This window comes from Cololabis saira, chromosome 3, assembly GCF_033807715.1.
Source record: "Cololabis saira isolate AMF1-May2022 chromosome 3, fColSai1.1, whole genome shotgun sequence".
NCBI lineage: Eukaryota > Metazoa > Chordata > Actinopteri > Beloniformes > Belonidae > Cololabis > Cololabis saira.
In genome coordinates this window covers 32,430,355-32,484,343 of record NC_084589.1, presented here as the reverse complement: position 1 = coordinate 32,484,343, position 53,989 = coordinate 32,430,355, and the positions used below count along the sequence as shown (strand labels likewise).

General features: G+C 40.0%; 1 protein-coding gene across 5 annotated transcripts; it reads left to right on the top strand.

Moving 5' to 3' along the window:
- Window positions 1-1,659: 1,659 nt before the first annotated feature.
- On the top strand, window positions 1,660-49,806 carry map7d1a (MAP7 domain containing 1a). 5 transcript variants are annotated; one of them, XM_061717268.1, is made up of 19 exons: window positions 1,660-2,013; window positions 19,020-19,220; window positions 23,161-23,229; window positions 23,884-23,904; window positions 26,679-26,842; window positions 27,920-28,031; window positions 30,630-30,734; window positions 32,055-32,177; window positions 32,286-32,431; window positions 32,693-32,823; window positions 33,707-33,945; window positions 35,417-35,633; window positions 38,069-38,249; window positions 39,227-39,331; window positions 43,728-43,778; window positions 43,863-43,923; window positions 45,732-45,804; window positions 46,148-46,371; window positions 48,821-49,806. In XM_061717268.1, exons 1-19 carry the CDS (start codon window positions 1,980-1,982, stop codon window positions 48,829-48,831), a joined length of 2,268 nt encoding a protein of 755 aa, XP_061573252.1. In that variant the 5' UTR covers window positions 1,660-1,979; the 3' UTR covers window positions 48,832-49,806. The 5 variants fall into 5 exon arrangements, with proteins under 5 accessions (XP_061573252.1, XP_061573251.1, XP_061573253.1 ...); XM_061717267.1 differs by having other exon boundaries at window positions 46,145-46,371; XM_061717269.1 differs by lacking the exon at window positions 23,884-23,904 and having other exon boundaries at window positions 46,145-46,371.
- The last annotated feature ends 4,183 nt before the right edge of the window (window positions 49,807-53,989 follow it).

Sequence of the window (53,989 nt, the reverse complement as noted above, 5' to 3'; positions counted from 1 at the left end):
CACCCGCCAGCACACCCAACCCCCACTTCATCCAACATCCCCCACTGTCCAGTTGCAGTGGCAGGTGGCTTGTGGGGGTTTGGGTGAACACCACTCAACAGCTGCACAATAGAAGCCCGCCAGGGTCCTTAGACGGGGTGTCCCCAATCAAGCGTGCCGCAGAGAAGCCCCCACCCCCCAGATGCTCTGAGATCTACAGGTGTTAGAAGAGAAGACACATTGCTTTCTAAAAAGGATCCTTTTTAAAGGTACTTGGCATGGATTTCATGTTTTTGGATCAATCAAAGGAAAAGAAAAATGCTTATTTACCAATAGAAAGATTTTTGGGTTGAGTAACTTGCTAAATGTGTCACACCTTAATCATTAGGCTGACAGGATAATCTATTGTTTATAACTGGCTGCACAACTTATACAGTAATGTATTATCTGTACTCAGTTTAGCGCATGTTATAACATGTACGAAGCAGCACTCTAGGATGCAAACTGGTTCTACTGTTGTATAGTTGTATTACTATATAGACCATGTGCTGATGTGGATGCAACCTGGAATCTCTTATCATAGATTTGGTCAAATCCTGCACCGGGGGTGCAGAAACTCAACACTTTAAATCCCCTTTTCATTCAAAATCTGAAAAACTTGTCTCACTTGACAAAGACTATAGGCCTAATCCTTATTTCAGAAGGCTGCTGAGCATGTGTGTGTTTTTTGAATGGAGCTTTTGTCCTCTGCACCTGTGTTCATCTGGACTGAAAGTGCATTTATATGAAGGAGCATCTGTTAGACGAATACTCATCTCAAATAGTGGTCTCATGCATACATCAATGCAGCAGAGCAAAAATCATGCCATTGTTATTACAGCTTCTTCAAATATAAGAGCATAGCTTTAAGTAGTAGGATCAGAATCAGAATCAGAATCAGAATCAGAATCAGCTTTATTGGCCAGGTTCGAACATTGTCCAACAAGGAATTTGACTCCGGTAGTTTCGCTCTCTATGGTATTAAAGGTGAACAATAAACAAATGAATAGACAAATGTGGAATTTCTATGAACAAAAATTATAAACATTTTAAGGTGCAGCAGTTTGAGGTAGTGAGAATAAGTATGACCTATTTACAATTTCTACAGACAAGAATTATGCAAAAAATACAAGATAAAAAATTTAAATTGTACAAAAGATATAGGCTACAAAGTGAGAGGTGCAGCAGAGTGAGGCAGCATGAATAGTAGCCGACATTTCAAGCGTTTTTTTTTTTTTTACTTTAACCAGCTGGAGAATTCCAACAATATTGTTTCAAAGACCTTAAACGATACATGCTGACTTCAAACATATTTTCTGAGGCTGAGGTTTATATTATATGTGAACTGTGAACCGACTGAAAAAAAAAAAAAAAAGTTTTGTGGCCGAAGGAACCATTCACAACTCTAGGGGTGAAAACAATGTTTTCACACATTAAAAACGCTTCTTTTGTACGGGAAAGTTACCTTATAGTATTAAAACATACATATAAATCTGTATTTATTGCTTTATATTTTTCAATAATAATTAAGATTACTGCGTGTATGTTATAAACAATTATGTAAATGAGAGCCCCCCCTCGTGTGTGATGGTACGGTCCTGCCGGGAGAGCAGTGGAATCACTGGCACGGGGAGAGAGAGCATCAGCTGTGCGTCGTGGAGGGAGAAACTTCTCCTCCTCTTCATTTTCCTTCTCCTTTTCTTTTCCTATACTCCAAACTCCCCCGGACTGACAGCTTTTCCTCTATCCTCTGAGCAGTCGTGGCCAGAGGAGCCCCCCCCCCTACCCCCGTCAGCAGACTGTTTTATCTGTGTCTGGTATATATCTGTTTGCTGGTGCGGGAATTTCCGTCTCCCTCGTTTCGAGCGAGTCTGGGTGAGGAATGAGAGGACTGCCGGAGAGGAAGAGCACAAACCTTTGAGTGGACAAAAGGACAGAAAGAGAGGGGAACTGCCGCAGAAATGGAGGAAAACAATACTCTGCCAGGAGCAACATGTAAGTTATCGGAAATAGACTGGAATTAGTCCAGTTTAAAAAAAAAAAATCTGCAGGACTTAAATCGACGCAGAGCCTACGCCGTAGACTACGCAGCGACGCGGTAGGGTACGCCGTAGGCTCTGCGTTGGTGTGACGCGGGACCATAAATCAGCCTTTAGTCATTCCTCCTTTTTGCCAGAAAAACTGTTGCAGACGCAGTTTGATTGTCATTAAAGAGTGATCAAAACGGCGTGTACAGAAACACATGTGGGATGCATGATGAATTCTAATATCTTAGTCGTCATTTACAGTCTTTTAAGATTTTCTGTGATAATGAAAGGATGGACAAATGCCGGTGTGATCATCAGAAGACTTATGATGGCTGTGTCATCAGGATTTGGTTGCCTTTTCTTGTGCAGAGAGCTCAGCCATCAGGGGTTATAATAACACAATTTGTGCTAGATGAGGTAATCTCACTAGTCCCATCATCCATCCCATCCCCCTCCTTATGTTATGTTTAGCCCAGTGCCAACAGCATGCAGTTGAAGGCGGACTGCCATCCTCTTTCTGCCTCTTCTTTGCAGTTCTGCACTATCAGGTGATGTTGTCCAAATTCAGTGGTGCACAGGTGCAGCCACCCTCTTTTGCTGCGTGTGCAGTGGTGCACCACCGACCGAACCCCTGGACAGTTTGGACAATTTTAAAGAGATATGGTCAGGATACAAAAGTGTAGGGTAAAGAATACACAGTTGTAGATCTGCATCTCTACTATTATTAAGTTAAAAGTGGATGTGTCTTCCTATTAAGCCAGAGCGAATACCCAGCGACCGCTGCTGGACACCTGCCAGGGTGAAGTCATTCTTGCAAGGCACCCCTCTCTGCTCTGGTGTTTGAATGTCCATGCTGAAGCCTTGTGTATTGATATGCTGCCTGTTCGCTGGGAAAAGGACACACAATGCAACCTCCTCCTGACAACAACAACTGAGGAAAAAAAAACTTCCTTCCTGCAGACAGGGGGCTTCGTGGAGGGAGGTCAGCTTGTTTTGGCTCTGCATTAAGGAAGAGAGCAGATGTGCTCCACCCTCATTGTGGGAATCTTAACCAGTAGCCTGTAGTTCATACAGAGTGTTCTGAGCAGCATAATGTGCACATGTATGTGTGTAACTCTGTCAGGATTTATGTAATTTGCAGTTTGTCAGTTTTATCATTAAGCTTTGCATTATCTTTTCAAATTAAGTTTTCACTGGAAATCCAGTTGGCATATTCGCAGCTTGAGTTCACTTTGGGATCATGGTTTTTACATCTACAAGAGTTTAAGAGGAATGTTTGACCTTCATGGTACCGGGACATAGAGTTCTTTCAAAAAAGGAAGCAAATCCCCAAACATGTAGCAAAAGAGACAATTCCTAGGCTTATCAGGTCTCAGGAATGTGTTGCCCATTTAAAATATCCTTGTGGTACAACATCTAGCTTTTCTTGTGTTTTGAAGATAAATCTCCCTTTTTTTTGTTGAGAAGAATACAGGCAAAACATGACGCATTTGACTCACTCATTCACAACTCAGAAATCTCCTGTCATGAGCTCTTCCAACCCCTTTTTGCTTTCGGCAGTCTTTCCTCTCCCTGAGCTCTTTGTTCTGTTGCTATTTTATTTGTCAGCTATTTGTGGTTGTCTGCTTTTAACCTGAGCATCTAAGCAACCCAAGACTGAGGATAAGCAAGGTGTTTTTCTATAAATGTTTATAATTTTATGTAGGGCATCCAGTGGCATCTCAAGGAGATTACGCTGCTTATATCCCAGGGATTCTTACTACAATCGGTGAAAGTGTTAAATAGTTAATGATCCATTATCCCAACTTTGTTTTCAGCTTCAAAGGGCATACTGCTTCATCACAGACTTAATTAATGCAATGGAAGAGGGGGTGTTTATATGAGAATACAGACTATAGGTTGTTGAAATTCTAAATTAATTCCCAAATTCAGAAATCAGTTGTTCATTTTTTACCCATTTGGAAGTATGAATGTCTCTTCAATCTGGTGTATGTTGTTAAAGCATCACTATGCAAGTTAGTTCCTGCCAAGCTAGCCAGAGACTCTCAGAACTGCTCTGCTTCTGAGGCTTTTGTCGTATATAGACGATCTGTCAGAGCTGTTAATCAATATGGAAAGGCAGAAAGTGGAGTCAGTCCAGAAGGCAAACACATGTTGGCTTATACAGCATTCCAGGAAGAAGTGGATGCACATGACTCATTTAATATTCAAGAATTGCAAAATAAAAGTCAATTACCTCAGGACCCCCCAAGTATGTTAAAATATTAAACCCATCTGCTGTCAACCAGAGATGCAGGAGGTTGAACTAGCCAAACATCCTGCTGCTGACTAATGCATGGTGTGCCATGTTACCAAACTCCTGGCAAATCCTGAACAGGCAGGAAAAAAGTCACTGGTTTCACTGGTTTAATCTCAAGACTCATTCCTTTTCCAACAAGTTGACGTTAAATGTTTAATTTTTTGATACAGACAGTTGAGTGTAAGGATGTCGTCAATTTGTGGAATCATTACAAAAAAACATCCACCTGTACGTCATCAAGGTACAAGTTAATGAAGCTTTGCTCGCAAGTATTGAATTTCAGTTATAAAGAAGTAAAGCTGAACATACGTCCCTGAACTGTAACCCATGCTGTAACGCTTCAATTCATTCTATTCAATTCAAAATACTTTATTCACCGCCAAAGGGAAATTGATTAAATTTGCATGCACTTGAGGTAATCGGATCATGCTGTTTTTGCCATACATGACAGATAACTGATATCAGGATATCATTTTTACATAATCTCCCTTCAGTACCACTGTGCAATGTGCATGCATTTATCACTTAGTGAGAGATGGTATTAAGTTTTTCTTGTTGAAATAAGTATGAAGGCATTCCTTAAATATTACTGTTGTTTTTCCAATTGTTGAAAAATGTGTTTTACTACAGACTGATGTATTCAAACTTTTTTGGATTATCAATTTTGGTTTGAATCTAATCAAACCACGTGATAGTGAAAGATCGACAACCATACGAGTCATTAGTCTGGCCAGCCATACACATTCACTTTGTGAAAATTCACTCCCAAGAAACGGGCTTGGTGCCGCTCCCATTCACAGCTATTTCCACATGTACAGAACCAGTCACCACGGGGCGGAGGCGGGCTTTATGCAATGACTAACACAGGAACGCTCAAGAACCGCTATACAAAACGACCGAGTTGGCAGCAGAATGGCTGATAAAACCTTCCATATGTTTTCACTGCAAAACCAACAACATTCATTCTCCAGCAAGCACTGTCTGTACCTGATGCTAGTCTGGTTGTTGCAGTGCTTGCATCACATGCTTCGCCTCTGAACAGTTTTATGTGTATCCAGTGGCATCCAGAGGCAGTTTCTGTGCAGTTTTCTTCTGCAGGGTTGGCAATACTGTATATGATGAAGCAGGTTAGAAGTCTATGCTTGTATGTTCAGATACACCAGCTTCTCATGCACACCAGCATTATAGGAACAAATGCATCTCATAGAAAATCATTAAACTATGACACATTCTGCTGAATATTTTTGACACTGCATAAATGTGAATTGTAAACATAAGTCATGCAGTGGGGTTTAGTCTATTTCCAGTAAATGTGCTGTTATGTGTGAAAAAAATTAAGAGCTTTAAGACTTCATTCATGCAATGACATTGGAGACCTGCATTTTTTTCTATTAGAGGGTGAAAGCAGTGGCCCAACATTCTACTTATCCCGGTAGTATTTAATCTCATTTTTATATTACTCAGTGGCACAAATGGAGTAGCAGCCTATGAGTTGGCTGCATCCTGCGTAATCCATTTAATTCAGCATACGCTGCAGCAGCAGCAACAGATTATATTGTCAGTCAAATGGCTTTTTCCAGGCATTTTAATCTTCACTTTCTTTTCAAGAAGAACTGAAAACCTACATGTATTGCCTATGGGATTACAACTGCACACACATTCACAATGTGGAATTATCTTTTGCTGTGTAGATTTTATTGAGTGTTGTTGCAAGCTGCAAAGTAGGGTTGTTTATGTAAGAGATGCTTCTCAGTTTCTATATGCACAGATGGTTTCAGAGCACACATTCATTCAGCACATTTTAGATTGGGACATGTATGAACTGTGGATGAAGATGCTAAAAACCTGACCAGCGTCACTATGGTGTTGAGGTCTTCTCTTGAATCTTCAGTACAGTTTTTAGATAGTGACACATCTGTTTTTCTTCTATGCCGTTTAATGCAGGATGTAAAACAGTGCCTGGGGTTAAAAGCTGATTTTATACGTCAAGTTTAAAAAAAACCAAAGCCAAATCGTTTTTCAGGCTAAGTTGTTCAATTTTAAATAGCTCTGCAGACACTGAAAAGACTATAAACTCTCGTGGCGTGCTGCAACTGAGGATGTGATATATGTGGTGAAATTAATTTGCTTACGTTTCTACTTTAATTTCACAGCCAAAAAAATGTGTCATTGTCTAGATATTCAAACTCTGCACAGAGGAGTTCCCATCTTCTAAAAATATGAACCTTTTTGTCTCTTATGTGGAAATATTGTAAGATATTATCTACATTTTTAAATGCCTGTCTGTGCAAGAGTCATTGTTTGGAGGATGTTGTTGATGGGGTGTTGCCTTCCTGTCAGATGGAGATATCCTAGATAAAAAAAGACAGACACAGGGGATTAAAACTTTGTATAAATAAAGCGATCTGCAGAGAAAGGCCAGGCTGTACTACTTTTGTAGAGAACAACAACTGAATTGCTTCCCATGAAGGTTAACTTCTGAACTTGGGGGTCAGTGCTGATGTTCATCCTACCGCCAGGACTCTGACCTCTCGGAAAGAAATCCGTGGATCTTGAACCCAACTCTCGTTAAAGGCAAATAATGTAGCCAGAGGTTTTCACAATCACGGAAATGCTGCTGTAAGAGAGAGTTGTACAGGCGGGCTGACCAGTAATGTTGCTTGCAGTCTTGGTTATGGGAAGGGGGAACAAAAAGAAAATTTACAGAGAAAACAAGGATGACGTTGCCGTCACTTAAACCATCTTATATCTCAGACTCTGTGCAAATAGCATCCAGTTGTTCACATACTTTTTTTGTTTTCTCTGCCAGAGCCATAATGTTTCTCTCACTCTCAACTGTGTCATTATGAGTGTTAATAGTGCCCAAAAAGCAGAACTGAAGTGGCACACGTTCATAGATTTCAGCAAAAAATGAAATGCTTGTGTTTTTGTGTTTCACTCCATAAATAATGCATCACATAATTCAGGCAGACACGACCTGTTACGGGGGAGCCGGAGCAAAAGTGGATGAGAATTTGAGTTGGTTTGTTCAGAGGTTTGACCTGTTAGGAGGGGAACTTTTATTTCCTTCAAAGATGGGTCAAACTACAAGAGATTGAGGATTTTGTGTATATTGCAGAAACAATAAGTGGTAAAAATGCTGGGTAGAATGTAGATAGTAAAAAGAAAACACAGGAGAGGTAGTTCAACTTGTTTATTTAGATCGGTGTTTGCCAACCCTGGTCCTTGGGACCCACAGTCCTACATGTTTTAGATGCTTCCCTGTTTCAACACACCTATTTAGAATGAGTGGTCCTCATTAGTTTGTCATCAAGGTCTGCACAACTCTGTTAATGACACAGCTACTTGTATTACAGTGAGCTGAAGCAGGGTTGCATCTAAAACATGCAGGAGTGGGTCCCGAGGACCAGGGTTAGGAAATGCTAATTCAGAGTTGGACAGTTTTATTTTTGCACATTCACCATGATGATGCAAATATGGTAAGAAAGTGGCTAGATAACAATGGAATATATATATCTTTCCTAAAGTTAGTCCAAAAAGAAGCCTGTTATTCATACACATTCAGTATTTGTAAGGCTTCCACTTTCTCAAACGTCTTTTAGTATTCAAGTGTCATCTCTGCTTATCTTGCAGTGCTAAAGCCTGAATTTATAATCGGTCAGCTGTCCCGCTTGTATTCCTGGGGCAAGGACAAAGGGAGGGAAGTCATAATTTGGATTATTTTTTTCCTCAGTTGTTCCTGCAATCTCAGTTGGGCCTGAAAATATCCCAGACATGACCCCTCCGTGGTTGTCTGAACGTTCCAGTCACCAGACCTATCAGCTAATATTAGAACAGTCTATGTTCAGCTGAAGAGCATACCTAGGGTTACTTGAAAACGAAACCACACCCTTTTTCATTTCTAAGACTTTAGATATTAAGAGATTATTAAAAATATGTGACATATCATTTTTTCATTTATAAAAAAATATACATTTTTATATATATATGTGTGTGTGTGTGCATATGTGTATGTATAATGCAGTATAATATCAAGCTAAGAGATGGAAATGTTTTTAAAACATAATGCCAAGGAGAAAAGACATCAGCAGTGATCTCAGAAAAGAAACGGTCCCAAGAATTATGAAGACATTTGAACAATATGCAGACTGAACACGTATAGATTGTTAATAATGCATCCGAGTTGCATCCAACAAACTATATTACTTCTGAATTAACATCGTTTGGACAGATTTGACCAAGTTTACAGACAGGGCATTTTGACAATGTTGTAATGACCAGGTCAAAGTCCAAGTCTCAACCTGGCTGAAATGCTGTAGTTTGACCTTCAGAGAGATGTGTGTAAATGAATGGTGGTAAAAACCTTTAAATGGAGCAACGTTGTCAAGATGAGTGGGCCAAAATTCAAGCAGACTTATGTCGGGGACTAATAACATACAGAAAATGAGTGCATCGGGTTATTTCTGGTGAAGATGGTTCTACATCCTATTAATTCATGATGTTGTTTTTCACATCCTACTTCTGCGTTTTGGCCTCGGTTTTGTTAAATAAATAATCACGCAGTGTAACGTCATGGGGTTGCTGCTTATGTGAGGTTGTATTTACCTAATTGAAAAAACTGGGGAGGATAATGTCTTTTTTTTTCTTTTAAAGGGGTGTACTTTATTATTTTCAAATTACTCTATGTATAGTTGGGCCATATGTCATGTTTTGTGTCACTATTTTCCTTAGTCTTCCTTCTAAAAACTTTGCTAAAAAACATGATATCAGTGTTCTTTTTCTTTTACTTTTTTTTTTTTATTCCATGAAAGTATTTTTAACCTGCTTGGTCGTGACAGTTGCCTCCTCTTATTGTAGTTACCTGCCATAATGACACCTGGGATGGGATTCTGTTCCCACCAACTAAGCTCTGGGTTTCATGTGGGGAGTCAAAAATTCTCTTGATGATGACTCTCAAATGTAATTGTATGTTGGAAAGTCGTAAAATTACTGCTTGGGCTGACTTATGCTTGAGGTAATGTTTTTGAAAATAACCACACTGAAACTAAAAGACAAACAGCTGTGTGAGCTACCTCCTGACTCACAATCGCAGCTCCTTTAAAACGGCAACAAGTTACTGCAGTTGTTTTTACACATGAATCTTAACCCGGAAAATGTAAAAATATTTTTCAGTGTGGTGACCATTCATATCTGTTTTCGCTCGTCTTTAAATTTATCCCATAGACATGCACAGATTTCTCGTTAGCTATGACCACTCACTGTCTATTGGGTGTTAAATATATCCAATTCTGTGACTCTCAAATCTGCACAAGACATGTGATTCATGTTGGCGACAACGTAGACCCCAAACTGCCAAACTGTATGAATGTTCTTAGCAATCCATTAAGGCACAAAGCTCATAAATAGTTCAGAAAAGCAAAAGAGGAGCTTGTATTTAAAAGTATAAAGAACTTGATGCTAGATGGGATATGGTTCTGCAATATTCCTGTTAATTCAGTTTCAGACTTCTAAGGTCAATAGCTCGGATGCAACAACTTGAAAGTAAAAACATGTCTCAAGAAGGTAGACGAGTCAAACTTTACACCTTTTTCTTTGTGCCTAAGGACTGCCCTAGTGCAAAACTGCTACATTTTAAAGTCTTTCATATTGCATATTCATATACTGCAAATTATTATTGTGCTTTTTATTATATTACTTTGAAACCTCAAAAGACATTTGTATTCTTCATTGAAAGGAAATTGTAACTGGGTAAAATCTGCATGTACAGGTCCAACAGTTTCAAGAAAGAGTTGCAGATCAGTGTTTTTCTAAGAGCTCTGGAGCTGCTTTCTTTGCTTTCTAACAACTCCGTCCACAGATCCGGGTGATCGACCTGGATCTGCAGGATTCGCACATCTGTAGCAGCCAGTCATCAGAGCCAAAAGTTCTAAATCTTGACCATTTTGCTTTTGTCGGCTCAGTGAAGCATTGTTCTATTGATCAATAGGCTTTGGTGTAATCATATTAGTGTTACACTGAATTGGGGTCACAGCGGACTAAATTACCAACGGGTCCAGCTGGCAGAACATCATTACAAGTAGTTTCTGTCCTTTTCTTGATAAAAGTATCCTGCAATGAGTTGAGAAAAGGTGGGGTGGGGGAGTAGATAATCAGTAATAAAAACCATTTTCCAGTTTTAAAAAGTAATGTAAATCAGATCGCGAGAAAAGCTGACTGGCATATTTATACTGCTTCCAGTTATAAAAGCAGCTTGTGTGGCCCACAAATCCCCGCTTGTCCTCTGATGTCATTGAGTACAGCATGAATTTGGTGGTGCTTGACACCCGCTCTTGCATCTCGGGTCAGGCTGTCTAGGTAACTTATCCGTTAATGTTGGAGTGTTTTCGTGGCGGCAGCGGATGCGGGGTCCCTGGAGAACTGCAGCTACTTGAAATAAGCGGTGCCTCTCATCAGCACAGTAGCTTCGGCTCATTTAGTGGCTCAGGCAAGAGCAGCAGCTAAATGTCAGGCATTGTGGAGAGTCCAGTCCAGTCCAGGATAAAACCTGTTTTAGTCACTAACCAAGGCTGAAGTAGTGGATTGGTCTGCATTGAGGCAATGCTGGCGTTGGAAATATCAGCCTTGTTGGTCGGTATGTTCAGTCACATCCTAAAGAATCTGATTTGTTTAGGAGGAATTTGGTCTTCAATTAGTCAAATTCTTGCTTATTGTATACTTTCTTTTTTTTTTTTTTTTCAATTACCGGTATGCTTTTTATTGTTTCCTTCACAGACATTCATCACGACAGTCCAATGCATCCACAGATGCATAATCAGAGCAGCAAAACTATGCAAATAAAGAGGTATATAAAAATAAGTTAATAAAAAAAAAAAATAGCAGATACAGCTGAATTCACCAAAGGTTGTATTGTATACTTTCTTATGTTTAGCTTGGATGCTCTTGATCAAATATGAGTATAAATAGTCTTTTTTCCTTTTGAATATTTTCATACAACAATTTATAAAGACATTTACAAGTAATTTCTTATCTAAAGCCAGTATTCAGTCCTTGCTTCTCAGTTGTCATCACTGTTCTCATAAAAATCTGTAAAAAAATCTCAGTTTAGAATAAAAGTAAATAACTTTAATAAGTCTAAACCAATAAACCTGAGTATTTGTTTCTTAAACGATTAACCATCATGACCAAGCTGGTCTTCTGGAATAAGAATTTAAACCTTTTTTTTATGCTTCACAGTTCATTTAAGACATTGCATAAAAATGTATCACTTTAAAAGTAAATGTCAGTAGTTAAAGGTACGTTTTAGTGGCAATTGTCATTTTAAAACCCTGCGTGAGTGTTTTGTGTGTTTGGCCTGGCACAGAGTCCCTGCTTGTTGTTTACACTGCTCTTCCTGTGTGTCTGGGCCCCTTGCCCTCTTACATCACCCTATTCGGTGTTGGAGGGACACAACAGGGTGACGGGGCAGTGGGCTGGGGGTAAACGATGAGGTAGTTCATAGTCCCCTTGTCCTTGACAAATGAGATGCAGAGCCATTATTTTAGTTTCCCTGAGTTCCTCTTTTTGTTCCCTTCTCTTTTATGTTCCCGCCTTCTCTAGTTCCGTTTGCAGTCCGGTTTTACTCTGCTGCTCTGTGTACATCTCCTGTTGGACTCATTGAAATGTTTCTAGTGAATGTGATTTATTTACATATTTTTGTAGGATTAGGCACATTTAGATCACGTCTCTATATTTAATCCTGTCTTTATAAACATTCAGCTACTGTGATCGCAGGTCAGACAGCTGAGTCATCTTTTGCTTGTCCAAACCTGGCTTCTACTTTAGACTGAAGCTCCCGACTTTTTAAATATTTCATGCCTTGCCCTATATTTCTCTCTGTCTAGTATGCTGAGGAAGCACTGGCGTTGGATATAGTGAAAGGAACAGAGGTTGTAAATCGTCTTCAGTATAACCCATCACTGTCAAATCTTGCCTGTACTGCTAAATGTTTTTCTATCCCAGAGCTGCAAATGAGCAAACCCTGCTATGATCATAGTTTGATAATGCATCCATACAGTGAGTCGTGTTTTGTTCATGGTGCAGCTATATTGTTTATCATGATTCACTGTTCCCCTGCAAGGTTCATGTTCAGTAGGGATGGGCGGTATGGACTAAAAAATGTATCACAATAATTTCTGGCATTTATCCTGATAACGATAAAAATGACGCTAAAAAAAATACTTTCTTTCTTTCTTTCTTTCTTTCTTTCTTTCTTTCTTTCTTTCTTTCTTTCTTTCTTTCTTTCTTTCTTTCTTTCTTTCTTTCTTTCTTTCTTTCTTTCTTTCTTTCTTTCTTTCTTTCTTCTTTCTTTCTTTCTTTCTTTCTTTCTTTTCTTTCTTTCTTTCTTTCTTTCTTTCTTTCTTTCTTTCTTTCTTTCTTTCTTTCTTTCTTTCTTTCTTTCTTTCTTTCTTTCTTTCAGGCTCATTTCTTTCTTTCTTTCTTTCTTTCTTTCTTTCTTTCTTTCTTTCTTTCTTTCTTTCTTTCTTTCTTTCTTTCTTTCTTTCTTTCTTTCTTTCCTTCCTTCTTTCAGGCTCATTTCTTTCCTTCTTTCTTTCTTTCCTTCTTTCAGGCTCATTTCTTTCCTTCTTTCTTTCTTCCTTCTTTCAGGCTCATTTCTTTCCTTCTTTCTTTCTTTCCTTCTTTCGGGCTCATTTCTTTCTTTCTTTCTTTCTTTCTTTCTTTCTTCTTTCTTTCTTTCTTCTTCCTTCTTTCTTTCTTTCGGGCTCATTTCTTTCTTTCTTTATTTCTTTCTTTCTGGCTCATTTCCTCAATTTATCATTTTTACCGCGAGATGACAAATTCTTACCGTGGGGAATATTTTTGGCGGTTTATCGTGAACGGTAAAATATCACCCATTCCTAATGTTCAGGTAGAGAAACAGCTGAGTGACATCTTGCCTGAAAGCTTTTGAGTTTCCTGTGGTCGTATACTTGAGTTGAGATGAAAAAGCTTCTCACTGATGCAGCATGAGGCTCCAAGGACATACCCTCTCTTTCTGCAGCTTCATATCTCAACTCTTATTATAGAATGCTTATTGTGTGGACTAAAATATTCTCGCCCTTTTATTACTGGAATAAATTAACTGGAAGGGCTCTTGTGGTCTGCAGTTTTGGAGGTGATTATCTAAGTCTATTAAGAAGCTTGGTGGCACACTTCATGCAGGGGGAAAAGAGAAATCGGGCTCTGGAGTGCGAACATTTATAAATCTGCTTCAGTACAATATTTGCTGTGAAATTGGATTTCTGCTAAATCACATTTTGTGTGGCAGTATTACTCGTTGTCCCAGTTTTCACTTGGCCCTTTTACCCACATTTACCCACAGTTGTTATGAGCCAAACTGTAGATTACCAGATTTTCTTTTTGTAATTTCCCTTTATCCCGTGACCCTGAAAAGGATAAAACGGGTATAGAAAATGGATGGATGGAATTTCACTTTAGCAGTAATACAGTAAATACAGTGGACAACATTCTGAACAAAAATGAATAAAGGAAATGTTGCATTGCACATACTGTATGTTTTGTATCATTTGCCATGTTACCAAGAGAGAAATGGCACTCGTGCTAATTACCTGCTGTTCCTCAACCTGCCATTCTGCTCCCACGCTGTGCTCGAGCATGAATGCCTCCACCTACATCTGCAGGTCTCCCTTTACCTTTTCTGCTGACTTTTACAGACATCCTTTTTCCATAGTCTCACTTCTGCATGAAAATGGGTTCAGCTGTAAGCCTGAGGCTTTGCTCAATACCTGCATTTAGAGAGGCCCCGGGAGCAGACCTGATTGGGCCAAAGGAGCTGTGGCAGAGGGCGATGGGGTGATGTGCAACCGATGATCATGCACAGCATGCCACAGATTCCTGAACCTGCTCTGACCCACTTTTTTTGTTGTTAGATACCCATTTGACCTATAGGAAAGGAGCAAAACAAGAGCTCAGCAGGACATCACTGCTTTCAACGCTGTAAGGAATGATTAATTTCTACCGAACACCAAAGATAAATGAGGAAAAAACAAACATTAATTGAGCAATTAAATATCATACATATACGTCAGTGCTTATAAGAGGCTGAAGGGTAACGTGACTTCCCAGAACGTCGTCAAAGAGCAAAATCTCCAGGCTGTGTGAGATTTTTATCAGGCTTGTGAAATACTGACCAAATGTGCATCCTGTGTATTTTCCCCCTTGCTCTTCCAATAATCCACCGCTGTGGAGTGTTTTTCCCTGTTTAGACTGCCGGCTCCAGCGTACTGGAGAAAGTGCTCGTGCATTGATTTATAAATATGAATGATGTAAATGATGTCACAGACGGTAGACTAATGCTTCTACTCTGGCGTGGATGCAGTTTCCCTGGGAGGCTTTATAGTAAATCAAGCAAGAATGCAGCTACTGAAGTGACGTAACCACCAACCCCCCTGCAAGAGTCCCTTTATATTTGTATTAAAGAAATAAAACACCTTGCAATTGGACCGGTATTTTTGCTTTTAAAGTGATTTTACACAAAAATGCTTCACATGAAAACATTTAATGCATCTTCCATAATTTTACTAATGCATGCATCTTCCTTTTAGTCTTTTTGTGTTTTTTTTTTTCAGTGTGTCCAGCCGGTCATCATTTTTGCAGCAGACTTTCTAAAAGCATGCGAGACTATAAAAGCTGAAGGCATTTCCATTTGGATTCTCTTTAGTTCACGTTTGTTGTTTCTTCAGAAGTTGAGAAAATAAATGTCTTAGTGAAAATTCTTCAGAAAATCTTGAATCTCTTTAGGCTATTTTCAGCCAATGCTTAAGCTTTATAATGCCTTTTATATATGCAGCTTTAAGTTGTGAAGGGCTCTGGACTATCAACAGTTGAAATCAGCAACAAGATCGATGATAAAAGTAGGCATTAGCAGTCATAGTTTGAGCTTTTAGTTTATGCTTTGCAACTTGAACACGTCTGGTATGTCCTGTCTTTGCTGAGTTATCTGAGTGCCCAGACACAGTCCTGCATCAATCAGCCCTTGTTTCAGTCTCTAGCTATGCGGCAGCACTCCCATCCAGGCCCCCACCCCCCAGACAGCCTCAGGTTTCATCCGTATTCATTGTCAGTGCCACGTACATTCCAGAGAGTATGTCACCTTCTCTTTTCCGTCATCATTGACTGTACAGCTCCAACTGATTGAGCAGTCGCTTCCTTGCTTCCTTCCTCTACCTCACAGGTGCTCACAAAAAATCTGGCAAAACAAAACTCAGCTGTCACAGCTGCACTTGTTTGTACCACCTTTGGTTCCCGGATGCCACATTAAGCACATTAAGCATCTGTGAGGTAATGGTGTAATGTGGTAAATTTCCAGAAAAGAGGTTGTATGATTCATCATCTGTGAAGTCGCAGTGGAATAAAGCCTGATGTTCAGTGTCACCTCTCTCATTTATTCAAATGTTTCAGATACGTGGTCTTTTAAATGAAACGAGGAGCTGTCCTACGTAGGAAAATGGAGGTGGAAAACTCCAAAAAGACTCGGGTTACCATTTCTTTCTGTTTGAACGATTGGCTCATGTTCTCATCCTTTCCCACACAAAGTTGCATTCTGTCACAGAATTGCTCTGAATCGAATCCAGTGTTCATCCTCTACACTCAGTTTGTCTCAGCAGCACCCCTCCTGCTTCCTCTCTCTGCTCCTCTTTGCTGTCATTGCTGTGTTTTGGCCACAGTCCCGTTGCCATGCAGAGACCACAACAATGGCCCCTCTTTTACAGCACATCGCTGCCTGCAGAATGCTTATTTGATTGTGGCATGCGTCGACAATGGAAACACGTCTTCTCATCTCCCATTTGAAATCTTTTATTGACTCTGAAACTACTCATCAGGCTTTGTCCGCCCTTGGCTCACCAGCAGGCTCAGGCTGCATTGTCCGGATGATTTTCCACTTGTGCCTTTGCAGAGCTCAGAACCGCTGCACTTTCTTGAAAGTTACCGAGCACCTGCAACTGCAGCATCGACCAGTTTATTTGTCTAAGAGCTATTCACACAGACCTTTGTCCAGGTTTATGCTCCCCAGGGTTTGATAGAACACTTTTACTCCCTAATGAGCAGACGGAGCCTTGATAACTTCTGAATGAATGAATGAACTAAGTTTATTCAGTCATTGCAACACAAAACAACACCAAAAAAAACATTGTACACAGCATTAACTATTAAACCAAAAAAATGTGTTGAACAATAACTGAAAAGGCATAGGCAGAAGCAAACTGCTTATAAAAGCCTATCCTATATTAACAACTTTCTATTTTTGGCTACCAACCTCCAGAAAACCAAAAAGAGAATAGAAAAGCAAAGAAACAACAAAAGGCAAAGAAACAATAGAAAAGCAAAGAAACATTAACAGATGGTCAATTGCACTTATAAGCTTCAAAAATAGCTTTACAAACCATTTTCTTAAATACAACAAAAGAATGACATGTTTTTAAATTTATGTTGGCATCATTCCAGAATTTAACTCCAACGATGGAGACACATCTCCTTTTCATACCTTTTTTAGCCATTTGTACTGTGAAATTACAGACACCTCTAAGATTGTAACGAGTCTCCTGAATTGAAAAGAACCTCTGTATTGGGTCAGGGAGCATTTTTGATTTTGCTTTAAACATAATTTGCATGATTTTAAAATAAAACAAATCATAAAATTTAATAACATGGGAACTTAGTAAAAGTGGATCTGTGTGAGCGTAGTAATCAGCCTTATTGATGATACGTATGGCTCGTTTTTGAAGTTTTATTATTGCATTTAAGGTGGTTTTAAAGGTGGATCCCCACAATTCCACACAGTAAGATAAATAGGAAACAATCAATGAGTAGTAAATCAAATGCAAGGCCTTGGAATTCAGTATATTTCTGGATTTATACAGGATTGCGAGTGATTTTGAAATTTTCCCTTTAATATATTCAATGTGTTGTTTCCATGTTAACTTGTGGTCGATGACAACCCCAAGGAATTTAGTCTCAAAACCCCTTTCAATATCAACATTACATATTTTTAATTTAATATTACCATCACTTTCAGCCTTGATAACTTCTCCTGGAGGAATCACAGAATCGGCCTCTCTGTGTAACGTGATGAGCAGCTTCTGCAACATAAATCTTGTCCCTCTCGGCGTGACGGCCCCCCTACTGTCTGAGATGTTTTAACCCAAGCTCTGAATAATTTAGAGTATGTTGCCCCAGTGTTTACCTTCAGACCACGCAGAAGAAAATGTGGGCCGGCGTGGTTCCGCGGGGAGCGTGGGTATACAGTGCTGAGCGGACAAAGCCAAGTGTCCCGCCCATGAGGGTCCTTTGTTTGCCAGTCAAAGGCTGGAAAAAAGTAATGTTTGAGCAGGAGTTACAAGTTCAGCAGTGTCGAATGTGATTCATATGGAAGCTGCTGCCCCAAACGGCCAACCCCATTCGTCTTTTTATCCTAAAACTCTCTAAATCTCAAGAGTGCAGACTTCTTGTGATCTGCAACTATCTGCTCTTGAGTTGTTTTTGCCAACTTTATCTACAAATGCTTTGATTCTGTCTTCCTAAGCAGATTGTTTCAACTCCGTAGGAATCTTCTCGGTGCCAAAAAGTAATTACCGTGTTTTGTTCAGCCAGGGAGCTTGGATGTTTTGCTCAGGCCAGTCCGTCAATAAATGAGCTGCACATAAGAGAAATGGTATTAGATGTATATAAATAGTAGACGCTTTTGCTTCTGAGCCATACTATATAATATCTTGTGTGGTTAATGTTACTTAACAAGTTAGTTGAGATCATATATTTTAAAGTATTTTGTTATGGTCCTGAATAGGGCTGGGCGATATGGACCAAAAGTCATATCTCGATATTTTATAGCTAAATGGCGATACTCGATATATATCTCGATATTTTTTCTGTGCCTTAATTGGGGTTTCCCCCAAAGCATTATAGCATAGCATCTCTGTTAGCTTCATTTGTTTCTGAGGCAAACCCTTAAAAAAACAGTCACTTTTAATACAATGCCTCGTGCCAAATGTCACACAGGTACCTTTATTAACAGAGGTCTGCACAATATCAAAATGTATTAAACAAATGAAATAAAAATAAACTGCCTGCATATATAGAATAAAAATTCTTCTTGAATAAAATAAAACAAATATCCCTTTCCTGCATAACAATTAAATTAAAATACACTGTAATTAATACAATGTAGACAGTAACAGGCAGACTTTTCCACTGAGGTTGACAGTTGTGCAAATAACAAAACATTTGTGCAAATCTCAAATAAAACATTCAAGTCAATTTGTCACAAAATAAGCTATATTAAAATAATATTTTTTTTTATTTTTTTTAAATCGATATAAACGATATTGTCTCGTACCATATCGTGTTTGAAAATATATCGATATATATTAAAATCTCGATATATCGCCCAGCCCTAGTCCTGAAATTAGGGTTGTGAAACCTAATTTAAGTTTATGGCAGAAACAACAGGTGTCCCTCTCACAGACGTCGACCCCACCCATGCTGTGGTTTTTACGTCACCCGCCGATCCGCTTCATGGACTTGGATGGAATGAAGAGAAACAAGTCTGGTTCCATCACACCGTCTTCACTTTGTCGTTTTCTTTTACTCACCTGCTTTTACTTTGTCTTTCTCTTTGACAGCTCCATCTCCCGATTTAAAATCCAGCCCCCTGAGGCCTGAGCCGGAGGGAGAAAGCACCCCCCCGAAGCAAGACCCCCCCCAGAGGATGGAGTCTCCTGCTAAGAAGGGCGCGGACCGAATGCTGACTACACCCACAAAATCTGACGTCATCTCCCGAGCACCTGGCTCACCGGCATCACCAGGTCTCAAGTCAAAAAAAGGTAAACAAAAACCTCTCTCTTGCTTCTGTGGACGGGGTTCGGTTGTTTGAAGTTGGACCTCACGGTGGAAGCTGAATATGGGTTAACTTGAGGCGGTAGTCTGATAAGTGCGCAATTACGTCTGCACTCTGCTCAAGTTAGGTCAGCTCTCTCGAGGCGGTGTCCGAGTAATGGTAACCGCAAGCTTTCTGATGCGAGGCCGAATCTAATGGAGCAAGCTTGCAACAAAGATGTGTGAGAAATCAACTTTCAACATTTCAGGCTGAATCAAGATAGAAAAGAAAACATCCTTATAAGATGAACAAATGAGCTGTGTCTGGAAGTGGACAGATCATGCTGATGGCTGCCATGTGCTGGTCCCTAATGAGGGCCGGCAGAAGCCTTTCGTCTGACCTGGCAGCAGCAGTTAACTCTTACAGAGGTGTGAGAGGGTTTTTGGAGAGTCTCTTTACTCTCTCCCCTTTATTCTTATAATTCATTAATCCATTCATTGTGGCCACAGCCTTTATCGCTTTAAGTCTGTAGAAGCTGGTCTACACTGCTACTAAAAGTTTACAATTACTAATGAGTTGAATGGCTCCGTGTTGCTTTCTTTCAGTATCGTTTATACCAAGACCTCCTGGTTTATGTGACAAATGTGTCCTACTTTCAAAGAAAGCTGCAACTGGCTCTTTGGGTGCGTCCCAATACTCCCCCTCGCCCTCCTTTTCTTCCCTAACCCTAACTTTTCCGCGTTCCCGTGAAGGTAGTGGTGTCCCAATTCCTCTTTTCACCTAGGGGGAGGGGGCATAACGAGGGCTAGGGGCTGAGAATAGCCCCTTCAAATCGAGGGATTTCAGATGCTGACTTGGCGAGCGAGGGGGTATGAAAATCTCCCAGAATGCTTTTGCCGTAGGCTCTGCGTCGATTTGACTCGCCGACCGAAGGCAAATAGGCAGACTCGTCTCAGAGAAATAGAGAGAAATAATCCTGTTACTCGTCAGATTTGTTTTGGATGTTTCTGATACAATAGTCTTCAGAAACCACAAAGTAATCCAGCTGTTATCTGGGTAATTTACACACTTTCAGATAAAGTTGCCGAAGATCACACCAGAATAAAGGGATTTATGGTTCCGCGTTACACCAACGCAGAGCCTACGGCGTAAGGTCTGCGTCGATGTACGCGGCGACGCGCGCCGTACGCCGTACCCTATGCCGTAGCTCTGCGTCGATTTAACGCGGACCCAAGCTCTGGAGCCGGCCGACAGAAATCTCTAAATTTCGGAGCAAATTTCTTAACAGGCGTAGCTACAACTGTTAGATTTCATCTATTAAACCAACATCTTCCTAAATGATTTATTTCAGCCGGCGTGATTCTCAACAGAGCTGCGTCCCGGGAGAGAGTTTCTCTCCCGGGACGACGGAGCAGCCTGACCCGGCGGACACGTCTGATCTCGGGCTGTGAGCTGAGGCTGCTCCCCGGGGGCGGCGGCTCTTCTCATCTCCGAAAACATCGGGTCAAATTTCTTAACAGGCGTTATTTGGATAAACTGAGCCCAAGTTGCGGATCTTAAGGTTACCTTTATACCTGAAAAAATATTAAAACTTAATAAATTGCCATATTAACAGCGCTACAGCTGAAATTAAAACAGCTTTTTGCTCTCTGCTTCCTGATCAGGTTAGGGATGAAAACGAGGGGGAGTAGGAGAAATGGGACAGGCACCTGGGCCAAGTGCCCTAGATCTCAAGTGCCCTAAAATCTCCCCCTTCTTTTTTAGGGGTTAGGGAAGAAAAGAAGGGCGAGTGGAGAAAAGAAGGGGGAGTATTGAGATTGGGCCTTTATTACCCAGATTCCAGAAATGATCCACTCTTTCCTTTTCTGCCGGTTTGTCAAAGCTCATTACTTGTGAAGTTTGCACCATGCACTGCAAAATGGAGATTAAAGTCCTCTCAGACCTCTTAATTAGTTAAATAAAATGATGAGGCCTGGACTTCAGGTGGGAGCTGCTGCTCGTGGTCTGCTTATGCATATGTTACAGTATATGAGAGATTTGTAATGCAACTATGAGGAATGTTGAACCTCTTTTTAGTATAATGACAAAAGACAACACAATCCTGTAACAGCAGACATCTTTCATCTCCCTTGTAGGGGTCCTACATCACACCTTACAGATTACCCAACATCACTTCTCTTGCAGACTAATTTAGAAGTGAACAAATAACCGAGGGGCACTTTGAGAAGCATCTGTGAATAATCAGAGGCACACTTAGTGCACCCCGCCCATATTTCCAGAGCCCTCCTGTTTTTGTCTATGAAGCTTTGTGCATCAGATATTATGATTAACGGGGTGCTGAGTTGCAAACAGCAGCACATCACTGGCCAAGACCATCCACATGACCTTTCCATTATCCTATAAATATCAAAGTGGGTCAGGGGTTGTTGTAATAGGAAGCTGAGTGGTACATTGTTATCATATTTAAGATTCGTGTCTGCCCTTAGTCGAGGTTGCCAAAATATGAGGTCGTCTGTTGTCAAACATCTGGTCTGAGAAGGTTGAGGGAGGGGTGATGCAGCATAAAGGCCCAAGACAGATTAAGACTTCTGTCTAAAATGTTTCCTCACAAGACCAAGTTATTTCTGTTAGTTTGTTAGTTTTTCAAGTTTACTTATTTAGGCACCCTGGAGAAATAAGCTTTATTTATATATTGTAGCAACATTTTCTGAAAGAAACTCAACACTGAGGGATGAAGGTCACACATTCAGCGTGCCAGTTGTGAATTCATCTGCAGTAAAACAGCAGTGAGATGCTATAATGAGATCATATTACAGCAGTTGCAAAGCATAAATTACATTTTAATCCTTTCCATTGGGGCTAGGTTTATTTGATTGATTTAGTAAGTAAACCCTGCCCGTTGGAAAGTCACAAGAGAGTGTGATGATGGAAAAAGAAACTGAGTACTTGCCATGAACTAAGAGATTAAAATGAGTGTTGGTTTCTAAGTTTAATCCATTGATTGTTTAGCTGAATAACTACTTCACCTTTTAGTGGCAAAGTTTTTTTTTGGCTGAGGCTCATTAAGATGATGATTTTTCTTTTTTCAATTTTCTTTTTCCTGGAAGAAGCAGCAGCTCTCATTTCAGGAAGCAGTTAAAATTCTTAAAATGACCGGTCAGCTCTGGGACTTGTGCCGCTCTTCCTCTTTGCCATCTTGTGCTCGGTGCTTCCTCTGAAGTATTTTGAAGGAATGTCATGTGAGGACACATCAGAGATGTCCGTGAGAGAAGGTGCGCGTTTCCCTTCAGGCATCACGTACGCATGTCAGACATGCATCTGCATCAAGGTGGCACACATCTGGTGTTTTCTTTAAGTATTTGTTCTTTGTGGTTTCTCTTAATCTAGAAAATATACACCCATCTTGTTTCAGGATGGGAGTATATTTGGTTGAAATGTTGCCAGTTTTCTGACTACGTCTTGTTTCATACATTTGCATCCAACATATTTATATTTGTCAGAGGGCGGCTGCCTCATTTTTGCCTCGAGATAGTTCTCATATCAAGGGGTTTGGACGTAGAGCATCTATTTTTGAAAATGATTTGATACCAAACCTTCAGTATGTTATCAGTCTTCATCTAGATGCTTAAGTTGTTGAGGTTGTTTTCAAAAGTCTCAGCAGCTAATGTGTGCTTGGCCTGCTAGCAAGAATCAACCTTTAATAAAACCTTTTTAATCACGGTTATTCTTATTTATGTGAAAATATGTCATTGAATCATTATTTGAGATTGAGTTATCCCCTCTGTATCTTCTTGCACCACTTTAAAATTGGTAAATTGTAAATGTTTTCTTGTGGGGGAGCGGAAGACGGATTTTTAGGACGTTCTGTTTAACCGTAACTTATTGGACTGTAAACGATACAAGTTATTGTCTGTCTTTCACACCACGTTTCCCTCTTTCATTTTCAGACATCATGAAGTCGGAGGATAGGCAGAAGCTTGCAAAAGAACGCAGGGAAGAAAAGGCCAAATATCTTGGTAAGTGGGGAAAAAAATGAGTGGGAGGACATGCACACAACCTTAGAGGAGGGCTCCCCCTGGTGTAGGGGTGCAGGAGATTTTCTTTTCTTTCTTTGTTTTTTTTTTTCCTGGTCCTGGGTTGGCTTTAAGCTGAAAATGGCATGCACGTGTTTCACAGACACTTGTGTAGAATAAAAGGGTGGTTTGGCTGGTCACAATCTAAACTAAAACCACCAAAAGCCAAGCAACCATTTTACTGGTGAGCATCCATTTTCTGCATGAGAATCACCGTCAAAACACAAGGCTTGGACTGGTGATTGAGCGTTGCGTTAGCTGACCTGTGCACTCAAATGAATGTTTGCACAGATTTGAGTTAAAAAGATATTCCTCACATGGACACTTTCCTCAAAGATAAACTTAAACATATTGAATAATAGTACCAACAACCACATTTTTGTTATGCAACAGCCCTGAGTCATGAAAAACACCATAAACCTTTAATGCACCCCCGTTTCATGAAATAGGGCAGCTCAGCTTTTTTTATTTTTTTTATTTTTATTTTTTTAACACACACGTGGCCGTCAGGTTATTGCCCGGCTCCATGCTGGTTGTGCACTGCTTTGCATGATTGACAGTTGCCTCTGTCTTCTCTCACCCTTTTTTCTCCTGCAGAAGAGCTCAGCAACTTGCAAGGTAAGCCACTCACCTGTTTTTATGTGGTGGTGGTGGTGGTGCTGACCCTTTTTATCATCGGTTTTAGTTGGAATTCTCAGCTTATTGAAATTCACTAGCATTAGCTAGAGCTGGGTAATACACCAGGAGCTTTATTCATACTGAAATCACAAGAGACAGGAACACTGTACATTTTTAAAATGTTTGTTTTGTAATGTTCTGATATAGCAAAGAATTATGCAATATAATATTGCATCAAAAATATGTTTGTTTCTATTTATATATATTTTTTCATACGAATTTTCATTGACAATGTCAGTACAGCAAATTGAAGACACTACAGTGAGTTCTGGTGATATTTCCCAGTTCTAGAGCAGCTTCATTCATTTTTAAACCTACATGGTGGTCCTTTTTGAAAAAAACATTTTTATTATGTTAACTTTTTTCCTTTTTTTCAAATTCATTTATTTATTGTGACTGATTGTGACATTTTCTCTCTGTGAACATCATCAGTGTTTTCTAAAATAATCATGTAGTCACAAGCTGATCATTTAGCCATCATTCCCAGTGTGCAGTTCCGTTCATTCCCATTCAAATCAATAATACTTCATTGATCCTCACAGGAAAACTATATTACTACAGCATAAGTAATAGAACATAAACAACGATGCAAATCCACTGTTATGAAGCCACTGTAAAAGGCTGTGCATGAATACGCATCACGCTTGGTACGGTGGGTGACGTTTGCACACAAGAGGAGGAAGCCGGTTCCAAGTTTGACCTCTGTTCACCTCCTGTTTCAGCTTCACACGCCACAAAACTGAGATGTTTAAGCCATATGCCGCAAAACCACTGATTACCATCTTACTCAAGAAATTGAAGGTTTTTAAATACTTGCAGCCAAATTTAGCTTGGCTGTGAAACTATAACTAGATGTGCTTACGTTGCCAAGAGGAGAAAAAACAAAGGACACAAAAACATTCTTAAGAAGGAAAATAGATGAATTCATCTTTACAAATTTCACGTACAGAGCTGAGTTGTAAATTTTCCCTTTGCTTAAGAGACTTTGATTTTTAATTTTTTTTTTTTAAATCGTCTTCTCTTGTTGTAAATAGTTAGGTATTTCCAGTAATGCCTTCTGTTGTTGTCTTATACCACTGAGTAAGTTGAATGCTGTAAGATGCGTTTGACACAGCTGATACTGTGGATCAGTCTAATTGGACGATGGTGGGGGATGCCAGATGGCAAGGGTCTTATCTAATACACTGTTCCAGTGGGATAAGCAAAGACCTCCAGCTAAAGCCTCAGTTTACAATATCAGCTTAAAAAGAGATCTATCTTATTGTAAAGACAAACCCTGATATTTCTAGTAGCAGAGGTACAAGTAGAATATTTCTACATATTTTAATCTCTTTTAATAGATCTACTTTGTTTAAGTCCCATCGTGAATACCCAGATGAAACACTCTCTTCTGCCTTTGGTGGGGAGGTATAAATACTTGATGTGTATAAGTTAGAGTAGCCCTCTGGTAATGACTTTTTAACAACCTTAGTGTAGTAGCTCTGTGTGCAACACGCCAGTACTGATCAGTAGTGTTTGAGGCAACACTAGCTTATGATATTCATGTATTCCTGCGTATCAGAATATATTTAGAATAATAGTAGCAGTTAGTACTGTTGGACTGGAAATTTCCAGCTTATGTTCATTCACTGCCCATTTTCTAGTTAATAACCGACGTTGCGGCTGAATGAGTCGTATTAAAAGGTTCAAATGGCTTATGTTACACACCGTCCCGTGACTGATTCGGTTCGAAAGAACTGGAGCATTTTTGTAAAAAAATTGCACATTTCAATATTTGTGGGTAGATGAGGTGCTTTCCTCCTCCCTCTAGTCTAATCTCAGCACAGTAAGTGAATTTTAATGCAGTTTCCTGCACTTTACATGGCGTACCATTCCCTTCAGGATTTGCATCCCTGCAAGGTTGAAAACAGGCGTCTTATAAATCGAGGCCATCACCCACGATGAACTGAGATATACGCACTGCAGCAGTCAGTTTTGCAAACTGCTGGCAAGCAGGACCTCAGTATACCTCCGCTTTTTGTTCCATTCTCGGATAAAAAAACCATCACTTGTGCCTCCCTCATAAATTTTAACCCCACTAGCTTCAAACATGTCTTCAGTTATCCATCACATTAATCTGAAAACCACGCTTTTGTGTGTTCAAGAGCCCCAGTGAAATGAGCTTTTCCCGTGCAGGGCCTGATTCTTCATGGAGGTTTTACTTGGCAATTTGAAAGAAATATTGGTTTTGTGCTCACAAGGGCTGCTGTAAAAGGCTTCTTAGAGCCCCTTTTGCATGGCTCAGATGCAAAGAGAAAATTCCCATGTCGGAGATCAGTTTATTGAAGCGAAATGCGATTAGTGTGGCAGAAAAATATCTCCTTATAGAAGTACTGTATATGTCCGGCTTGGCATTTTGCTGCATACAGCAGAAAAGTCAAAAGATCAACAAAATAAAACCCGACCACAGAAGCAGTATTTAGGAGGTCATCTTAAAGCTTTGAATGAGTTTTCCTTTAAAACAGCATAATCTTGTAAGCTATTTTTTTTACCACATTATCCCACAGTAATTTAATCAAAAAATAAATAATCAAAGCTGACATTTTACAGAGAACTTGGAGAGAATATCGAATCAAAATTCACATCTCTGACGGGACAGGGAGGTGATGGGACTCTCATGTCCAGTGCTGATGTGTTGAAATCGTCCTCTAACGAAGTCCTCTGTCTGATCCTAGCTGCCAAAAAGAGCCAGTGGCTGGAGAAAGAGGAGAAAGCGCGGCAGCTGAGGGAGCAGCAGCTGGAGGGACGTCGCAGGAAGCTCGAGGAGCAACGGCTTAAGGCAGAAAAACGGCGTGCAGCCTTGGAGGAGAGACAAAAACAAAAGCTGGAGAAGAACAAAGTATGTTGAGATGAGAACAATCGGCCAAGTTTACGGTCATACATGTAGTATCTTTTATCTTTAGTTGCAGCAGAAACGTTGCCTATTAGACATAGTTCACCCAAAGGTGAAAAGTCAACGCCCTTCTTCAGTACAATAGTACAAAGGGAAGGATTTAGAGTTTCACTCAGGGACACGTGAGTGAGATGGGGTTTGAATCCATGCTGTTTAACTCCAGAACGTCCTCTCTAGGGGTGGGTATTGGGAAGGACCTCACGATACGATACGCATCACGATACTTGAGCCACGATACGATACACATTGCGATATCCCGATTATGCGATATCCCGATTATTATATTCTACATAGTTCACCGAAAAATTTAAAAATGCATTACACATCTTAAAATCCAAGTTGTATATATGTACATCAGATGATAGTGATGGATCTTAAAATCCGAGTTGCACGTTCATCAGATTATAGGGACAATTCATGGGACAAACTGAGTCAAAACAATGTTTTATTATAACTATACAAGCTAAAGTTACAACATATTTGTATATGTTTTTCATATTATTTACATCATATGAAATTAACATTAAATTTAGTATGAGGTTGCTTTAATTATGTGGCAAATGATAATAAACACAAGAAAGATGGGTACTAAAACCAAGGACAGGCACAGTGATCAGTCAGTATAGATATAAATCCATAAATAAATAAACCTCTGTCCATTATTTTTCATTTTTTAAGGACAGGCAATTGTGTTATATAAAAAATAAATTATAAAATGAAATAAAACGTGAAATAAAACCTGAGCTCAGTGCAGGGCCCTCCCAGGGTTGGTAGAGAGTGGCAATGCCCAGGACTGTCACTTAGGTAGGAGCACTGGGTGATATAATGGGAAAAAGATCGGGGATAAAAAATAATAAAAAAAAAAAATCGATATTCAAATTTTGAATATCGATATTGAATCGGCTGGAAAAGTATCGCGATATATTGCCATATCGATATTTTTGCCCACCCCTAGTCCTCTATCATTCCTGCGTACTCACCACAGAAGATATTCTTACCACTGTTGTCTTGTTTCCCTTAAAGGAGCGCTATGAAGCAGCTATCCACAGGTCAACTAAGAAGACGTGGGCAGAAATCCGCCAGCAGAGATGGTCATGGGCTGGTGCCCTAAACCAGAACTCCAGCCAGAAAGAGAGTGAGTACACGGATCCTTTATTCATCCGAAACTAACCAGACACTCTAGTTTCTCTCTGTTCTTACAGCCATGCTTGATTACATTTTGCAAAGTTTAAAAGATTAATTCAAGTTGTGCAAAGCTGATCCCAAGAACCAAAAACAAAAAAAAGATTGTGCAAAAGTTCTTACTCCCAACACCAAACTGGATTGCCAGTTTGGTCCAGCGTAATGGACTTGTGATGGGACGGAGTTCCGGATTCGTCCCGGCAGTTGTCTTAATATGTTTTAATCTGTTGTGCTTTTAGTGCACCAGTCATACACCTCAGTCTTACTGCACTCATCCTTCCCACATCCACCACGGCTCTGTCTGTGAAGGATGGTTTTCTCTTCAACATTGCTTCATTACCAGACCATCATTACCACATGATATTGATTACACGCAGTGAAAATGTCTTTTGGTGTTTTTATTGCAGCAGTTGCAGCAAGCGGAGTGCCATTGACTAACCATAAAATGTAATTAGTTGTAGATTAATTATTATTTTGATGTATGAATGTCCTGACAGCCCAAGAGCCATGATGCCAAAACCAGAAAGAATGTAGAGATGATGCAGAAGCAGACAGTGCTGTCTGATGAACGTGTCTTTTTACTGTCTGTAATCTTTCCTGAGTTAAAGAGCTAGATATGAAGTGTCCCGACACCGTCTCACGCCACGTAATCACCTCTGCCAAACGCCAGGGACATTTTTGACACTCGGACACTCCTCCTTCAGTGGCCTGCTGTCTGTCTGATAATAAAAGTAAACGAGTGTAAACAGGCTGCAGAGGACAGGGTGAGGAATCAGGATTTGATTTCACCAGTGCTCAATCCTGGCCTCTGTCAAAGGTGTCATCTCCTGTTTTTGTGCATTTAAGAAGAGACCTTTGCACATAAATGGAAATTGAGTCGTCTGTTGATGGAACCATAGCCTGAAGGAGAAACTTTCTACACCTTCACTGACACATCAGGTCACTCCTGAAGAGTGCCGGACTCCACCCAACACTGGTTAAATGGGTGGAACAAACAAGTCTGGCAGTTGGAACTAATATTTGTGCAAATCTTCATCTCTGTGCACTGATCAGGGATGTCATGTGCAGCAACAGAGGCCTTTTCTTTTTCTTTCTTTGTTTGTGTGCTTGTACTGTATGTGTACCTGACTGTAAGTATGTTCATTTCTCCAGTAAATTTAAACATTTTAGCATGTGGCCACTAGAAATGGGCGATATTTTACCGTTCACGATATACCGCCAAAAAAATTCCCCACGGTAAGAATTTGTCATCTTGTGGTAGAAACGATAAATTCCCGTTGATGTTTTTGTGTAAAACTGATTTATGGTTCTGCATTAAATCCACGCACAATGTACGTGAAGAAAGAAAGAAAGAAAGAAAGAAAGAAAGAAAGAAAGAAAGAAAGAAAGAAAGAAAGAAAGAAAGAAAGAAAGAAAGAAAGAAAGAAAGAAAGAAAGAAAGAAAGAAAGAAAGAAAGAAAGAAAGAAAGAAAGAAAGAAAGAAAGAAAGAAAGAAAGAAAGAAAGAAAGAAAGAAAGAAATGAGCCTGAAAGAAAGAAAGAAAGAAAGATATGAGCCTGAAAGAAAGAAAGAAAGAAAGAAAGATATGAGCCTGAAAGAAAGAAAGAAAGAAAGAAAGATATGAGCCTGAAAGAAAGAAAGAAAGAAAGAAAGAAAGATATGAGCCTGAAAGAAAGAAAGAAAAAGAAAGAAAGAAAGAAATAAATGAGCCTGAAAGAAAGAAAGAAAAAGAAAGAAAGAAAGAAATAAATGAGCCTGAAAGAAAGAAAGAAAGAAATGAGCCAGAAAGAAAGAAAGAAAGAAATGAGCCAGAAAGAAAGAAAGAAAAATTCCCGTTGATGCGGTTTTTGTGTAACAAACATGGCGGATCTGAGTCATTCCAGTTTTGCAGTACAGGTGTAACTCATTTAATTGTTTTTTATTAATTCAATTTAATTGGTGTAGTTTAGTAGCATTTAGTATTCTTTTAGAGCAGTGTTTTAGGGGCTCCAAAGACTGAATGTGGTGATAGATTTATAGTTACAAAGGTGGGGTTGAATTGTTTTTTTTTATCGTTATCGGGATAAATGCAAGAAATGATCATGATACATTTTTTAGTCCATACCGCCCATCCCTAGTGGCCACTGGAGGTTGGCTCACTCATGAGGGCAGCCCCTGGTGGGCATTTGAGGAACTGCATGTTTACATACTTTAAGGTCATCTCATTTGAAAATCTGAGGTGGCCTCTTAGTACTATTATCTTCATTGATCATATCAGTAATTCAAAGCTAGAATTTACGGTATAAAAGCTGTCACTTCTCCTTAGTCTTTTTTTTTGGGGGAATGTTTTAAAGAGATTGGATGCCGGCAGATGTTTGTAAGTCAGAGGAAAGTGAGGACACAGGGCTTCAGTAGGAGGTCATTCATATCGCAGCTGCACTAGTGTAACGACCTCAGCAGGGGACATACAACTGTAAAGGCATCTTGGCATCCTTCATTATGTCACAGATGTTTCCTCCCTCTTCCTCTCAACCTGTGTGAACATCTGTGTGGCGCTCTCTTGACTTCTTAGGCAGATGCTCTGTTTCAACGGTCAACCTCCCCAAACACGTGGACTCTGTAATAAACAAGCGGCTCTCCAAGTCCTCAGCCACACTTTGGAACTCCCCCAGCAGAAGTAAGACAACATCTGGAATGCCCCACGCCTGTTTAAATGTGTCCATCGCTCAGTCCCCGCCAACACCTCCAAGCCCCGTCACCCATTTATGTATATTATTTCTTTTATCGTTTCCCCTTGTCTGATTCCAGTTCCTCTGCTGTGTTTGATGATTAAAGGGTGGCCCATTTCCATCTTTCAAATCCACCTTTTTTTTATTTTTTCTCAGGAGTTTGATTTGGGGTCTTGTTTTACATCTTCTGCATGGTTGTTTTGTTATGGGATGTTCCAGTTGTCTTTGTGTTATCCTTTGTCATTGTCTGGTAATGGTCATTTCATTTCTGGTGTCTTTGCACGGTCAAACTGGTACTTTTGTGCTCATTGCTTTAACATACTGAATGCAAGATGTTTAAGAGATGCTTTTTTTGGTCATCCTAAAGGTATTTTATTGGTCTGGAGAATGTAAATGTCACAAAAATAAGGAAAAAGAAAATTCCTTGAATCAACTTTGGAATTGGAATCACCAACCTTTCTTAAGTTTTGACCTTTTCTTTAAAATGTCTTGTGTTAAAGGAGGAGGAAATAATCAAGTGACCAGGATTTATTTAAAAACAACAGTGGATCTGTTTAAAATGACCTCCAACTTGCTTTTTAGGTCACTTCTAAACGTTGAGCTCAACAGAATTGATTTTTAGACACTACTGACTTAATCTCATTGTGTCATCACGTTCACACAGAAACAACGTACTAGAGCGACAACATCTTGACATCACTGCAAAATGGCAGTGATGTCTAATAAATGGTTTATTATTGGATCTCTTTTCTCCTATCTTCTCCAGTATTATCACAGCATGTCTGTGCAGAGTGTAACGTCATCTCATCTCACCCTACAGCAGAAAAAAGCCACATCTCATAAATACTGAAGAGTGTTAAGTCTTCTTACTCTCCGACTGTGCTCAAGGCTGCATATATTAACTGTCTGGGTCAACATTTCAGTTTTTCTCTCTCAGATGATTAAAAACCCAGGTTGTAATGAACACATCTGCTTACCTTTTCTAATGTAGTCTTTGGGTGACACTTTTTGGGGATTTGTGTGTTTTTTCAGTTGCTGTAACCCCTGACTGGTGGTGGTGTCTTTTTTTATTTTAATTTTTTATTTTATTTTCCACTTTTGGCAAACCTTTGAGTTTACATTCATTGCTTTTTTTGTCTTGGGTAAAGAGAGGTCCACGAGGAGGTTCACGTTAGACCTTGAATCTTGATCTAACACGATGCAAATCTGTTGTTTTAGACATATTTGAAACCTGTATTCATAAAACGGATGTGTTCTTATACATGCAGCCCGCAGCCATGCTCTGAGTGCATGGGAGAGCAGTATAGTGGACCGGCTGATGACGCCCACGCTGTCTTTCCTCGCTCGCAGTCGCAGTGCTGCTAGTGTCCTCGGCAATGGCAGAGATGGTCGTAAGTTGGCTACAGAAACATTAAAATAAAATAGCGCTTTCATATCAGTATCATAGATGGATTAAACTTCACTGATGCACGAACACGCTTTCGTCATCTTTTCTCCAGACTCGCCTCTCTGCCCTCGTTCGGCCTCGGCCAGCCCCCTCACCCTGTGCGCCCACCAGCCCCACCACCGCTGCTCCGACCGCTGGAGGGTGACGTCCAGCACACCAGACATCACGCAGCGCCAACACAGACGCAGCTCCACACCTGTACGTCCACCATCATTAGTGCTAGAAGTGGCCTACATAGTTAACATTCAAAACAGGAGTATCACTGTAAAAGTGAAATTAAAGAACAACTGGATGTCTAAAAGTAATATGTGAATTTGTTGAAAAAAACAAGCTGATGGAACGATCCCAGACCAGAATATTTAGGTTTTTTGTTTTTGCTTTTTACCTTTCTGATTATTATACATCATCCTGAACATGCAGAAAGTTATTCCAGATTTTAATGTTTCTTTCTTCATCCAGATGGATAAAAAAAGGAAGGAAAAGAAAGACAAAGAACGGGAGAATGAGAAGGAAAGAAGTGCAATCACTAAAGAAAAGGTGCTGAAGAAAAGACAATCTCTGCCCAGTATGAGACACAGACCTGATCCAAGGTGAGACATTTGGTTTTTGTTTATTGAAGTTTCACTCGCTTCGACTCAAAATATGCTGATTGAATTCATTTTTTTTTTTTCAATCACTGTTACCTCTTGAGAATTGTTTTTGTACACATGCACAGATGCCCAAACCCATCATCAGTCTCTAAATAACTAAATTAAGCAAATGTGACAAAAATATACTTGGCCTGTTAATGATGCTTATCCGTCAGAAGCAAAAGCACCAAGATGTTGTCTGTTTTCTAACTATTTATTGGGTTTGTTAGAAAGGGAGTGAGAATACAGACAGGTTTTGTCGTGACAGTGAATGTTTGTGTATAAACGGAGAGCCAGCATGGTGGAGCACGCTAATTTTCACTCTTGCGGTTTCACTTCTTTCATTCGGCCATGCTGGCACAACATTAGAAAGCACACACTGACACAGCGCTAAGCCGCCTCTATTGGATTACGCTCAGAGATCCAGTTGAATAGTCCCTTTTTTTTATCCTCAGGAAGGTTTCTAAAAGAGTGAAATGATCCGTAAGTATCCAAGTGGCAGCCGTAAGAGCTGGTCACATCCTCTGAAATGCTAAGAAAAGGAGCTTTGCTTATCTCCTTTAGAAAAGGAAACATTGGAGCATATTTTAGGAAAGTTTCAAAGTAAATCCCACTAGTGTGGATGTAATGTAAAGATTGTATTACATCACATATGGCAGATTGCTAAATGTAAAAGGAATTACTAGCTATTAGCACTTTGGGGCAGTTTGTGGTTTGGTACCATCTGGTGAATTAGGGATTAAATCAACACCTTTTTAGATGTCCAGCCTGCATCCTGAGCTGTGTTTGCCACATCATTTATAGTCAGTTTTATAAGTGCATCCTTTCTTTTCTGTTATTACAGCCCCAGTCCTTTATCGAGACAACGGCCGGCATCTCCAGCCACACCCAAGGGAAGAACTGCCTCTCCGAGCCCCGCGGCCTCCCCCAAGCCCCCGTCAGCACGTGGGAGCCCAACAACTCCTAAAGCCCGACCCAAACGAGCCAGGACCCCTGCTAGGATAGACCACCGAACCTCTTCCCCAGCTCGCATTGGGAAAGTGAAGGAGCCGCGCAGACCTGCCACTCCAGAGGACAGAAAGAGTGAGTAGAGGATTCATTAATGTTGACTATCAACAGTGATCATTTTGTTTTATAATATAAATATTAATGGTAACTTGTGTGTGTATGTATGTATATGTGTATACATATGTATGTATGTATGTATATGTGGATGTGTATGTATGTGTATGTATATATATACATATATATATATATATATATATATATATATATATATATATATATATATATATATATATATATATATGTGTATGTGTGTGTGTGTGTGTGTGTGAATATAATATAGAATTGACTTGGAATATTAGATATGATAGAGTATTATATGATGGGTATATGTATGTATGTATGTATATGTGCGTGTATGTATGTGTGTGTATACATATATATATATATATATATATATATATATATATATATATATATATATATATATATATATATATGTATGTATATATATATATATATATATATATATATATATATATATATATATATATATATATATATATATATATGTATGTATATATATATATATATATATATGTATATATTAGGTATATGTGGGATGATATAGTTGACTTGGTTTCTGTTCTTGTCTTGATTTTTAAAATATCTTGATTTTGTATATATATATTTTTTTTTTCTTCTTGCTCTTATTCTGTATTTTTTATTTTTTAAGTTCTTTTCTCTATTTTGTTTTCTTTTGTATTGCATTATTTTGTTAAGACCCCAGGAGGAATAGCTTCAGTTTCTGCTGCAGCTAATGGGGATCTCAATAAACAATAAACAATAAACTTTTCAGTCTTGGGAAATATAATGTAACAAGATAACAAATGTAGATGTTTTCTTATCAGAGAATTACGATGCTTTCAACCGCATTTCAGAACTTTTTTAATTAAATGCAAAGATTACATGATTGCAGCCGAGCCAATTGATGGTGAGAAGTTGAAGCTCTTATAAAAGAGTGAACTTGTCAAGCTTTCTGCATTCTGAATTGGCAATATAGTTATCTTTTGATTTTTCAATGAACTTTTTTGTTTTTTTATCTGGATTTAGTGCAGCCCTGTGGCTGACACAGACTATATTTTATTTTATTTTATTATTTTTTTTACTAATTACATTTCTCCTGTGGCTTCTTCCTCCGTCAGGCCAGAATGATTAATTTAATGGAAAAAGTGACTGAGCCTCTGGCAGATCCATTTTTCTTCAATAAGTAGCATACAGAGGTTACCACCACCAGGAATAATCGGCCATGATAATAAAAGAAACCTGTGTGAGCCGCACGCAGCTCTGTGTAATCTCTCACAGTACCAAGAGGGGGGCACTAATTAGTGTTGATGTAATTGCTGAGGACAGAATGTTTACTAATGATCAACAGGCTAAGATTTAAGAAGTCTCTTTAAAAGTCAATTCTTGTTGAAATTAGTTAAATGTGTTATTTGAATGTTCACTTGTGCAATGTGCCCATTTAAAATATGTTCCCATATTTTAGGTTCCCCTGCGGCTCCTGGTACTGCAGTATCCAGTGATGCGGCCGTGGCCCCCTCGGGCCGGACCGTCTCCCCTGCGCCCTCTCCATCAGCCAAGCCCATGGCAGGCACCAACGACCCCGAGGAGGCCGTTCGCATCCTGGCAGAGAGACGCCGGCAGGCCCGAGAGCAGCGGGAGAGGGAGGAGACGGAGCGACGCGAACAGGAGGAGAAAGAGAGGTCAGCCGGGTCTAAAAACGCCATGAAACACAAGTAGAGGGTCAGGTCTGTTGACCTGCACGGTCAAAGACCTGTCAACATTGTTTTCTGTCTTCACCAAGAAAAGTATTTCACATATCTGAGCTGCAGCTGCTTTTAGTCATCCACGTGTTGGACCCGTTACCGAAGAAATATCTGCTCTCAGTTTCTCCCCTTAGGGGGTCGATGATGCAGATCTTTCATTTCCATTTCACGCTGTCGTCTTTATCTTTCTCTGTTACACCAACCAACTGCATATCATCCGTCACCAGAGAACTCCTCTTTGGTCGTTCCCTTTTCGTCCTGCTTGACAGCTCCAGCATTTTTCTACTACAGTATTCACTATTTTTCCCCTTTTACATGTCCAAGGCGTCTCAACCTAGCCTCTTACTTCAGCTCCAGGATGTCTAATCCTGGCTGTGCCTTTGATGTGCTTCTTTTTAATCCCACCCATCCGTATCACTCGCAAAAAAAAAGTTAACATCTGCAACTCTTCCACCTCCTTCTCTGCTTCCTGTATCTTGGTCAATGCCAACATCTCCCTTTTACTTGCAAAACATTCCCCTTTTCTCTCTCTTTCTCGCACTCTTTTAGCACATATGACTCCAGACACTCTTCTCCACCCACTCCACCCTGCCTGTACTCTCTTCTTCACTTCTTTTCCACAGTCCCCATTGTTCTGCTTATCTGAGGCCTGAAGTGTTTAAACTCCTTTATCCTCTTCACCATCACTAGTTCCCCATCATCCTGCCTGCTTCTCTTTTTATTTACACTCATGTAGGGCTGGGTGATATGGACCAAAAGTCATATCTCGATATTTTCTAGCTAAATGGCGATACTCGATATATATCTCAATATTTTTTCTGTGCCTTAATTGGGGTTTCCCCCAAAGCATAATAGCATAGCATCTCTGTTAGCTTCATTTTTTTCTGAGGCAAACCCTTAAAAAAACAGTCAGTTTTAATACAATGCCTCGTGCCAAATGTCACACAGGTACCTTTGTTAACAGAGGTCTGCACAATATCAAAATGTATAAAACAAATGAAATAAAAATAAACTACCTGCATATATATATAATAAAAATGCTTCTTGAATAAAATAAAACAAATATCCCTTTCCTGCATAACAATTAAATTAAAATACACTGTGCAATTAATACAATGTATACAGTAACAGGCAGACTTTTCCACTGAGGTTGACAGTTGTGCAAATAACAAAACATTTGTGCAAATCTCAAATAAAACATTCAAGTCAATTTGTAACAAAATAAGCTATATCAAAATCATTAAAAAAAAAAATGTAAAAAAAAAAAAAATAATATATATATATATATTTTTTTTAAATCAATATAAACGATATTGTCTCATACCATATCGTGTTTGAAAATATATCGATATATATTAAAATCTCGATATATCGCCCAGCCCTACACTCATGTATTCTGCATTGTTGCAACTGACCTTCATTCATCTTCTCTCTATTGCATATCTCCACTTCTCCGGGTTTTCTCGCCCCTGCTTCCTACTCACTGCAGATCTGATCCTTGATGCAGCCCCACTTCCACCTGAAACCCCTCTGTTACTCCAACGGCACACCTCACCGCTGTCATGCTGTCCTCATTCATGTGTTGTACAACTCTAAAATGCTTTTTTTATTCCACTCCAGACTTCTTCATGCAATGTCACAATTACTTTTTCATGACTCCAACATATGTTTTGTCTAAATCACTGCAACTGCTTCCAATCCCCATAAGTATTCTTGGAGCAAACGTTACATGATTATTGCTCTTTCCTGGCATAAACCATGCAGCTGCTCATAATTTGGGCCCACATTTCTTAAGTTGACTTCCACAACTATTTCCAGATTTGGCTTTTAAAAAAAGCAATTTTCAACAATGCACTTATCGCACTACAATAAATCATTACTGCACTAGCTACAGTATGTCAGAAATGGTTCACAAGGAGGGATAAACTGATATAATCATACACATCTACATCTTCTACCGTGGAAAAATATTTGAATGTCTACTGTGTAGAATATGCTTTAATAGCACTTAAGGGCTGCAGAGCAAGCTATAGATTTGCAGCACATCCACCTATGAATGAACCTCCACTGTCACTGTCAGCTGTGACATGAAAATATCAGATATTTGTGAGTCGGTTCAGCTGATTGCACCACAAAACAACATTTCCAGCTTGGGAACTGATGAGCTCTTCATTTGACTTTCACAATTGCAATTGTTAAATGTTGCCTTCGCTGTGTCCACACATCAGAAGAAAGTATAAACTCAAGGGGAAATGTTTTGTCAGTATAATAATTCATGTTTTTAATGGTTAACAAACATGTTGAATGGGGTTTTCACTTTATGAAGGGAGGGGAAAAAAAAAGAGTCTTATCCATGTTATCTTACATTGTAGGATTCTGAGAGTGGAGCGAGTTGCAAAGGAGGCAGAAGAGAGGCGACTCAGGGAGGAGGAGGCCCGGGCCATGGCCGAAGAGCAGCAGAAGAGGGATGAAGAGCAGCGGCTCAAAGATGAGAAGGAGGCCGAGGAACGAGCCAAAGCTGAGCAGGAGGAGAATCTACGCCTGCAGAAACAGGTAGGCATAGTGTGTCAACATCAGCAAACCAAGTGGAAACATGCAGCGTCACGCATCACATTAGGAATAGGTTTGTCAGATAAACACCAACCAGGGTTCCTGCAGAAAGGAACCTGCGTCGCCACGTAGCGTCTGGTGGGATAATTACAGAGTGACACGAACAACAACAAACAAACACCAATTACAGCATACATAGTTGCTACGTAGAAACCATTCATCTGTCCCTTTTGCCAGCGTGGTGTAATCGGCTCAGCGGTTGCTAAACTCCAAACATCTTTATGCATTCATGACGATCTCAGAAATGTCGAGGTCACTTCTCTCTGCTACATTTTCAAGAGATTTTTAGTTTCATTAGTTACTTTTTTCCCCCCTTTTACGCTGCACTTTTACGCTTTACGCTGTCATTTTCCTTTTGAGATGAATGCAGTATCATTTAACTAATGTACTGTTAGCAATGTCCTGAAAGCTTCTTTTTTACACGAGACAAATATCAATTCAAAATCTTTAGTAGGTAAACAAGTTTCAGGTTGTCAGACACGGACAAAGACTGGCAGAGTTGTGGCTAGAAAGAACCGGGGTGAATTGAGTTCACCAAGGAGAAACATAGTTCCAATCAAACAGAAAATTGGATATTCAGTAAAGTATTTATTCTAGAGATGTGTCCCATGATTGACGACGTTAACTGCAGAGGGAAAGTGGTCTATCATCCCCTTGTGGTCCATCAGAGAGGTGGTTTTTGTGGTGAAACGTGATCCAGCAGAGTTATGCAAAGACGATTGTGTTGTAGGTCGATACTTCCTCCTGATGATGTGACTGTTGAAAATAGATCTTTCTGGCTGGAAGACACAGGAAAATGTCCTTTTGTGGTAATAAAAAAAGAGTGGGAGAGAGCCACCACACCCTTCATGTCTGGAGCCCCCCTCTCCCCTCCCCCCGCCTGCATTGAAGTTGTGGTTGGATTCTCGCCTATATTTCAGAAAGAAGAAGCTGAGGCGAAGGCCCGGGAGGAGGCGGAGAAGCAGCGCCTGGAGAGGGAGAAGCACTTCCAGAAGGAGGAGCAGGAGAGACTGGAGAGGAAAAGGGTAGGGCAAAGCATCTGTTCTCCCATCACTGTACTTTCAGGCAGGTGTTAAGCCACATATTAAAAACACAGATTATGGATATAGAAAAGCCACTAATGCAAATGGTGAAAATTTTTTGAAGTGGGCAGAAAAAGGCTTTACATATCAAGGTATTAGGGCTGTTCGATTTTGCCCAAAAATAAAATCTCGATTTTTTTTTTCTCTCAAAATCCGATTTTCGATTACGATTACAATTATTTTGTGAATTGACAAAAGGCAAAGAAATGATTTCAAATAAGCTGTTTTTTTATTGAACATTTGCCCCATTGGGCTTTAAGTGCAAACTTTGCTCTTATTAAACCAAAAATGAATGAATAAAGTGCAAAACTCTGTAAAATAAGTTGAAAAAAAGTTTTAAAAAATATAATAAAATATAAAGTTTTATCTCTGAAGAAAAAAATCAGCAAATCAGCACTTGCAAACATACAGTAAGTTATATTTCCAATTAAATAAAACAAGACATTTTCTAATTAAACTAAACTGGGTCTTTGCATGCTAAATAATAATGCAACCCATGAAGGAGGTAGAGGTGTGTAATGTCAGTCATTACATTTGCTATTCACATTTGCAAGTTTTTTGCAAGGAACACGAGCCGGTTTACCGCATCTGGCTTGAGGGATGCCCGGTGGCATGTTACAACGCCCCCTCCTACACTAAAGAGCCTCTCCGATGGGGCACTTGTCGCAGGTATTGAGAGGTATTTCCATCAATCATTAATATGGTATCAATCATTAATATGTGTGCAGACAAGGTAAAAAGAAAAAGTGAAAAATCGATTTTACGAGTTTCACGTTTTAACATCGTTCTAATTACATAATCACGATTACGATTTAAAATCGATTAATCGAACAGCCCTACAAGGTATATTAGACAAACAAACAAATACAACCTCAAATGAACACGTAAGCCATTTTACAACATGTCTTTATTTATTGAGCCACCCTAATGGCTTTCAGAGGAATAAGGAGAGAAAGTGCCCGTACATCAGCAAGTATTATCACATTTATTATAGCAGAGGTTTTAGTATTCTGCCAGCCTCCAAGCAATCCAGAGTAACCTCACCCCAAGGTTAAACTGTGCAATGATCTGAGAAATTACATACAAAACTGCCGTATATCAGCAAGGCCTCAGCCTGGCAACAATGCATAGAACCAGGTTTGGTGAGAATCTAGTACACCATGTCTACACAAACCTCTCATAACCAGAGTCCAGCACAGTGGAGTACGGGACCTGGGCACCTCGCAGTGGTGGGATCAACCATGAATTCATTTGTGTATCAAAGTAGTCTAAATGTGATGCTGTTAGACTTGCAGCTAAAGCTGGGCTTGGATTATGCAATAGGTAGGACTAAGATCTGAAATATAGCAACACATCTAGATGAGCTGAGAAAGAAAAGCTGTTGGAATCTCCATGACAAATATGAAGCTGATGATGTTACATTTTACAGATGAACGGGTATCATTTATCATCAATCATGTCCTCAAGATATTAGCATTTAAAGAGGATGCACTCATCATGTCCATTCACTGAGTGCTATTATAATTTCAATGAATTTATTTATAAAGGGGTGCTTTATACAGATAAACTGTAGATGGCACCAATTCTCCAAGGATGAGAAGGAAGGAGGTTTCCTATTAAAGCACCAACCTTAAACGATTGAAAACCATAGCCATGACAAACCTAAGATGATGGACAGTCCAGTCACAACAGCAGAAAGTATAAACTGAAACATTTCAACTACAAGTGTTACAACTGTACATTTTAAGCCACGCTACATTTTGACTCTGATCATGTAATATTTATTTCATTGACTGTGCCATCATTCACCCACTCACATTTACCTTCAGTCGACACCATCTCTTTTCTACCTGTGGAAACATCCCTGTGTGTGTCCTTTTAAAGGAAATGTGTGATGGAAAGAACTTTTTGTGTTTGAGCTTATAGTATTACCTCACTACTGGTATCAAATAAGGCCCAGCCCACAGAAGAGGGTGTTGTGGTCGGGTCGAGTGGTTCACTGCACCCCCTAAACCCCGCTGCTATAAACAGAGGTGTAACTCAAACAAATACCCCTCTATTCTGAACTACTTTCACTTTGTTGGCTGCCCTTTTGACAGGAAAAGTAGTCTGAAAGTTGAGACTTTGACACTGAGATCATTGATGTCTGTGGCGAGCAGAAGCGGGGGGGGGTACAACATGTGTATATGAACACTAGTAATAACTAGCTGCACCGGTCTTATCCGCGTGGATTTACGCACGTCGCTACAGAAGTTTGATCATGTGTAAGAGTTCTGCCAACTTTTACTCAGGTTTACCAGCTCACAGCAGCGCGGGAGGATCATTGTGAGGTGGCTCATTTACATAACGCGAGTCAAGTAACTCGTTTTATGGCACTTTCTACTTGTCGGTGCCGGTCAGATGAAAATATTGCAGTCATTTTATTTTCATCATAATAATTCACTCAGAAATATTAGGACATGATTTCACTTTAACTACAGTATAAAAATAGACTTTGAATTCACAACAAAGTAAACTGAGACTATTGTTATTATTATTTTTTATTTTTTTTATTTATTTTTTGCCATTTTAAACACAACTTTAGGGCAATAAAGGACATTTCTCAATGTTTACAGAATGCAACAATCACATGCTTCTTTCTTTCTATTGCTTTTTTCTCTCTTTCTTTCTTTTTCTCTCTTTCTTTTGACTCTTTGTTTTTCTATCTCTCTTTCTTTCTCTTTTTTTTGCTTTCTCTTTCTTTCACTTTTTCTTTTTCTTTCTTTCAAAATTGTATTGTGTTTCTTTCACTGCATAAACATTTAGAGTGCAAATGTTTCACTTACAAAAGTCTGTTTCTCCGTCTGGTTCAGTGTGAATTCCTCCTCTAACCACTGTAAGCTCCCACAGCCTCTTTCTATCTGCTCTCCTCTCCCCTCCTTGTGCGAAAGGCTTTTATCTAGTTGTGCCAGGCCTGGCTCAGCCAGCAAAGACTGGCTCTGCGCAGGACTTAACCTCAAGAACATCATGTCCTTTATAGCAAAGACTTGCAAGATTCTGCTTCTCCCTCCTACCAAAGCTGACCGACCCTCGCTCGTTATATCATCATCAAGCAAACAGGTGGCTTTAAGTATCCTGATGGCCAAGTCAATTGATAAAACACAAATCTTCAGAGTTGCTGCATGTTTTGGTGCCAGACTAGATGCCAAAGGCATGAGTGCCTGAGCAGTGCATGAAATAATATTGGATCTTAAAAATGCCTCTCTTTTATGGGTGGCAGCTGCAGCAGTGGTGTAGATGTGTTCTCAAATGAAGGTCGAATCTTATATCAAACTTCATTGCATATAAATGAGCCAGGGCCGAGAGGTTTATATTTTAGTACAGCACAGTCTCACTTTCCCCCGCATCGTACCTTTCCCCCGACATCATATTCTGTTGTTCTATCTTAATGCACAATAAAAGGTGCAAAGAACTTATTCTTTTTCCTCTGGTTGAAAAAAGTTAATGAATAGTAGTTTCTGGAACAAAAGTGTGTAGAAGGATTTTTAAAATTCAGAAGGGTCCAGTCGAGCAAATTGATTCACCACAAATCAACAAAATTGTTTCTCTGAATTATGTATAATTTTTTATATTATTATAATTTTAACATTTGACCGGTGGTATTAAAGCTGAGTCTTTATTCCCTATCTGGTCTGACTAGTTGATGGTCATAGCAAAAAATTGCACCGAAAATCTATTCTAATTACGGCATTTATTTTATCATATTTGTCATATATGTTATATTCGGTGTTGTTTTCACAGAATGATTGGAAATGTTTAAAAAGCATTTGTAGTATCTTATGGTGCAGGTATTTTGCAAAAGTGTTTGTTTTTCTTTTTTCCTTAAAAAAGACGGTACAATCCACCAGGTACTCGGCAGGAATTTTGAAGCCCAATGCTGAGTTTACTGCTATGTAATATATAGTAACAGGGATTTCCATTAACGTCAGCTGCCACTTGAATGTGTCGCCTCTAAGTGCAGCTGTCTACTTTATTAGAGATACAATTTCATAGTTTTAATAGTTATAATTATCAAGTTGCAATTGGCCATCCACACAGTCAGGACCTTTGGCCTCAACTATGAAACAAAGCCATGACCGTACAGAAATGTACCCGTGATTGCCATCAACACGCCCCGAGTCTGTATTTGTCTGCTGGACACGTGTGTCCTGTAAGTAGAGTCTAAATGGTCATTAAAACGACATATGATGTATGTGAATTAAAGTTATTTGAAGGCAAATCTAAATCACACATAAGTGGAGTTGCTGCAAGAAATTGCACTTGGTGTATCTTTTACTGAATGTATTTCTGCCCTTCTTAGCGGCTGGATGAGATCATGAAGAGGACACGCAAGACTGATGGAGGTGACAAGGTACATGTGACGTTCTTACCGAAGCAAAAGACTACACCTTAATTTCAGTCAATTTTAATGACATATTGTTTCCAACTTTTACAGAAAGAGACCAAGCCACCTGCAGTCACAAACGACAACGACAAGCAAGCCGAAAGCAGCAAAGGTAAGCAGAACATCAGTCTGTCTCTTACAGAACAATCCTGGAGCAATTAAGCCGTTATCCACCGCCGGCCTTCATCTGCAGGAATCAGTGAAGATGGTTGTCTTAATAAATCTGCTGTTAATGTGACTGGAAAGATTTATTTATATATTTATTGTCAAATCAGGCACATTTTGACAAGGTCTTAAAGAAAGGGAAAAAAACTCAATTTGTCAACAGTATCTGACTCATGTTGCTGATGTTATTTCAGATGATGCGATTCTATTTATCAGGGGTGATGTGCACCGGTACCTGATGAAATGCACATGTTTTTGCTACTTTTACTTCTTCCAGATGTGGCACCGAACAAAGGCACTTTATCTGAATTCCTAATTCCCATGAGTCAGAGTCACAGTGAAGTATTTTTTTAAAAAGGGGTTATTAGATTATTCCTGTCTCATATCCTGTACAGCTGTAGTTGGAGTTGTTCTTCTGAGTTCTATTGGACCTTTGTGTACTTGTATAGTCTCTTGGACTGAGGGGCTGCAGATGAAGAGGAGGATAATAAAAACAGCTTGCAGCAGTTTTAACATTTATTTTTGATGCATGTAATTAAAAAGAAAATAGGATGGATATATGGAATCTTGAAATCCATTTGCACACACCCGTCAACTGCCAGTAATTATCTCACCTCCTGTAACTGTTTAGAAAGGTTCAGCTGCAGCTTGAGTAAGATAAAGGGAATGGAATTGGTCTCCAAAGTGCTATGGATTTAAAATTTTCCCAATTCAAGATGACATGAGCCAGTGGCTAATGTGGTTTGAGACTTTGCAGGCTTCCTTTCAGTTTAGTGTGAAGAGCTGAGTGAGTGGAGGCATGGAGTGTGCTGGAAGGATAATCCCTGCTACCAACCTCTACCTACCGATGAAAATAGGCCTGTAGGAAGGATCATAGCTGAAATACCCCCATTCCAAATATTAGGTAGAGAAAAATATAGTTATGATGGTGATGATGATGATGATGATTGAATATTATTATTTTTATTAACATTACAATGGTGGTAATGATAATAATCCATTATATTTTTCTTTTTTTTTCTTCTTTTTGGGGTAGCTGAATTCTGAACCAGTTGACGTTTATGGCAGGATGTACATTATGATTGAGGCAGCAGGGAGAGAAGTGACGAGGCCGTGAACCAGGATAGCAGTGGGATGGGGTGTAAGGAAGGGGCGGAGGCAGTTAATGTTATGTAGGTGGAAGTATGGGGGAAGTATACTGTTGAGGAGGACAACCAGACTCTTTACCTGTTGGGATGGGGAAACAGAATCATTCTCTAACAAGAGAATAAGTCAGTTTTGGATGGTGTTGATTTTGACCCATTGAGGAGAATCTCGTTTTGTTTCACTGTTTAGTTTGAGGAATGTTGAAGAAAACGGAGACTTTATTTCAGCCATCCGGTCAGTAAGGGAAGAGCACAGGAGGTTGGAAGTAGGTTTACTGGTGAGTTAGGGTTGGATGTCATCTTAGTAACGGTGGAAGTTGATATGTTTGTGGAAGATATTGCAGAGGGTAGGGAGATAGATGATAAAGAGGGGCCCCAGTACAGAGCTCTGGGGCACGCCTGAAGTGACAGGGGAAAGCTGGAATGTGAAAGATTCAAGTTGGATTAAATGGGTGGGGCCTGAAAGATGAGATTTCTATATATGTATGGTCACCTTCAATTCTAATTTCTTGCATATATGCCCTTTAATTATGCATGTTATGTGGTTAATTGTGGATGGCTTGGTGGGATGTCGGGCGCTGCTCATTGCTCACTTTGTTTGTTGTTCTAGTGTCTACTGATTATCAACCGAAACCAGTGGTCAATAACAAGACAGAAAATGGAGAGACCAATGTCACAGAAAGGTAAAACTGAAATCCTTTTTTCCTTGTTCTCCCCTTTGTGCTCAAATTGCCGCTAGACCACCATGAACAGAAGAAAACATCTGCCAGAAAGCAGAGCTAAGAGCTGGCAACCAGGAAGTTTGCATGTTTTGGGAACCTCAATGGAAAACATCAGAAGCCACATGGATCAGGCCCACAGTAAACAGCTCCGGCTCTAGAAGAAAGATTTGATTTCATATTAGAAAGTGTAGAGTTAAAAAGACTTCTGTAATTGGACAATGGTGGAAAGACTCATTTGGTTGCATGAGTCACAGTGAGCCATCATAACTATAACCATATTCTGCCGTGTCTTGCTCTCAAGCAGCCTCTCTGTAGTTAATGGGATCCAGCCTACTCGACTGGAAAATGGTCTCTCCACTAAAGAAGACGCTGACCACTTTAAAGACATCATCCACCTGACCAATCATGGCAACACTACTAACGGCGCCCGGGAGAAGTCGGAGACCAGCACGGAGCCCATCCTGTCGTTTGAAAGTGAGGAGTCGTTCATGAAAAAAGCCACTCCCATCAAGCCTCAGCATGTTGCAGGTACAGAGTTTTAAACTGCTAAACGCTTTACAAAAATACCTTTTAACCAAAAAAAAAAGTATTTAGAAGTCTGCATCCTCCTGCAATAGACATTTGTCACAGCGCAGCGTCGAATCAGATAAGGATGCTAGTGGGGAGCTCGACTAAAAGCTACTAAGAATACACAAGCATTTTCCCACCATCTAAAACAACTCAAACCGTTTAAATGTCAGAGTTATATTAACTATATTTATGCCAGTGATTTAATTTGTCACTACAGTTTTCTATAACGTTTAACATACATGCTACCACACCGCCTGCGGTCTTCGCAGGACAAAATCTGCAATGTAGTGTTTGCAAACTGCTATGACATCTTTGAGGTTTGAGCTGGTTTTAGATGTTTGTTTCAGATGTGCTTTGTCGTGGACCTCATTATGAGTAGATCTTAGCTTGGCTTCCCATCAGATTTGTTTCTCAAGTGCTGTGACCCGCTGACTTCAACTACTCAGTTGGTCACACAAGCCCCACTTCAAAAAAACAATAATGGAATAATGGGCACGCCGCTGGTTTGCCTGAGATGTGCATAAAGATTTAATAGCAGTTAATTGCATCATATAGAAAGAAACAAAACAAACGTCTGCCAGCCTGTTGTAAGTACCAATCAGAGCTTTTTTTACGGCGTATGTGCTGGTTTATTTATTTATTTATATACATTTTCTCCTTAATCTTGAAGTGAGGTCTATACTTTCGGCGTGTATGCGAAGGTCGGCTAATTAGCTGCGGTTTTACTTTTTTTAGAATAGAATAGATTAGTAGACTTTATTAATCTCCCGGAGGAGAAATTCAGTCGTGCAGCAGCCAAAACACACACACGCTTTATACAAAAAATGTAAATGTAAAATAGAAATTACAAAGAGCAATATAAAAAGTAGAAAAAGACTATTTTTTCTTTTTATGGCTCTAAAATTAAATATACCTCTTTCAAATGTAATACATATGTTTAAGCTCTCCCGCTGGAAAAATACGGTTACGGCTTTCAGAGTTTGCTTTAAACCGGCTTTAGTTCAAGGCTCGTGAAGAGAGGATCCCCTTAATGGGTGAAATGTGAACTTGCCTGCGGGTCATTGCTATCGAGGTCATTTGCAGGTGACCCGCAGCACCATCTGCAGATACTTTTATAGCAGCGGAAACGCAAGGAAACAAAGCTTGTGTATTTGTTTTGATATACATCAGTTATCCTTTGAGAATGAGACTGTAAACCTGAGCTTGTAATTTCCCATTACCACACAAACTCTTCTACTTCTTGTGTGGACATGTGCACAGTGAAAAATTCTGAAAGAAGATTGTAAAAGTGAAAATATCTCCAATGATCCTCTAGGGTTGAGATTTTTAAACTCCAAGTATGTCATTTAGAGCCACGTAAAGGGTTAATCCAATCAGTTTGGTGAAAGTGAGAATCCCCCTCTTGAGAGAGAAAGGCGTGGTATGCAGAGTTCACTTACATGTGAAAGGGTAGAGATGGGACAGAGAAGAAACGGTGAGGGGGAGGTTCAAGAGGAGGAGGGTATTTTTATACTGTTGACAGCTTTTACTCACCAGCTCCACTAACTTGGGCCGAGACCTAATGAGGAATTCCAGATGCAGCAAGTAGACCCCATCCACGAGTGCTTCGCTGTCGGGGGTTAGAAACTAGATTCCAAAGTAATTCAGTACTTTGTTACGCCCCACCTGCGTCATTGCGCCGAGTAACGTCAGCGCCATTCACCTGTTGCTCTGAGTACAAGTAAGCAATCATAAATCCTCGCTACAGAAAACAGAAGAGGATTTTCTTCCTCCATACTTTCAGGAATATATCTCTTTCTCAGGTTCGCCACCAGCAGTCCACTTCTGTTAACCATGTCATAAACCCTGATGAAATCTAGCTTCTCATCTTCACCGTCTTAAATCTGGATATGTAAGATGATTCCGAGCTGGCAGCGCTTTAACTGAGGGTTATGATTGGGAATATTAATATGCTCTGCAGATTTAACGACGCAGCGCAGCTCTGCAGGAGATCAGTTTATTTTCAGGCACAAGTTCAGAGTTTATTTGAATGTTTACATGTGCGCCTGCCTGGTCTCCCTGCATCTCACGTGGAGAGTGTGGGTTGAATATTAGAATTGTCTGTTTTTAAATGGTTGTATTCATCTCGGACATTTCTAAACATTTTCATTTGATCCTTGTAAACAAGACAGCAAAGATTTATAGGATCTTGCCACTGTGGCATGTTTATCATCCTTTAGCATTTAGTATTGTCAACAGGTCAGAGGTTTACTGCCCATGTCGTTACTCAGTTCAACAACTGTGACCCTACATGACCACAAACTGCTCTGTTTTGTCTTTTTTTATTATGTGTTGATACATAATGATTGCTCCTCCTTCTGACCTCTAACCCCTTGATTTTCTTTTTTTTTTTTTGTACTGTCCACAGAGGTCCTGTGACATATTCCAGCGTTCAAATACTCATCGCCTTAGACGTTTCCTAGCTCTGCCAGCCTCTGCATGGCTAGCTTTGTGATCTGTGCCAATCAACCACCTTCTTCTACGCTCCCAAAAGTAAACGTACCTCCCCGAAGACGATGTGGGCAGCAGAAGATGATAAGAGCGCATCAGGGCACAAAACGGGACAAAGTGTTGCTGCATACGGCGCAGGTGCATCAGTGTCATTTGGAAAGCTGTTTGTCGCACCAGTTAAATGCACCATGGTATCACCCACCAGTATCATCCTTTTGTACATAACTGCACAGCTCAGTAATTATTTTTTGCTGGAGAATAAAGTGGTCCATTTGTAGTTTAGTTATTTAACTAAAAGAGAAATCTAAAAGACTGGGTACTTCTTTGTGAATACTGTAAATGAGCTTGTTGTGTCGGACAGGGAAGGAACCAGTTTGTGAATCTTGAGTTTTATGAAAGGGAGTTATTTTCTGCTTCTCTGCCAAGAGCAGATCTTCTAATTGAGACCCAGGTATGATACATACCGGTTTGTATAAAGCTGCCTGTGACAGTTTTGTAAAGTTAAACTGAGAAATTGTAAGATTTTGAAATGTGAGTTAACAGGGAACGGCTTCTCCGCTGTGTGTAAACTTGTCATCTGTTCCTACATGATCCTCCTCTGATTGATTGTATGCAGAATTGGATGTAAAGAGTTTTATCATTTCAATGATGCAAACCCAGAAATCACCTGCAGAAAGACAAGGATTTACTCTTATTGACCGTTGTTTTTCCCCCTCACACGTGCAAGCATGGCTCAGTTTTCCATCATATCCGTTGAAATTCCTCGGGCTCGTAGGTGTTTTGAAATGCTGCTGCTGTGTGTGTGAGTGTGTGTATGTGTGTATATGCTATAAATATATTTTGATGTGCATTGTAAGGTCAATGGGAGTATTCAACGTCTTATTAAAGACGAGCGATCCAGTCTGTGGTCTCATCACCTTTTTTGTTCTGAACACACGTGGATTTGATGCATTCAGGGATCATTTGAAAAAATGACTACCCTTGTTTGTAATTTCACTTTGAAGCTGACTCGGCAGTCAGTAAAAGATACTGGCATTGATCATTTATTTGTTTGAAAATGTTTGAACGGTTTAACCAAAAGTGCTCATTCGTACTTTTGGCTTTCAAGTGTGTGTGAGAGCACACACTAACCGCAGAGACCCAAAAGGCTAGCGGCTGACGTACAAGCCATGCGAGTTGGCTCAGCTGTCCACTTACGTTTGGATCTCCTTTTACAAACCCCCTACGGGGGGGACGTGCCACTCCATCTTCTGCTGCCTCCTCGATTTATTTTTGTTGCCTCTGGCAGGCCGGGCGCACAGTTTCCAGCCCGCTAGGCAGCTGTAGACACGATTTATGTCCCCCTTCCACCAAACGCTTCGACGTGCCACACTGATAGTCTTGTGAAACTGCGCGATTTAAATTTCTCCAAGCTGCTGTGAAATGTCGCTGCGGCGGAGCCCCGTGGGCCGAGGGACTACAGCTTGTTCACAGTTCGTCGTGTGAGGGCGGCCTCCTCACTCCCACCGGGCCTTGTGCGATTCAATGACAAGTGTAACAATCAGCCAAGAGCAACACATGCTGAGTAAATGTTGTTTTGTTCTTTTAATAGGTATATTTTTACTGAGATAAAACTGATATCCAACTAGAAAATATGCAAGATTTTTATTAAGAAGAGTAGATCTCACTGAATGAAATCTAGTTAAAGAGAGAACTTTATGCCTTAAGGCTGTAAAGGCTAGAGGTTTTATTCAGAACAATGCTGTTATTCCCATAAAACTTTAAAAGTATTGTTGAATAGCTAATTTTTCGAACTTATTTTCCGTGTAAACATGCATTGCTGCTTTGAAAGTTTTTAGTTTTTTTTTTCAGATCATTTTTTAACAATTTTAAACCTACAAACCGTTTCCTTTAGCACGAGGTAAACACGTTCGATGTCAGGAGCTGTATTCGTCCAACCCACAAGAGGGTGTCGCGCTGCCATATGGTGATGTGACATTAGATAACTCTGGATGAATGCTTTAAAGTTGACACGAGCACAAAATGTGCACAATCAGACATGCCTCAAGAGGAGCGTGACTGTTAAACGAAACCATGAAAAGAAAAAACGGACAGAAATCCTGCACATTTGCTGCAGCTGAACCGCCGGCCCGCCTGGTAATGTACAGCACGCCTCATAGGGGGACTCGAGGATTAGTGAGAACTATTTTTAGGGAGATATATATAAGGTTGTGCACAGTTACAAATGGTATAGTGCTGAGTTTTAAAACGAATTACAAAGAATGACATGTGAAAATGAAGGAATGAGAAATCACATAGGAAATGTGATCTTAAACCAAAAGTAGTAGCCGGATAAAGGAGCTTTGCAACAGTTGGAGTTGACTGGGAGGTGGTTGGTCGGCTTTTCCTTGAATAGCAGTGACACCTGGCGTGTGGACCAGCCCCCCGTCAGCACCACCCCCCCACGTCCATGCCCGCCTGATGGATGTGTCTATTATCTCCTCAGCGTGTGTCCATAAGATAGAGTTATTGCAACTCATACCCTCCTAAATAACTATATGAGCCACAACAGGAGGTCACCATAAAGAGAAACAATCGCCTCTGGACATTTAGCTACGTGAAGACTTCATAGGCATGCTGTCAAACATTTGTGTCAAAGTTGCTTCGCGGAGAATGCCACCACTTCCCCCGGGGACGCACGGCCACTGCTGTTTCACTCGTAAATCTCGGCCCTTGAGGACCGCGAAGAATCTTACAAATGGATTCAGAATGGCGAGTGTGCCTGCTCTGCTCAGCTTCCTGTTAAACTGAGATAAAAAGATGGGGGTCAGGGTGGAAGAGGGTTACACAGGGGGCAAAACCACTGTGTCCTACTTCAAATGAGAGCACCACTGCTGCAGTTATGCGTCAAAGCCTTCAAAGCCCAAGAGCCCAGCCTCTGTTTAGTGTTTACGCTCACCCCCGTCTTTATCTGCTCAGCAACAGCCTCCCTCCGCGGCCACGGCGGATGGCTGCACAGAAATGAAAAAAGCCACAGAATGGTCGGCACTCGGAGCGAGCCTGCGTCTCAATCCCTGGCAAAACTGTCGCGGCGGGGCAACACGCTCAGCTATTGTGCGAAGAGATGGCGCGATTCAAGAACGACAAGAGACAAGGAACAAGACTCCACTCCAATCCCTGCGAGGGCGTCAATAGCACAGGATTGCTCTCTGGGGTTTCAGAAAGAACCCAGGGACTCGTATCATACCAGCTGGTAGAGTGGCTAGGTCCAAATGGACAGCTGTTGGATGATTTTCACAGCCTGGTCAATGTGGGTAATCTTTTATGAAGTCTTCTCTCACTGTATAATCTTTCGCTCAACTTCACGCTTTTTATGGTTCCGTCCGACCTCTACGGGGGGTTTCAGCTGTCAGATTTTTTAAGATTAGGGGCAAGGAAAGTTTCTTTCGGGTATACTTGATAAGAAAGGAAAGAGAAAATACATATTTCAATTAAAATCTAAGCCAGTATTTAAAAAAAAAAAGAAAGTGAGACCATCTCAATACGGTATTAGTAGAAGTTTAGGAGGCCGTCCACATTTGAAATCATTGTGCCAGGCACAGTTCAAATCACCAGATGTAGTCGTTGCTCTGCCTATTTTATCAACCGGCGGAGACCCCCCTACGGTGATCCCAGTAGCACAAACACCAAACTCCCATTTTCAGAGGAATGTTCTCATGAAGACGCCGCAGTGACTTGGTGGTCGGCATGGTTACCCCACAGCAAGAAGGTTCCTGGTTTGAGTCCCAGCAGGGGTTTTTTCTGTGTGGAGTCTGCATGTTCTCCCCACGCTTGTGAAGGTTCTCCAGATCCTCAGGATTACTCCCACAGTATGAACACATTCACATTAGGCTGAATTGTGATTTTAAACTGCAAATCCATACGTGAGTGTGCGTATGTGGCAATATGTGGTCCTGCCTTTTTCCTGGAGAGACCTGGGACGGGCTCCGGTAAGGCAAGGCAAGTGTATTTGTATAGCACATTTTACGTACAAGAAAATTCAAAGTGCGTTACATCAAAATATATATTTTTATATGCATTAAAAAGTAAATGAACAGACATAAGTTAAAATGAAATAAACAAATGAGATGCAAGAAATAAAAGGTGGTAGATTACTGAAATGCAGAGGTGGGTAGTAACGAGTTACATTTACTCCGTTACTTTTACTTGAGTACGTTTTGGGAAATTTTGTACTCTTAGGAGTAGTTTTGAATCACTATACTTTGTACTTTTACTTGAGTAGATTTGTGAAGAAGAAACTGTTACTCTTACTCCGCTACATTAGGCTACGTTGAGCTCGTTACTTTTCTTTTATCCCTTTTATCCACGTACGCGGCGATCTCATGACATCACTGAGTGATTCTTTGGGAAAAATGTACAAAGGCTGGAAATTTTGTGCTACTTGTGCTTAATTTATTTTTTTATTCTGTTATTTTATTATTTATTAAAGTACTTGAATTTACTTTAAGCTTATTTTAATTTAAGCTATTTTTTTTTTTTTATTAATTAAAAAAAAATATATTTTTTTGATTTAATTTGCCTGAAAATGATTATTTTGTACTTTTGTCTGTTTGAATGGTTGTGTTAAAAAAATAAGACGTTACTCAACAGTTACTCAGTACTTGAGTAGTTTTTTCACCAAGTACTTTTTTACTTTTACTCAAGTAATTATTTGGATGACTACTTTCTACTTCTACTTGAGTCATATTATTCTGAAGTAACAGTACTTTTACTTGAGTACAATTTTTGGCTACTCTACCCAGCTCTGCTGAAATGCAGCAGTAAATAAAAAGGTTTTCAACCTTGACTTAAGGCAAATGAGAGTTTGAGCAGGCCTGATGCATGCTGGGAGTGTGAGGAGCATAAAAGCTCAACAATAACTCACCGTGTTGGGTTCTAACTCTGCGTACAGAAAGTAGACATGACCCCGAGGACCTGAGGGTTCTGGTTGGTTCATAATGGACCAGATCAGAGATCTATAAACCAACAGCAGGATTTTAAAATCTATCCTTTGACAGACAGGACGCCAGTGTAAAGATTTTACACTGCAACCCCAGAAGTGAGCGTG

Excerpts from the sequence above, each read along its gene's own strand:
- map7d1a (XM_061717267.1), top strand. The coding sequence starts at position 1,980 with ATGGAGGAAAACAATACTCTGCCAGGAGCAACAT. Across the intron at positions 23,905-26,678 it reads AGAGCTCAGCAACTTGCAAG|CTGCCAAAAAGAGCCAGTGG; the intron begins GTAAGCCACTCA and ends GTCTGATCCTAG. Across the intron at positions 32,432-32,692 it reads ACAGACGCAGCTCCACACCT|ATGGATAAAAAAAGGAAGGA; the intron begins GTACGTCCACCA and ends TTCTTCATCCAG.